We start from the raw sequence: 72,089 nt of genomic DNA, 5'->3' as shown, positions 1-72,089 counted from the left end.
CATTTGAATACATGGAGAACGCTCTGCATGCATTTCTGATGAAGAAAAAAGGCTCCGGACAGCATCTGGACATGGAAAAGCAAAAAAACGCTTCTAAACGCAAACGCTTATAAACGCAGTTAGCCGCGTTTACACACATTTACAAGCATTTGGCGTTTGAAACACCAGTAAAATCTACTCCTGAATGCAATTTTGGTGCGTTCAAAAAAACGACTGAAGACTAAACGGCCTGTAAAGGTTGATGTGTACATGATGGACACAGAGGAGAACATTAGGGAGAGTTCAGGGGCTGCTGCAAAAAACGCAGGAAAGCTCGTGAACGTCCGTGTATCAGCTGCAGTGTACATGAGCCCTACGTTTGCTCTAATCAGCCCAAATGAACATTCACCTCTCGCTTTATTATTATTTTCCTGATGATTACTATTATTATTTATTTATTTTTGCTTGTTTCTATTTTATTAATATTTACTTTTTTTTGCTTTGTTTGTTAATATTGTTACACATTAAACTTCTATTTATACATTTCCCATTTAAAAAAAGCAAAAAATTAAAAAAACAAACAAAAACCCCACCACCTGTAATTGGTAATCAGCTGTGCGATGCTCTGCACCGGAATCAGCATTTTATTGTCATTTCCAGAGGAAGAAACGGAATAAAATGCACATTTTTATCAGCAGTGACACTTCTTATTTGTAAACTAAAACTCCGCTAAAGAAAACAAAAAGAGAAAAAGTGCGTTTAGTTTTGTTTCGTTTTGTTTCGTTTTTTGTTTAGTTTAGTTTTGTTGTGTAAGAATTGCGGAAAGAAAAGACATCTCCGCCGGACAAATGATGGGAAGAAAGTCTGGTTTGTCGTTTGATAAATATATAAATGTATTCTGTTCCCATCATCAGTGATGACAGATAAATCCCAGCAGACACGTGACACGCCAGGCACCAGTCATCAACCAATCATAACAGTCCCTACAAACGTCTTCAGGACTTTATGTGCTCAAGGGGGCCGCATATATCCACATGGGAGGAGGCCGAGGGGGCTGCATATATCCACATGGGAGGAGGCCGAGGGGGCTGCATATATCCACATGGGAGGAGGCCGAGGGGGCTGCATATATCCACATGGGAGGAGGCCGAGGGGGCCGCATATATCCACACGGGAAGAGGCCGAGGGGGCCGCATATATCCACATGGGAGGAGGCCGAGGGGGCCGCATATATCCACACGGGAGGAGGCCGAGGGGGCCGCATATATCCACACGGGAGGAGGCCGAGGGGGCTGCATATATCCACACGGGAAGAGGCCGAGGGGGCCGCATATATCCACATGGGAGGAGGCCGAGGGGGCCGCATATATCCACACGGGAGGAGGCCGAGAGGGCCGCATATATCCACATGGGAGGAGGCCGAGGGGGCCGCATATATCCACATGGGAGGAGGCCGAGAGGGCCGCATATATCCACACGGGAAGAGGCCGAGAGGGCCGCATATATCCACACGGGAGGAGGCCGAGGGGGCCGCATATATCCACACGGGAAGAGGCCGAGAGGGCCGCATATATCCACACGGGAAGAGGCCGAGAGGGCCGCATATATCCACACGGGAAGAGGCCGAGAGGGCCGCATATATCCACACGGGAAGAGGCCGAGAGGGCCGCATATATCCACACGGGAGGAGGCCGAGGGGGCCGCATATATCCACACGGGAAGAGGCCGAGGGGGCCGCATATATCCACACGGGAGGAGGCCGAGGGGGCCACATATATCCACACGGGAGGAGGCCGAGGGGGCTGCATATATCCACACGGGAAGAGGCCGAGGGGGCCGCATATATCCACACGGGAGGAGGCCGAGGGGGCTACATATATCCACACGGGAGGAGGCCGAGGGGGCCGCATATATCCACACGGGAGGAGGCCGAGGGGGCCGCATATATCCACACGGGAAGAGGCCGAGGGGGCCGAATATATCCACACGGGAGGAGGCCAAGGGGGCCGCATATATCCACACGGGAGGAGGCCAAGGGGGCCGCATATATCCACACGGGAGGAGGCCGAGGGGGCCGCATATATCCACATGGGAGGAGGCCGAGGGGGCCGCATATATCCACATGGGAGGAGTCTGAGGGGGCCGCATATATCCACATGGGAGGAGTCTGAGGGGGCCGCATATATCCACACGGGAGGAGTCTGAGGGGGCTGCATATATCCACACGGGAGGAGGCCGAGGGGTGTTTGAAGGAGGAGGAGCTCTCTTCTCACTCATTCTATTCTGTCTTCACAGCTCACCAGCATTTTCAAGACTGTCGCTCCCAACGATTTTGTGAAGGTGATAATCTTTGGTTTCAGGTAAACATCATCAGCTTTGGACAGCATTGGGGGTCAGTGGGAAGAATGTCCCTTACATTGGGGGTCAGTGGGAAGAATGTCCCTTACATTGGGGGTCAGTGGGAAGAATGTCCCTTACATTGGGGGTCAGTGAGAAGAATGTCCCTTACATTGGGGGTCAGTGGGAAGAATGTCCCTTACATTGGGGGTCAGTGGGAGGGATGCCCCTTACAGTGGTGGTCAGTGGGAAGAATGTCCCTTACATTAGGGGTCAGTGGGAAGAATGTCCCTTACATTGGGGGTCAGTGGGAGGAACGTCCCTTACATTGGGGGTCAGTGGGGGGAAGAATGTCCCTTACATTGGGGGTCAATGGGAAGAATGTCCCTTACATTAAGGGTCAGTGGGAGGAATGTCCCTTACATTGGGGGGTCAGTGGGAAGAATGTCCCTTACATTGGTGGTCAGTGGGAAGAATGTCCCTTACATTGGGGGTCAGTGAGAAGAATGTCCCTTACATTGGGGGGGTCAGTGGGAAGAATGTCCCTTACATTGGGGATCAGTGGGAAGAATGTCCCTTACATTGGGGGTCAGTGGGAAGAATGTTCCTTACATTGGGGGTCAGTGGGAAGAATGTCCCTTACATTGGGGGTCAGTGGGAAGAATGTCCCTTACATTGGTGGTCAGTGGGAAGAATGTCCCTTACATTGGGGGTCAGTGGGAAGAATGTCCCTTACATTGGGGGTCAGTGCGAAGAATGTCCCTTACATTGGGGGTCAGTGGGAAGAATGCCCCTTACATTGGGGGTCAGTGGGAAGAATGTCCCTTACATTGGTGGTCAGTGGGAAGAATGTCCCTTACATTGGTGGTCAGTGGGAAGAATGTCCCTTACATTGGGGGTCAGTGGGAAGAATGTCCCTTACATTGGGGGTCAGTGGGAAGAATGTCCCTTACATTGGTGGTCAGTGGGAAGAATGTCCCTTACATTGGGGGTCAGTGGGAGGAATGTCCCTTACATTGGGGGTCAGTGGGAAGAATGTCCCTTACATTGGTGATCAGTGGGAAGAATGTCCCTTACATTGGGGGTCAGTGGGAAGAATGTCCCTTACATTGGGGGTCAGTGGGAAGAATGTCCCTTACATTGGGGGTCAGTGGGAAGAATGTCCCTTACATTGGGGGTCAGTGGGAAGAATGTCCCTTACATTGGGGGTCAGTGGGAAGAATGTCCCTTACATTGGGGGGTCAGTGGGAAGAATGCCCCTTACATTGGGGGTCAGTGGGAAGAATGTCCCTTACATTGGGGATCAGTGGGAAGAATGCCCCTTACATTGGGGGTCAGTGGGAAGAATGTCCCTTACATTGGGGGTCAGTGGGAAGAATGCCCCTTACATTAGGGATCAGTGGGAAGAATGTCCCTTACATTGGGGATCAGTGGGAAGAATGTCCCTTACATTGGGGGGTCAGTGGGAAGAATGTCCCTTACATTGGGGGTCAGTGGGAAGAATGCCCCTTACATTGGGGATCAGTGGGAAGAATGCCCCTTACATTGGGGATCAGTGGGAAGAATGTCCCTTACATTGGGGGTCAGTGGGAAGAATGTCCCTTACATTGGGGGTCAGTGGGAAGAATGTCCCTTACATTGGGGGTCAGTGGGAAGAATGTCCCTTACATTGGGGGTCAGTGGGAAGAATGTCCCTTACATTGGGGGTCAGTGGGAGGAATGTCCCTTACATTGGGGGTCAGTGGGAAGAATGTCCCTTACATTGGGGGTCAGTGGGAAGAATGTCCCTTACATTGGGGGTCAGTGGGAGGAATGTCCCTTACATTGGGGGTCAGTGGGAAGAATGTCCCTTACATTGGTGGTCAGTGGGAAGAATGTCCCTTACATTGGGGGTCAGTGGGAAGAATGTCCCTTACATTGGGGGTCAGTGGGAAGAATGTCCCTTACATTGGGGGTCAGTGGGAGGAATGTCCCTTACATTGGGGGTCAGTGGGAAGAATGTCCCTTACATTGGGGGTCAGTGGGAAGAATGTCCCTTACATTGGTGGTCAGTGGGAAGAATGTCCCTTACATTGGGGATCAGTGGGAAGAATGCCCCTTACATTGGGGGTCAGTGGGAAGAATGTCCCTTACATTGGGGGTCAGTGGGAAGAATGTCCCTTACATTGGGGGTCAGTGGGAAGAATGTCCCTTACATTGGGGATCAGTGGGAAGAATGCCCCTTACATTGGGGGTCAGTGGGAAGAATGTCCCTTACATTGGTGGTCAGTGGGAAGAATGTCCCTTACATTGGGGATCAGTGGGAAGAATGTCCCTTACATTGGGGATCAGTGGGAAGAATGCCCCTTACATTGGGGGTCAGTGGGAAGAATGTCCCTTACATTGGTGGTCAGTGGGAAGAATGTCCCTTACATTGGGGATCAGTGGGAAGAATGTCCCTTACATTGGGGGGTCAGTGGGAAGAATGCCCCTTACATTGGGGGGATCGGTGGGAAGAATGTCCCTTACATTGGTGGTCAGTGGGAAGAATGTCCCTTACATTGGGGGTCAGTGGGAAGAATGTCCCTTACATTGGGGGGTCAGTGGGAAGAATGTCCCTTACATTGGTGGTCAGTGGGAAGAATGTCCCTTACATTGGTGGTCAGTGGGAAGAATGTCCCTTACATTGGGGGGTCAGTGGGAAGAATGTCCCTTACATTGGGGATCAGTGGGAAGAATGTACCTTACATTGGTGATCAGTGGGAAGAATGTCCCTTACATTGGGGGATCAGTGGGAAGAATGTTTCTTACATTGGGGGTCAGTGGGAAGAATGTCCCTTACATTGGGGGTCAGTGGGAAGAATGTCCCTTACATTGGGGGTCAGTGGGAAGAATGTCCCTTACATTGGGGGTCAGTGGGAACACATTGGTGGTCAGTGGGATGAATGTCCCACCATTTGTATTGCCCCCGTAGTTCAGCTGTAGAACATGTTCTCAGGTTTTGTTGTCACGTGTGAATGACTCAGAATGTTCTCTTTGTGTTGTCAGAGAAGGAAGTGTGATCGTGGACAGCTATGGGGTCTATGCGTACCCCAATAACCAGACCGGCATTGACTTCCTAAACAACAACTTGGTGGATGCTCTGAACTCCTCCCTGATGAGCTCACTGCAAAATATCAGCCAATCGGTGAGCGCCGACGCCTCAGTGCGCAGTGTGAACGCCACTCCTGCAAATATAACGCGTAAGTGTCGTTGTTGCTGGAAATGATCAGAAATGTGAACTTCGATCCGTTTCTTGGAAAGTTGATGGTTCAGGTCAGATGTTCCTCCTTGATATCCTCCAGGAGTACAATCTCCAAGCCTGAGAGATCCGGAGCCCACCTGCCGCCGTTGGGTTGGGGGTCTCTCACCGGAGCCCACCTGCCATCGTTGGGTTGGGGGTCTCTCACACAATTCCGAAGTTTCCATCATCTTATATTATAAAAGGTGCAGCCAGAGTTTGGGGGGAACGGGGGGTGGGGGCTCCTTGGGAAGATCCCACCATGGCAGTACCTGACCTGGGATGGTCTCATCTCCAAGCTTCAATGATTTCTTCTTCTTCTTGTTGCCGGTTGATTTTGTCTCGGGAGGTCCTCAGAATAAGCAAAGAATCTGAAGCTCCTCTAACCTCCAATAAACGATTTCCATAATGAACGTCCCCCATACACGTGTCTGTCGTCTTCTCCCTGATGATCAGGGTCCTCTCTGCTGCTGGGGGAACAGCTGAGTGCCGACAAAACACCAAACTGGTACAAGTGGTGCCTCTGTGTTCTGGGGAAGGCGCCTCGGGAACTATGAGAACTTTAGTTGGAGGTTCGGGTTGGCAGATGTTTTCTCCTTCACAAGTCCCTGAAGGATTGTCCTGTGTATGTCATCTGCCTTGCTGAACACGAGTGCAGGACAAAGCTGCTCATCATACCATGTCCATGATGGCTGAGCCTGTCCCCCTTTCATAGAACATGTACACTCAGCGGCCACTATATGAGGTCCCCCTTGCTAGTCCCGGGTTGGACCCCCTTTTGCTAGATCCCCTTAGCTTTTAATTGGGGTATTTAGTCATTTTCCCGGAGTGCCGCCTTAATGACAGGAGAGCTGATGGCCCCACCGTACTAGTGATGTCATCAGCAACTGTTTGCTTTCAGACCCTCTACCTGTGATTGAAGCCTCACAGAGAGCCGTACAAAGGTGTGTGGGGGGGGAGGGTTAGGTGTTGGGGGGGTGTTAGGGTGTGTACCTGGGGGGTGTTAGGGTGTGTGTGTTTGTGGGGGGGGGGGGTTGGGGTGTATGTGTGTGGGGGGGGGTTGGGGTGTGTGTGTGGAGGGGGGCAGTTGTGGTGTGTGAGTGGGGGGTGGGGGGGGGGTGTTAGGGTGTGTGTGTTTGGGGGGTGCTAGGGTGTGTGTGTGGGGGGGGGGGTGCTGGGGGGGTGTTAGGGTGTGTGCGGGGGGGGGGTTAGGGTGTGTGGGGGGGGGTGTTAGGGTGTGTGCTAGGGGGTGTGTTAGGGTGCGTGTGTGTGTGGGGGTATTAGGGTGTGGGGGGGGGGGGTGTTAGGGTGTGTGTGTGTGCACCAAGGGGGGTGTTAGGGTGTGTGTGGGGGGGGGGTTGGGGAGTGTGTGTGGGGAGGTGTTAGGGTGTGTGTGGGGGGGTTGGGGTGTGTGTGGGGTGTGTGTGTTTGTAGGGGGGTGGTGTTACGGTGTGTGTGTGTGGGGGGGGGGGTGTTAGGGTGTGTGTGTGGGGGGGGTGTTAGGGTGTGGGGGGGGGTTTGGGGTGTGTGTGGGGGGGTATTAGGTTAGTGTGTGTGTGTGTGGGGGGGGTGTTAGGGTGTGGGGGGGGTTTGGGGTGTGTGTGGGGGGGTATTAGGTTAGTGTGTGTGTGTGTGGGGGGGGTGTTAGGGTGTGTGGGGGGGTGTTAGGGTGTGTGCTAGGGGGTGTGTTAGGGTGTGGGGGGGGGTGTTAGGGTGTGTGTGTGTGCACCAAGGGGGGTGTTAGGTTGTGTGTGGGGGGGTGTTAGGGTGTGGGGGGGGGGTGTTAGGGTGTGTGTGTGTGCACCAAGGGGGGTGTTAGGGTGTGTGTGGGGGGGGGTTGGGGGGTGTGTGTGGGGGGGTGTTAGGGTGTGTGTGTGTGGGGGGGGGGTTGGGGTGTGTGTGGGGGGGTATTGGGGTGTGTGTGGGGTGTGTGTGTTTGTAGGGGGGTGGTGTTACGGTGTGTGTGTGTGTGGGGGGGGGGTGTTAGGGTGTGTGTGTGGGGGGGGTGTTAGGGTGTGGGGGGGGGGTTTGGGGTGTGTGTGGGGGGGTATTAGGTTAGTGTGTGTGTGTGTGGGGGGGTGTTAGGGTGTGTGGGGGGGTGTTAGGGAGTGTGTGTGGGGGGAGGGTGATAGGGTGTGTGTGTGGGGGGGGTGCTAGGGTGTGTGTGTGTGTGGGAGGGGGGGGTGTTAGGGTGTGTGTGGTGGGGGGTTTGGGTGGGTGTGTGTGGGGGGGGTTGGGCTGTGTGTGTGTGTGGGAGGGGGGGTGTTAGGGTGTGTGTGTGGGGGGGGGGGTTGGGGTGTGTGTGTGTGTGGGAGGGGGGGTGTTAGGGTGTGTGTGTGTGGGGGGGGGTGTTAGGGTGTGTGTGTGGGGGGGGGGTTAGGGTGTGTGTGTGTGGGGGGGTTGGGGTGTGTGTGTGTGGGGGGGGGGGGTGTTAGGGTGTTAGTGTGTGTGTGTGGGGGGGGTGGAGTGGTGGGGGGGGGGTCCTCTGCTCTGGCTCATATACTTCCATGCAGAGTCTCTCCTGATCGGAATCATAATGAGCTTTGTGAAGGAGTAAAGGAGAAGCTGCAAAACCTGTGAGATGAGCCCCACAGCTCCCTCTCCTGGCTGTATACAGAAATACAATATACGTGTGTATGTGCAATGTGTCACGGATGACGGAATACATACACGGACATGTTTGGCCCTATGTGCACATGTGTGATATATCGATGTATTCCCATGTATGTGTCCTTTACTTTCTCAGAGGTGAGCCAGCTGAAGGAGTATGTGAATTGCAGTCTGACCTACTCCGGGTACAACGTCACCTGCGACAACCAGACCTGCGTCTGTATCGGGCCGTGCTACCAAACCCCCGGCTACTGCAACTACCACGGCGACTGCTACAATGCCATGAATGGCTCCATCTGTCAGTAAGTACGATCCTCATGACGTCAGTAATCCTCATGTCAGTAATCTTCATGAAGTCAGTAATCCTCATGACGTCAGTAATTCTCATGATGTCAGTAATCTTCATGATGTCAGTAATTCTCATGACGTCAGTAATCCTCATGAAGTCAGTAATCCTCATGACGTCAGTAATCCTCATGAAGTCAGTAATCCTCATGACGTCAGTAATCCTCATGACGTTAGTAATCCTCATGACGTCAGTAATTCTCATGATGTCAGTAATTCTCATGACGTCAGTAATCCTCATGATGTCAGTAATCCTCATGATGTCAGTAATCCTCATGAAGTCAGTAATCCTCATGACGTCAGTAATCCTCATGACGTCAGTAATCCTCATGATGTCAGTAATCTTCATGACGTCAGTAATCTTCATGACGTCAGTAATGGGTTATCTCCCGAAGAGCCGCAATCTCTCCTCCTACGCTGAGGGGGCATTGGATTTTTGTATGGATTCCATAAAGCGTTGTGCTGATATCGCGAGACGTAAGAATTCGAGTTCCCGCCATCGTAGTTTCCAGGGTCTTTCCGAACATAGATCCTGATTTTGGGGGTGATAAAGTATTCGGACCTAAAATGACTTTTTATAAACGTGCGCAAAAAACGCAAAAAAAGTCTCTGGCAGTGAAATGGTTAGCGGGGTGCCTTGGCCCAGATCCCAGGGAAGTGGGCGTGTCTGGCGGGTGGGGTTTTGTGTATCCTCCAATCCTAATCATTGCTTTCCTCTATTTAGGTGCTACAAAGGCGACTTCTACCAATACCGCGGCGAGCAGTGCGACTTCTACCAATGGAGCGCCGGATTATACGGGATGATTTTCGGCATTATCGGTGGCGTGATCCTGCTGGTCGTTGTTCTGATCTTCGTTGTCATCGTCTACAAGAGGAAGAGGATGTTCGTGTACGTATACCGCCGTGACGCAACGCTGGGGGGAGGGGAGGTGTACGTATACCGCCGTGGCGCAATGCTGGGGGGAGGGGAGATGTTCAAGTACATATACTGCCGTGGCGCAACGCTGGGGGGAGGGGAGATGTTCGTGTATGTATACCACCGTGGCGCAACGCTGGGGGAGGGGAGATGTTCGTGTATGTATACCGCCATGACGCAACGCTGGGGGAGGGGAGATGTTCGTGTATGTATACCACCGTGACGCAACGCTGGGGGGAGGGGAGGTGTACGTATACCACCGTGGCGCAACGCTGGGGGAGGGGAGATGTTCGTGTACCTATACCGCCGTGGCGCAACGCTGGGGGAGGGGAGATGTTCGTGTACGTATACCGCCGTGACGCAACGTTGGGGGGAGGGGAGATGTTCGTGTACGTATACCGCCGTGACGCAATGTTGGGGGAGGGGAGATGTTCGTGTACGTATACCGCCGTGACGCAACGCTGGGGGGAGGGGAGATGTTTGTGTACGTATACCGCCGTGACGCAACGCTGGGGGGAGGGGAGATGTTCGTGTACGTATACCGCCGTGACGCAACGCTGGGGGGAGGGGAGATGTTCGTGTACGTATACCGCCATGACGCAACGCTGGGGGGAGGGGAGGTGTACGTATACCGCCGTGACGCAACGCTGGGGGGAGGGGAGATGTTCAAGTACGTATACTGCCGTGACGCAACGCTGGGGGGAGGGGAGATGTTCATGTACGTATACCGCCATGACGCAACGCTGGGGGAGGGGAGATGTTCGTGTATGTATACCACCGTGACGCAACGCTGGGGGGAGGGGAGGTGTACGTATACCACCGTGGCGCAACGCTGGGGGAGGGGAGATGTTCGTGTACGTATACCGCCGTGACGCAACGCTGGGGGAGGGGAGATGTTCGTGTATGTATACCGCCGTGACGCAACACTGGGGGGAGGGGAGATGTTCGTGTACGTATACCGCCGTGACGCAACGTTGGGGGGAGGGGAGATGTTCGTGTACGTATACCACCGTGACGCAACGTTGGGGGGAGGGGAGATGTTCGTGTATGTATACCACCGTGACGCAACGCTGGGGGGAGGGGAGGTGTACGTATACCACCGTGGCGCAACGCTGGGGGAGGGGAGATGTTCGTGTACGTATACCGCCGTGACGCAACGCTGGGGGAGGGGAGATGTTCGTGTATGTATACCGCCGTGACGCAACGCTGGGGGGAGGGGAGATGTTCGTGTACGTATACCGCCGTGACGCAACGTTGGGGGGAGGGGAGATGTTCGTGTACGTATACTGCCGTGACGCAATGTTGGGGGAGGGGAGATGTTCGTGTACGTATACCGCCGTGACGCAACGCTGGGGGGAGGGGAGATGTTTGTGTATGTATACCGCCGTGACGCAACGCTGGGGGGAGGGGAGGTGTACGTATACTGCCGTGACGCAACGCTGGGGGGAGGGGAGATGTTCAAGTACGTATACTGCCGTGACGCAACGCTGGGGGGAGGGGAGATGTTCGTGTATGTATACCGCCGTGACGCAACTCTGGGGGGAGGGGAGATGTTCGTGTATGTATACCGCCGTGACGCAACTCTGGGGGGAGGGGAGATGTTCGTGTATGTATACCGCCGTGACGCAACTCTGGGGGGAGGGGAGATGTTCGTGTATGTATACCGCCGTGACGCAACTCTGGGGGGAGGGGAGATGTTCGTGTATGTATACCGCCATGACGCAACTCTGGGGGGAGGGGAGATGTTCGTGTATGTATACCGCCATGACGCAACTCTGGGGGGAGGGGAGATGTTCGTGTATGTATACCGCCATGACGCAACTCTGGGGGGAGGGGAGATGTTCGTGTATGTATACCGCCGTGACGCAACTCTGGGGGGAGGGGAGATGTTCGTGTATGTATACCGCCATGACGCAATGCTGGGGGGAGGGGAGATGTTCGTGTATGTATACCGCCGTGACGCAACTCTGGGGGGAGGGGAGATGTTCGTGTATGTATACCGCCATGACGCAATGCTGGGGGGAGGGGAGATGTTCGTATACCGCCATGACGCAATGCTGGGGGGAGGGGAGATGTTCGTGTATGTATACTGCCGTGATGCAACGCTGGGGGGAGGGGAGATGTTCGTATACCACCATGACGCAATGCTGGGGGGAGGGGAGATGTTCATATACCGCCATGACGCAATGCTGGGGGGAGGGGAGATGTTCGTATACCGCCATGACGCAATGCTGGGGGGAGGGGAGATGTTCGTATACCGCCATGACGCAATGCTGGGGGGAGGGGAGATGTTCGTATACCGCCATGACGCAATGCTGGGGGGAGGGGAGATGTTCGTATACTGCCATGACGCAATGCTGGGGGGAGGGGAGCCATCTGAAGGATTCCACCGACTGCTTTCCATATTTCTGTACAAATTTGAATCCCGCAGGAAGTACAATGGAATGTATCCAACGGGGAATCCATTGTAATGGGTGGAGCCGGGAACAGGCTCCACCTATTTTTAAAACTAAAAACTGTCAGCAGATCGAGTCTTCAGGGGTCTTTATAAGTCTCTTCTGCTGAAAAACTCTGTTACTTCCCACAGAAGTAAATAATATATTTAAAATACATTTTTTAAATATTGTTCCCAAATAATTTTGGCCGCATTCAATATATTTAAAAAATATATATTTATACTCTGTATGTTGAAATGCATTTTTTATATATTACAAAATATATGAAAAATATTTTTTTTAAACATATTCTTCAGATTTGTTTTACATATAAAAAAGTAATTTTAACATATATTTGTAAATGAATTCCAAAAATGTACATTTGTATTTTTAAAGACTTGCAATATATTTGAAAATTTATTTTTAAAAATATTTTTCATATATTTTGTAATAAAAATGCATTTCAACATGCAGTGTGTATGTATGATGTATGTATGATGTATGTATGATGTATGTGTGATGTATGTATGTATGTGTGTGTATGTATGATGTATGTATGATGTATGTATGTATGATGTATGTATGATGTATGTATGTATGATGTATGTATGATGTATGTATGATGTATGTATGTGTGTGTGTGTGTGTGTGTGTGTGTGTGTGTGTGTGTGTGTGTGTGTGTATGATGTATGTATGATGTATGTATGTATGTATGTGTGTGTGTGTATGTATGATGTATGTATGATGTATGTATGTGTATAAAAATAAGGTATGTATGTATGTGTATGTATGTATGATGTATGTATGATGTATGTATATATATGTGTGTATGTATGTATGTATGTGTGTGTGTGTGTGTGTGTGTGTGTGTGTGTGTGTGTGTGTGTGTGTGTGTGTGTGTGTGTATGTATGATGTATGTATGATGTATGTATGTATGTATGTATGTGTATAAATATATGTATGTATGTATGTGTGATGTATGTATGATGTATGTATATATATGTGTGTATGTATGATGTATGTATGTGTGTATATATATATATATATATGTGTGTATGTATGATGTATGTATGTGTATATATATATATATATGTGTGTATGTATGATGTATGTATGATGTATGTATGTGTATATATATATATGTGTGTATGTATGATGTATGTATGTGTATATATATATATATATATGTGTGTATGTATGATGTATGTATGATGTATGTATGTGTATATATATATATATGTGTGTATGTATGATGTATGTATGTATGATGTATGTATATATATGTGTGTATGTATGATGTATGTATGTGTATATACACTGAATGCGGCCAGAACTGTAGCATTTGAAGGATATATCAATATATTTGGGAGGAATATTTGTAAAATCTCTTTTTCTTCCATGTGGGTTTCCTGTTGGCAATTCTCCTCCATTGAGCGGTCTGGAGTCCAGTTCCGGGATCTGCAGGAGCCGGGGGCCGAGATGATGTCACTGCGCTGTGAATGCGCGGGAGTTGCACCATCAGTGCCTGTCCAATGGGCGGAGCAGGAAGATAGTGGATCTGGAAGGGGAGGGGATGGAGAGGGTGGGAGGAGCTAAGAGCTCATGTCTCCGGAGGAGGGCACAGCCAGAGGTAAGTACCTGAATGTTATGGCCAGTGCTATTCCACCTTAAAGTGCTTGCTAACCCTCCATGTCCCCAGTGCAGAGGTACACAGAGAGGAAACAAATCCTCCTACATAAGTTGTACCTGTTTATCTGCTACCATCTATTCTCTACACCTCTTCAAAGTCCTGAATTTATACAGCTTGTCTGAGAATTCAGAAAGCAGGAGGCAGAGAGCTGAAGTCACACTCTGCAGAGCTCAGTGAGGAGAGTCCTGACTGCTGATTGGAGGGAAGGGACACACACCCCTCTCCACACAGCACACAGGAACAGAGCCACCGCTGTCAATCACAGGCTGTGTGCTGGAGCTCCTCCCCTGTCACCATTTATCTCTTGGTGTCAGGAAACGTCAGAGGAAGGAGGCAGCAGACAGAAATGGCACTCAATGCTGTGGACACACTATAGAGGGATGTGCTCTGTTCAGATTTCATGGCTGGGGGTGACACCCACTTTAACGTTGACATCCACCCAAAATGAAAAGTTCGATGTTCTGTAGGCTGGCTGGATAGTCGTCTGATTTTTGATAGTAAAACATCTTCTTTTTTGTGAATTGATCTTCAGTTGGAAAACCCAGAGATGTGATTCCAAGACGTGGTTCACGTATGATGAAGAGCGGACGAACTTCCAGCACACGGGTAAGAGAAGCCATGTGACCCCCTTCTGTCCAATCAGAGCGTTCCATGTTGGTTATAAGGGAAATAATCCTCTGAAATCAGCAACAGCACAACGTTCTAGAATCATCTGCTTATATCTTGCCTTCTCTGGTCACACTGGTCATGCTGGTCTTGCTGGTCATGCTGGTCTTGCTTGTCATACTGGTCATGCTGGTCTTGCTTGTCATACTGGTCATGCTGGTCTTGCTGGTCATGCTGGTCTTGCTGGTCATACTGGTCATGCTGGTCTTGCTTGTCATACTGGTCATGCTGGTCTTGCTGGTCATGCTGGTCTTGCTGGTCATACTGGTCATGCTGGTCTTGCTGGTCATGCTGGTCTTGCTGGTCATACTGGTCATGCTGGTCTTGCTGGTCATACTGGTCATGCTGGTCACACTGGTCATGTTGGTCACGCTGGTCATACTGGTCCCTGATAGGACTGGGGAGGGTTGGACAGTCTGGTGATGGGGGGTGTGGGGGACATAAATAAAGTGTTAGTTCACCTTTTTGCTTTTTCTGTAATGATGAGCTAACACCTCCCCACCCCCTCCGCGGTCCCCGCTGTACATGCCTCCAGGGGTGACAAGCTGTCAATGCCCACACAGCCACTCCAGCGGTCCAGAGTTTTAATATCCCCACTCCTCTCTGTGCTGGTGTTGGCCAATCAGAATCACTGTGGTCCATCCTGGAGGACCTGCAGAAAGAAGAGGGATTAGCGGGGGGGGTTCAAACCCCCCAGACCACTAAACCGGCTGTGTGGGCACTGACAGTAAGTACAGAGGGGACTGTGGAGGGGGTGGGGAGGGTGTTAGTGCGCCTTCATATTTTCTGCAAAGGTGAACATGGATGGAAATGTGGTCGGTTGGGTGGGGACTGTGGTTGTCCCTTCTATCGATCAGCTTCTGTACAACCACCTTGTGGGATTTTCCTCACTCAATCAGTGCTGCCGGCTATAGACCGCAATGCGGATCCGTGTATTCTGATGGTTGGAAGTCTCCCCACTGTCAGAATACAAGGTTACAGTGAGGAGGATTCTCCCGTCCACATGGAGTGTGTAGATGGGTGAATCGTTTTTTTTTTTTTATCATTCAGCCCGCTAGCTGAACTAAAAAAACGAACTCCTCCATGGGCTGCCCAACACTTTACGCTTCAGCAGAGCTCCATTATCTGAGAACACCTCTGAACACATTGCCACACTCGTTGCTGAGGTTCCCCGTCGGCCACCATAGAACAATTTCTACTGACGACTCGTTTTTGTTGGATTATTACAGATATGGACTCGTTGGCCAACATGGCCAAATTTTCACCAAGATCCGGAAAGTACACCTTAGAGGAAAACCCCTATGTGACCTTGTCTTCAGGAGCCTACATGCCAAAGCTGGAGCGTGTGGACACCACCCAATCGGTAAATATGATCGGTGTGCGGGATTTATGACAGTAGAGGAAGATCTGGACATACATTGGCCTCCTGGCCGGGTCCTACCCTCTCTCCAGGGGTATCCATTATGGCAGCACAGTGGTCTGCTGATTGGTTGGGTTCTCAGGAGGGGTGTTGGGTGTTTTGTTGAGTGTATGGAGGTCTGAGAGGGGAGATAATGATTGGGAAGGTCGCTGGAAGGAGCCGCCTCTGGTACTGGACGGGTTTATGGAATGAAATGGGATCCTAGCGAAGAGAGACTGGAAGTTCCTGGAACTATTGTACTGCGGGGGGGTTCTCCATTGAGATGGGAGTTTATAGAAGAGGAAACATTGGGGGAAATGTACTAAAACTGGAGCGCTCAGAATCTGGTGTAGCTGTGCCTGGGAGCCAATCAGCTTCTACCTTCAGCTTGTTCAATGAAGCTTTGACAATCAAACCTGGAAGCTGATTGGCTGCCATGCAGAGCTGCACCAGATTCTGCAGTTTTAGTAAATCCCCCCCATTGCTTCCAGTGAAGAGGACTGGAGTATACTCTGTAATAATCTGTTCACACACCACAGGTTCCTGTACTATATGGAACCTCCCGGGCAGGGGCAGATTGACAACTCATGGGGCCCCTGGGCAATAGGGGATCATGGGGCCCCTGTGTCCTTGCCCAAACTCAAAAAAGCCTATGAAAAAGGTACCAGGGGCATCTCATGGGGCCCCCTACTGACCCCGGGCCCTTGGGCAGTGCCAGAGTTTCCAAATGGTCAGTCCGTCCCTGCTCCCGGGAGGTTGGTGGAGGCCATACTTCGGTGGGGAGGCTCATACATTTGGTTCTTGTCTAGCAGAAGACGAGGGTTCCCAGTAGGGAGTGCCGGTATCAGGTGCCTCCTGGTTGGATGTTGGTGGTTGGACTTCTCTCCAGCCTTTCTATAGCTCTCTTCGGGGAAAGACGTTCTCCTTCCTCTAGCTCCCACCTTTTCCTGAAGGGTAGCTGTGAAATGCTCTGCTTGGGGTGTCTCGATTCCAAGAAGGACGACTAATTCTTACAACAAGCGTTCGGTTTGTTTACAATCCGGGATAAAACTACATCATATTTACAAAGAAGGAATTGGGGTCATTTACGATGGGTGGGAGAAGGACTGGGAAAGGGAAGAGATCTATGAGCTCCTATACACACATCCTCGCTCATTCTTCTCCATTCTCCCAGGCCAGGGGCCCTTTTGTCCAGACTTGAGACCCACACCCCCAGCTGGGGGGTGGTAATTGCAGTCAGTGATATCTTGAACAAAAGGTCATAAAGCTCCTTCCTGTCTCAGGCTTCTAATTGCATTCCTGATCAGATGTCCACATGGTCTTCCAGCCCAGGAGGTAAACTGCCATTGTATCCAGATCTGGGCAGTAAACCCCCCAGGGGGTCCTAGAATTCAGAATGTCCACTCCATTCTCCCCCCTTCAGTAACCAGTCCAGGTGTGGGGGCTGGGGTCTCACTAGTCAAATGTTAAGGAACTCCCGTATTTACCTCCCCCTGGTGAAGCTGTGCAAATGTCCATGTCTTAGTTCATGTCCAAACTGCAAATATATACATTTGTATCGAATATTACAGTAACACGTGTGTAGTGAGACATGGTCCAGGCATGCTCGGATCGCATGGTCCATTAATGGTCCAATCCCATGGTGCAGGCACAGTTGGATCACATGGTCCAAGCACAGTTGGATCGCATGCTCCAGGCATGGTGGTTGGATCACATGGTCCAGGCACAGTCCAATCACATGGTCCAGACACGGTTGGATCATATGGTCTAGGCACGGTTGGATCATATGGTCTAGGCACGGTTGGATCATATGGTCCAGGCATGGCCCAATCACATGGTTCAGGCATGATCCAATCACATGGTCCAAACACAGTCCGATCACATGTTCCAGGCACGGTCTGATCAGATGGTGCTCACTGCCCGGCACCATAGAGCTGGATTGGCATTGGCCATTGAACCCCAGAATTGGCGGGTCCACCACTGGCGCCCTGTGCTTATCACAGATGAGAGCAGGTTCCCCCTGAGCACATGTGACAGACATGAAAGGGTCTGGAGAAGCCGTGGAGAACGTTCTGCTGCCTGTAACATGGTTCAGCATGACTGTTGTGGTGGTGGGTCAGTGATGGTCTGGGGGGGCATATCCAGGGAGGGACACACAGACCTCTACAGGCTAGACAATGGCCCCCTGACTGCCATTAGGTATGGGGATGAAAGCCTTGGACCCATTGTCAGACCCTACGCTGGTGCGGTGGGTCCTGGGTTCCTCCTGGTGCAGTGGGTCCTGGGTTCCTCCTGGTGCAGCGGGTCCAGGGTTCCTCCTGGTGCAGGACAATGCCCGGCCTCATGTGGGGGGAGTATGCAGGCAGTTCCTGGAGGATGAAGGAATTGATACCACTGAATGGCCCCCACGCTCACCTGACCTAAACCCAGTAGAACCCCTCTGGGATGTCATGGTTCGGGCCATCCGATGCCACCAGATTGCACCTCAGACTGTCCAGGAGCTCAGTGACACCCTGGTCCAGATCTGGGAGGAAATCCCCCAGGACACCATCCGTGGTCTCATTAGGACCCTCCCCCGACGTTGTCAGGCATGCACACAATCACGTGGGGGCCACACAGACTACTGAGGGCCATTCTGAGTTGCTGCAATGACATTTCACCAACATGGACTCGCCTGCTGCATCATCTCTTCACTTTGATTTTCGGGGTGTCTGTGAATTCAGTCCTCTGTAGGTCGATCATTTCCATCCAATGGTGGGGCGTCCTTACATTCCTCACCCATCCCCCGTCCATGTCAGTATAGAGATCCAGCAGGAGATTCCTCCCCATTGGGATCTGATGGGTTCTCAGAGTCTTCCTCTCATTGGTGAAGCCGTGTATATCTAGACCTGGTTGTCAGATGTCAGGTGAAGCGCCCCCTGTAGACCACTGAGTGTATAATGGTGACCACACACCAGGGGCGGACTGACAACTCATGGGGCCCCCGGGCAATAGGAGATCATGGGGCCCCTGCAGGGGCGGACTGGCAACTCATGGGGCCCCCAGGCAATAGGGGATCATGGGGCCCCTGTGTCCTTGCCCAAACTCAAAAAAGCCTATGAAAAAGGTACCAGGGGCATCTCATGGAGCCCCCTACTGACCCCCGGGCCCTCGGCAGTGCCCGAGTTTCTAAATGGTCAGTCCGCCCCTTCCACACACCTATCAATATGATGATTAATGCAGCCGAATAGATAAATGTAATATATGATTTGGGGGGAGTCCCCGCTCTGAGCCATTCATATCTGAGTACATTCCATGCAGACCCCCCGGGGGTCAGAGAAGACACAACACTCTGCAATCATTAGTACATCATTTCATTCTATTATTGTCCCGGAATGTGACCCGGAATCAGCTTCTTGGACTTTCTGTACAGCAGGGCTGGAGTGTGAGAGGAAAAAGCAGCACAAGGAGCCAGTCACCTCATATACTGACAAGAATCATGCAGATAGGAGGAGAGAGCAGAGTGACAGAGGGATAAACTCATCATTGTGCTGCTTCTCTTTTCATTGTCCCTTCACAGGCTTGGGGTGGGACCAGGATGACCTGGGCTCAGAGGAAGTGGCTTGAATGATGCTGGCCATCAGACTAGTGCCAGAAAAAAATGACTACTATTGAACTCTCAGTATTGTAGATGAATATTGCAGGAAAAAGCTGTTTTTATTTAAATCTTTATTTTCATCTTGTTGTTTCTGGACGGAGTTCTGCTTTGAGCTCTGTAAGCGGCTTTATAAACAACAGATCTAGAGCCCAGAAAACATGTGAAGATGAGCCGAGAGCGCCATCTCCTGGCTGAAATAAACAATACAAAATATTCCTATACAATGTTTCATAAAAAATGAAATGTATCTTTTATTGTTTATTTCTTGTTAATCCTGAAACATAATAATGAGAAATAAACAATAATAATATAAATATATATAATAGGCTGTGAGCGGCGAGGTGTGCGGCTCCGGGACAGACAATGGGATCTTGCTGGCTCCGGGACAGACAATGGGATCTTGCTGGCTCCGGGACAGATAATGGGATCTTGCTGGCTCCGGGACAGATAATGGGATCTTGCTGGCTCCGGGACAGACACTGGGATCTTGCTGGCTCCGGGACAGACACTGGGATCTTGCTGGCTCCGGGACAGATAATGGGATCTTGCTGGCTCCGGGACAGACAATGGGATCTTGCTGGCTCCGGGACAGACACTGGGATCTTGCTGGCTCCAGGACAGACAATGGGATCTTGCTGGCTCCGGGACAGACACTGGGATCTTGCTGGCTCCAGGACAGACAATGGGATCTTGCTGACCCGGGTTGGGTGCGTATTCTAAGCGGCGGCGCCCGTCGTCCAATGAGGCGCGTTCTTACACCTCCAATACATAAGTGGATACACTTTCCATCGAATTATCTCACATCTTGTTCTTTTCCTTCACAGTTCAAGATTAAAAGGCCGCAGTTGGTGGCGCCCCACGCAGGAAACACGTGATCGGAATTCCTCCCACGACGTCACGCCGCCACGTGGGGCTCAGCAACAAAGTGCAACCGAATGTAACGCATGTCTACGAGTGTCACCGTAAAGGGGGAGGGGTCCTCCTTCCAGTCTCAGGACCTCGTCTGAACTGACGATATTGTGTTCTATGTGGCGAATTCCTGTGTGGAAATGTCAGTCTCACTGCCCTCAGCCAATCCCGGCCTCACATGGCTCCCAGCTCCACCTATCAGTGTTCAGAACGCACTTATTGTTCTACGGAATATAAATGATCAACTATCTACACAGGCGGCCATATTGACGCCTCAGATCCCGTATACATGCCGCACACGCGTGTCGTCCGGTGATTGCACTTTACTGTTCTCATCTCTATTTCAGTCTACAGCCAGGGCCCCGTCTATAGTCCCCACATAGGGGGCCCCGTCTGTAGTCCACCACATAGGGGGCCCCGTCTATAGTCCCCCACATAGGGGGCCCCATCTGTAGTCCCCCATATAGGGGGCTCCGTCTGTAGTCCCCCACATCGGGGGCTCCATCTGTAGTCCCCCACATCGGGGGCTCCATCTGTAGTCCCCCACATAGGGGGCTCCGTCTGTAGTCCCCCACATAGGGGGCCCCATCTATAGTCCCCCACATAGGGGGCCCCATCTATAGTCCCCCACATAGGGGCCCCATCTATTGTCCCCCACATAGGGGCTCCGTCTGTAGTCCCCTACATAGGGGCTCCATCTATTGTCCCCTACATAGGGGCCCCGTCTATAGTCCCCCACATAGGGGGCTCCATCTATAGTCCCCCACATAGGGGGCCCCATCTATAGTCCCCCACATAGGGGGCCCCGTCTGTAGTCCCCCACATAAGGGCTCTGTCTGTAGTCCCCTACATAGGGGCTCCATCTATTGTCCCCCACATAGTGGCCCCGTCTATAGTCCCCCACATAGGGGCCCCGTCTATAGTCCCCCACATAGGGGGCTCCCCCTGTGGAAATCATTCAGCCGAAATTCTAATTGCGATATCTACCACACAGGGAACTTCTATAAAGCCAAAAATTACAAAGTCAGAAAATGTAAAAAAAGACGTTTAAAGTTCTTTGTGAGGAAATCTCTGATCTGTTTTTAATTTGTGTGATTTATTGAAGCCATAAATATAAGCAGCTCCAACCTGACGAATGTCTTTATTATATATTCAATTTAAAGCAACAATTTGCACATTTTGTACTCAGAATTCCTTTTATTAAATGTTGTTTTTCATATGAATAGATGATACTTTTCTAATCTGTGATACATTGTTATAATGAACAAACCGCGTTCCTCCTGCACTCTGTTCTGTCTGCCGCTTGTCATGGAAGGTGAACGTCTGTACCGCGTTCCTCCTGCACTCTGTTCTGTCTGCCGCTTGTCATGGAAGAAGAACGTCTGTACCGCGTTCCTCCTGCACTCTGTTCTGTCTGCCGCTTGTCATGGAAGAAGGTCTGCACCGCGTTCCTCCTGCACTCTGTTCTGTCTGCCGCTTGTCATGGAAGGTGAAAGTCTGTACCGCGTTCCTCCTGCACTCTGTTCTGTCTGCCGCTTGTCATGGAAGGCGAACGTCTGTACCGCGTTCCTCCTGCACTCTGTTCTGTCTGCCGCTTGTCATGGAAGGCGAATGTCTGTACCGCGTTCCTCCTGCACTCTGTTCTGTCTGCCGCTTGTCATGGAACGTCTGTACCGCGTTCCTCCTGCACTCTGTTCTGTCTGCCTCTTGTCATGGAACGTCTGTACCGCGTTCCTCCTGCACTCTGTTCTGTCTGCCGCTTGTCATGGAACGTCTGTACCGCGTTCCTCCTGCACTCTGTTCTGTCTGCCGCTTGTCATGGAACGTCTGTACCGCGTTCCTCCTGCACTCTGTTCTGTCTGCCTCTTGTCATGGAACGTCTGTACCGCGTTCCTCCTGCACTCTGTTCTGTCTGCCGCTTGTCATGGAACGTCTGTACCGCGTTCCTCCTGCACTCTGTTCTGTCTGCCGCTTGTCATGGAACGTCTGTACCGCGTTCCTCCTGCACTCTGGTCTGTCTGCCGCTTGTCATGGAAGGCGAACGTCTGTACCACGTTCCTCCTGCACTCTGTTCTGTCTGCCGCTTGTCATGGAAGATGAACGTCTGTACCGCGTTCCTCCTGCACTCTGTTCTGTCTGCCGCTTGTCATGGAAGAAGGTCTGTACCGCGTTCCTCCTGCACTCTGTTCTGTCTGCCGCTTGTCATGGAACGTCTGTACCGCGTTCCTCCTGCACTCTGTTCTGTCTGCCGCTTGTCATGGAACGTCTGTACCGCGTTCCTCCTGCACTCTGTTCTGTCTGCCGCTTGTCATGGAACGTCTGTACCGCGTTCCTCCTGCACTCTGTTCTGTCTGCCGCTTGTCATGGAAGGTCTGTACCGCGTTCCTCCTGCACTCTGTTCTGTCTGCCGCTTGTCATGGAACGTCTGTACCGCGTTCCTCCTGCACTCTGTTCTGTCTGCCGCTTGTCATGGAAGGTCTGTACCGCGTTCCTCCTGCACTCTGTTCTGTCTGCCGCTTGTCATGGAAGGTCTGTACTGCACTCGCACTTGTAGATTGTTTTGTGAAGCAAACATGAGGCGCAGTTCCCGGGAGAACGGCGCTGAATTTGTGTCATTGGCCTGGAAATGATTGATATTCTATATACTGTGTATTGGTATAATACGGATCGAGGTTTACATTGGAGAAGAATGCGTGAATGAAAAATGTATTTATATACCTGAAATAAATGTCATCCCTCATACTAGAGGAGTGCGGAGTGCTTCCTTATGTGTTGGTATTAGCGCTTGTATGCGGTGAAAGCGTCACCGGCGGTGAAATTCCAGCTCATGATGTCACGGGGACTCTTCGTCATTTGCAGGAACAGTCCATCTTTGGGAGCCAATGTCCCGCCTCCCTCCTCAGTTGTCCCTCCTTTTGTTCTGATGAAGATATCTCTATTAAAATGTATTGTTTTACGCGGAACTCCAGGAATTCAGCCGCTTTGTAGAATGTTCCGGATTGCTAAGTCTAAGGAGCTCATGCCACCTCCTGGACTCATCGCGTTTGTTTACATGTTTACTGAGCACCGGGAGCGTAGCTTCCACTATACTTCCAGCACTCCCACACGGGCACCTCCAGCACTCCCACGCCGGCACCTCCAGCACTCCCACACGGGCACCTCCAGCACTCCCACACGGGCACCTCCAGCACTCCCATGCCGGCACCCCAGCACTCCCACACGGGCACCTCCAGCACTCCCACGCCGGCACCCCAGCACTCCCACGCCGGCACCTCCAGCACTCCCACACGGGCACCTCCAGCACTCCCACGCCGGCACCCCAGCACTCCCACGCCGGCACCTCCAGCACTCCCACACGGGCACCTCCAGCACTCCCACGCCGGCACCCCAGCACTCCCACGCCGGCACCTCCAGCACTCCCAAATGGGCACCTCCAGCACTCCCACGCCGGCACCTCCAGCACTCCCACACGGGCACCTCCAGCACTCCCACGCCGGCACCTCCAGCACTCCCACCCCGGCACCTCCAGCACTCCCACACGGGCACCTCCAGCACTCCCACACGGGCACCTCCAGCACTCCCACACGGGCACCTCCAGCACTCCCACGCCGGCACCTCCAGCAATCCCACCCCGGCACCTCCAGCACTCCCACACGGGCACCTCCAGCACTCCCACGCCGGCACCTCCAGCACTCCCACACGGGCACCTCCAGCACTCCCACGCCGGCACCTCCAGCAATCCCACGCCGGCACCTCCAGCACTCCCACACGGGCACCACCAGCACTCCCACACGGGCACCTTCAGCACTCCCACGCCGGCACCTCCAGCACTCCCACACGGGCACCTCCAGCACTCCCACGCCGGCACCCCAGCACTCCCACGCCGGCACTTCCAGCACTCCCACACGGGCACCTCCAGAACTCCCACGATGGCACCTCCAGCACTTCCACACTGGACTTTCCTAGCTCAGCTCCAGCAGCTGCAGAGTCATAGGCAGTCACTGTGCCCTCCCCTCCTTTCCCCCTGCCCAATCACAGAGTGCCTTGTATAATGTGAACACATTCAGAAAATACAAAGCCCTCTGTGAATGGACGGTGACAGGGAGGGCTGGGCAGAGATGCTGCATAGGAGGAGGCAGGGTCTCTCCTGCCAGAGCACTGGGAGTATAGTGATAGCTGTATTCCCGAAGCTCCATAAAACTGTCAGATGTGCAGTAGAGGGAAGTCCATGAGGTGGCATGCACCTTGCAGGACTCAACCCTTCATATGCCGACACGGTTTATAAAGTGGCCGAATTCCTGGAGTTCAGCTTTACCTCCCAGTTGTGCTCTATTGCTGTCCTGTCATCTCACCTCCGGCAGTGTAATGACCAATCATATCTTCTCCATCCATTCTTCACGGTTGGTATGGTTGGGGGTGTGGCAGAGGGTGTGTCCTATAGGGACAGCCAATCGCTAGCCCCAAGTGCAGCCACATCACCAGAGGGGCGGTGTCACTGAACCTGGCCACTGAATTGGTGATAAGGTGAGTACAGAGGGCGGGGGCCCATTGCAGAGACATGGGGGGCCCATTGCAGAGACATGGGGGGGGGCCCATTGCAGAGACAAGGGGGAGGGCCCAGTGCAGAGACATGGGGGAGGGCCCAGTGCAGAGACATGGGGGAGGGCCCAGTGCAGAGACATGGGGGGGCCCATTGCAGAGACATGGGGGGGGCCCCATTGCAGAGACATGGGGGGCCCAGTGCAGAGACATGAGGGGGCCCATTGCAGAGACATGGGGGGGGCCCATTGCAGAGACATGGGGGGGGCCCATTGCAGAGACATGGGGGAGGGTCCAGTGCAGAGACATGGGGTGCCCATTGCAGAGACATGGGGGAGGGCCCAGTGCAGAGACATGGGGGGGGCCCCAGTGCAGAGACATGGGGGGCCCATTGCAGAGACATGGGGGGCCCAGTGCAGAGACATGGGGGGGGGGCCATTGCAGAGGCATGGGGGAGGGCCCATTATAGAGACACAAGCAAGGTGACAGAGTCTCTTTAAAGTACAACTTCCATACAAATAGAACGTCCGCTTTATTACCACCCCCAAAAATTAGCTAAAAAAATTAATAAAGATGAGACAAAAAAGGAAAATACCTCAACCCAGATTGTGACACCTTTGGAGGGAACACACACTGTACATACATTCACATACATACATGCACAGACACATACACACACTGTACATACATACACATATATACACACACACTGTACATACAGTCATGGCCGAAATTGTTGGCACCCTTGATATTTCTCCAGGAAATCATGTATTTCTCACGAAACGTATTGCATTAACACATGTTTTGCTATACACATGTTTATTCCCTTTGTGTGTATTGGGACAAAACAAAAAAAGGGAGGAAAGAAAGCAAATTCGACATAATGTCACACAAACCTCCAAAAATGGGCTGGACAAAAGTATTGGCACCCTTTCACAACTGCGGATAAATAAGAATGTTACAAGCATGTGATGCTCCTGTAAACTCACCTGGGGCAAGTAACAGGTGTGGGCAATATAGAAATCACACCTGAAAGCAGATAAAAAGGAGAGACGTTCACTTAACCTTTGCATTGTGTGTCTGTCTGTGCCACACTAAGCATGGACAACAGAAAGAGGAGACGAGAACTGTCTGAGGACCTGAGAACCAAAATTGTGGCAAAATATCAACAATCTCAAGGTTACAAGTCCATCTCCAGAGAACTAGATTTGCCTTTGTCCACAGTGCGCAACATTATCAAGAAGTTTGCAACCCATGGCACTGTAGCTAATCTCCCTGGTCGTGGACGGATGAGGAAAATTGATGAAAGATTGCAACGCAGAATAGTCCGGATGGTGGATAAGCAGCCCCAAACATGTTCCAAAGACATTCAAGCTGTCCTGCAGGCTCAGGGAGCATCAGTGTCAGCGCGAACTATCCGTCGACATTTAAATGAAATGAAACGCTATGGCAGGAGACCCAGGAGGACCCCACTGCTGACACAGAGACATAAAAAAGCAAGACTACAGTTTGCCAAAATGTACTTGAGTAAGCCAAAAGCCTTCTGGGAAAACGTCTTGTGGACAGATGAGACCAAGATAGAGCTTTTCGGTAAAGCACATCATTCTACTGTTTACCGAAAACGGAATGAGGCCTACAAAGAACAAAACACAGTACCTACGGTAAAATATGGTGGAGGTTCAATGATGTTTTGGGGTTGTTTTGCTGCCTCTGGCACTGGGTGCCTTGACTGTGTGCAAGGCATCATGAAATCTGAGGATTACCAAAGGATTTTGGGTCGCACTGTAGGGCCCAGTGTCAGAAAGCTGGGTTTGCGTCCAAGATCCTGGGTCTTCCAGCAGGACAATGACCCCAAACATACGTCAAAAAGCACTCAGAAATGGATGGCAAAGAAGCGCTGGAGAGTTCTGAAGTGGCCAGCAATGAGCCCAGATCTAAATCCCATTGAACACCTGTGGAGAGATCTTAAAATTGCTGTTGGGAAAAGGTGTCCTTCCAATAAGAGAGACCTGGAGCTGTTTGCAAAGGAAGAGTGGTCCAAAATTCCGGGTGAGAGGTGTCAGAAGCTTATTGATGGTTATAGGAAGCGACTGATTTCAGTTATGTTTTCCAAAGGGTGTGCAACCAAATATTAAGTTAAGGGTGCCAATACTTTTGTCCAGCCCATTTTTGGGGTTTTGTGTGACATTATGTCATATTTGCTTTTCTGCCTCTGTTTTATATTTGTTCCAATACATACAAAGGGAATAAACATGTGTATAGCAAAACATGTGTTAATGCAATACCTTTTTTGTGTGAAATACTTGATTTTCAGGAAAAATATCAAGGGTGCCAACAATTTCGGCCATGACTGTACATACATGCACAGACACACACACACTGTACATACATTCACATACATACATTCACATACATACACACACTGTACATACATTCACATACATACATACACACACACATACACATATACATACACGCACACTGTACATACATTCACATAGATACACATATACACACACACATACATGCACAGACATACACACACACACAAATACATACATGCACACAGACGTCTGTGCAGGAGAAGAACGGTTCCAGAGTCATATGACAGGACATCTGATTTTTATTGAATGTGAACAATTCTCCACCAATCGGATCCCAGCGTGTATACATATATATCTCCGTGTTCCATAGTACATATCACATGCATGGTATGATCCCTCGCACACGCATTGCACAGAACACAGACAAGGCACCGGATTATAATGTCATATCTGCATTAAGGAAGAACTCCAAACAAATGATTTTCTTTTGGTTGAATGAAGACGAGACCCCCGCAGTTCCTGGACACCGCATTGGTCGGTGGGGGAGTGAGCCCAGAGTATGGTGTCAGGATTGTATAGCGAGGCCAATCACAGAGGAGATCTGAGATGGGGACTCCAGTGATCTTCCAGTTTCCTCCCAGATGACAAAATGGCGGATTTCTATGGTTGCTATGGGTTACCGTGATATGCGTCTTACTTACTGAATGGAACATTTTGTTTTTTTTTTTAATAAGGTACCCAATGAGCATGTGCAGTAACCCATGGCAACCAGACCCGAGTACTCCCAGTTCTGTACATGGGGAGTGCGCCTGGAGGATGTATACAATGTGGCGGGATCACCTGGCGGGGTCAGTAGTCATAATATAACACTACGGCTCCGATCAAATCTGAACACGCCAATCAGAACGCAGCGAAACGCAACAAAACGCAGCGAAACGCAGCAAAAAGCACAGCTAAACAATGCACAAAGCTCAGCACTGCCTCTACTGGCCGCACCTGTGCAGTACAGCTCCATAGACTTCTATGGGGTCCTCTACTGGTCCAGAGCCAGAGGTAGATGTGCCCCATAGAAGTCTGGGGGGGGGGGGGAGGGGGGGATGGGCTGTACTGCACAGGCGTGGAGGTATTTATTAAACACATTCTTCCAAAATCCTTACCAAGAGCCCTATTACACCTTCACACCTAAACCATGATTTACCGCCCCCTCCGGAAAACACACGTGGGGTCTATACCAGGGTGGGCAACCTCGGCCTTCCAGCTGTGGTGGAACTACAAGTCCCATGAGGTATTGCAACAAACAGACACAGGTATGACTCCCAGAGGCAGAGGGGCATGATGGGAGTTGTAGTTTCAGCACAGCTGGTGTGCCGAGGTGGCCGACGCCTGCCCGGTACTGGTAGGGCCCATGAAGAATCTCCTCAGCAACCCCACAATTGTTCTGACAATGAAGAGATCCAGATATATAACACAGAGATCTCATCACAAGGCAGGAAAAGGGCACTTCATGGTGAAGAAAGAGAGCGATAGGCAGAAACCCGCATTGCTCCGCCCCCGAGGAACCTCCCGCAGACACTACCCTGGGTGGTGAAATGCTGTGTTTTATGAACCCTGAGAAGACGCATGGTCCAGGCTGATCTCCACTTCACTGACATGGAGTGCATAGGGGGCCCCGGGGGTCCGGTCCCTGGACTGATCCTGAGTTCACCACCCACCCCACAGGGTGATGAAGAATGGATACACTGTGAGCATGAGCAATCAACGGTCCCTGAGATAGTTCCTGTACGGGGGGGGGGGGGCTAGGAGTTGGCTGACCCACTAAAATCAGTGCTCCCCCTGTGCTCCTGATATCTCATTTCAACAGTTTAAAGGGGAACTCCTCTCTCCCCATCACCATGGACTCCATGTAATCCGTCTGCTGCCATCATTGGTACATGGATTGGGGGGGGGGGGGATTCGATTTACTGGTTTTATACTTTCTTTTAGATTTCTTCACTGTCTTCCTGGTTTCTGGCCTAGGCAAATGATGTCATACATCCCAGGAGTCTTCATGGGAGGAGGGGCTTTCTCAGCTAAGCACACCCTCCTGCCTACCTGCAAGAGCTAAGGGCAGATGGATTCCAGAAAGTAAATGCTACATGAATCATCTGCCCTTACTCAAGATGGCCACAGCTAAGAATGCTAGAGGGGTGTTTTTCAAAGTGAGATCTCAGCAAAATAAAGCATCGAGACATGGATGGATGGATGGATGGAGACATGGAAGGATAGATGGAGACATGGATGGATGGATGGAAACATGGATGGATGGATGGATGGATGGATGGATGGAGACATGGATGGATGGATGGAAACATGGATGGATGGATGGATGGAGACATGGATGGATAGATGGAGACATGGATGGATAGATGGAGACATGGATGGATGGAAACATGGATGGATGGATGGAGACATGGATGGATAGATGGAGATATGGATGGATGGAGACATGGATGGATGGATGGAGACATGGATGGATGGAAGGAGACATGGATGGATGGATGGAGACATGGATGGATGGCTGGAGACATGGATAGATGGATGGAGATATGGAGGGATGGATGAATGGAGACATGGATGGATGGAGACATGGAGGGATGGATGGAGATATGGATAGATGGAGACATGGAGGGATGGATGGATGGAGATAAGGATAGATGGATGGAGACATGGATGGATGGATGGAGACATGGATGGATGGAGACATGGAGGGATGGATGGAGATATGGATGGATGGAGACATGGAGGGATGGATGGATGGAGATAAGGATAGATGGATGGAGACATGGATGGATAGATGGAGACATGGATGGATGGAGACATGGATGGATGGATGGAGACATGGATGGATGGATGGAGATATGGATGGATGGAGACATGGAGGGATGGATGGATGGAGATATGGATAGATGGATGGAGACATGGATGGATGGATGGAGACATGGATGGATGGAGACATGGATAGATAGATGGAGACATGGATGGATGGAGACATGGATGGATGGATGGAGACATGGATGGATGGATGGATGGAGACATGGATGGATGGAGACATGGAGGGATGGATGGATGGAGATATGGATAGATGGATGGAGACATGGATGGATGGATGGAGACATGGATGGATGGATGGAGACATGGATGGATGGATGGATGAAAACATGGATGGATGGAGAAATGGATGGAGATATGGATAGATGGATGGAGACATGGATGGATGGAGACATGGATGGATCGATGGCTGGAGACAGATTGGTGGATGGATGATGTATTAGGGACTCATCAGGATAGAAATATTGGAGCTGCCATTGCTGACTTTTTCTGGATGTTCTATGTGTATTCAGTATATAAAGGGGTTGTTTTACGAAGACCGGAGCGCTCAGAATCTGGGGTAGCTGTGCATGGCAGCCAATCAGCTTCTATCTTCAACTTGTTCAATGAAGCTTTGACAATAAATCCTGAAAGCTGATTGGTTTCTCTGCAGAGCTTCACCAGATTTTGCACTCTCCGGTTTTAGTAAATAACTTCTCAATGTGTCAGGATGGATGGAATCCTCATGTTTGACCTGAGACAGCAATTCACTAAGGAGAAGGAAGGATGGTGGAATGGTGATGGAAAGAGAGGGAAGGATGGTGGAAGGAGAGGGAATGACAGGGAAGGGTGGTGGAAGGATGACGGAAGGAGAGGGAAGGAGGACGGAAGGAGAGGCCAGGAGGACGGAAGGAGAGGGAAGGATGACAGAAGGAGAGGGAAGGACAGGGAAGGGTGGTGGAAGGATGACGGAAGGAGAGGGAAGGAGGACGGAAGGAGAGGCCAGGAGGACGGAAGGAGAGGGAAGGATGGTGGAAGGAGAGGGAAGGGTGGTGGAAGGATGACGGAAGGAGAGGGAAGGAGGACGGAAGGAGAGGCCAGGAGGATGGAAGGAGAGGGAAGGATGGTGGAAGGAGAGGGATGACGGAAGGAGAGGGAAGGATGGTGGAAGGAGAGGGAAGGACAGGGAAGGGTGGTGGAAGGATGACGGAAGGAGAGGGAAGGAGGACGGAAGGAGAGGCCAGGAGGACGGAAGGAGAGGGAAGGATGGTGGAAGGAGAGGGAAGGGTGGTGGAAGGATGACGGAAGGAGAGGGAAGGAGGACGGAAGGAGAGGCCAGGATGGTGGAAGGAGAGGGAAGGATGACGGAAGGAGAGGGAAGGATGACGGAAGGAGAGCTAAGGATGGTGGAAGGAGAGGGAAGGATGACGGAAGGAGAGGGAAGGATGGTGGAAGGAGAGGGGAGGGTAGTGGTAGGATAACAGAAGAAGAGGGAAAGATGGTGGAAGGAGAGAGAAGGATGGTGGAAGGAGAGGGAAGGATGGTGGAATGGTGATGGAAGGAGAGGGAAGGATGGTGGAAGGAGAAAGAATGATGGTGGAAGGATAATGGAAGGAGAGGGAAGGATGGTGGAAGGAGAGGGGAGGGTAGTGGTAGGATAACGGAAGGAGAGGGAAAGATGGTGGAAGGATGATGAAATGAGAGGGAAGGGTGGTGGAAGGAGAGAGAGGGATGATGGAAGGAGAGGGAAGGATGGTGGAGGATGACGGAAGGATGATGGAAGGAGAGGGAAAGAAAATGGAAGCTGCCCCTTCATAAACCATTCATCAATGACCACCCAATATTCCTATCATGGTGGGTTCCTTGTGAAGTGGAGAGCCCATTTGGTGATGAAGGAGTCCATTCTAATATCCAGTGTGAGGCACATTGCGCTCCGCCCTGAACCGCATTATAGTGCAATCATTAGATTAGGAGGCACCCCGGACAGCGCAGTACAGACTGCACCGGAGATGAACAGGGCACAGGCGGCAGTCATTGTTCCCGTAGTTACACCTCGTCGCTGTCTATGTTCACCACACAGTTCTCTCTCCGCGATCTCTCGGCGTGAAACACCAGCAGGTGACTGCGCAGAGTGTCCGCCGGGCCGGTCACAATACGAGACGGGTCGTCATTCTGGAGAGAGAAGTCAGATCATCATCTATAGACCACAAGGTATGACAGTACTCCTGAACCCCACAAAGAAGGGGAAGGGTGGGGGGGGGGGGGGGGTCATGGAACAGGAAATGAACGGGTAAGGAAATGTTACACATCATGACAACGAAGACAATGTGAACTATAGGAATGCTATGAGGAAGGTCCAAAGGAATCCCACCAGAGACATGGAGTCCAGCTACACCCACCATTCCATTCAGGGGAAGGAGACATACAGGGGTTTATTTACTAAATCTGGAGAGTCCAAAATCAGACTCTCTTCTGCATAGAAACCAATCAGCTTCCAGGTTTCATTGCCAAAGCTTCATTGAACAAGCTGAGGTTAGAAGCTGATTGGTTTCTATGCAGAAGGGAGTCTGATTTTGGACTCTCCAGCTTTAGTAAATAAACCCCACAGAGTCCAGCTACTGAACCCGCTGGGAGGCCGATGAAGAGCTGGACCACTGTAGGCTCCTCCATAGAGAACCGGAACCAGTACAATGGGAAAGGAAGTGGAATAGAAATGGAATTAGAAAAAGGAAGAAAGAACAAAGGGGGTGTCTGGAGGAGTCTGGAGGAGCCTGGAGGAGTCTGGAGGAGCCTGGAGGAGCCTGGAAGAGCCCGGGGGATATTGCCAACAAACAAGGCGAATTCAGTTGAGTGGAGGGCAAGGATTGGTCCCCCCCCCTCATGTTCCTTGTATGAGTTGTTTAATCGAGGCAGAAGATGACTAAACTATCCAGACCTCCAAAGAGCACGGAACCGATCCGAAGTCTCACCTGTACAAATGTACTTCATGTGTTTGAGGTGCTCAGCCCAGGCTCCTCCCCCCTAATATGAATGCTGCCGCTAGACTCATCCACCTCACCAACCAATCAGTGACTGCTGCCCCTCTCTGCCAATCCCTCCACTGGCCTCCATTCAGTGTCCTCCACCCCCCTCTGCCAATCCCTCCACTGGCCTCCATTCAGTGTCCTCCACCCCTCTCTGCCAATCCCTCCACTGGCCTCCATTCAGTGTCCTCCACCCCTCTCTGCCAATCCCTCCACTGACCTCCATTCAGTGTCCTCCACCCCTCTCTACCAATCCCTCCACTGACCTCCACCCCTCTCTGCCAATCCCTCCACTGACCTCCGCTCCTTGTCCTTCACCCCTCTCTGCCAATCCCTCCACTGACCTCCATTCAGTGTCCTCCACCCCCCTCTGCCAATCCCTCCACTGACCTCCATTCAGTGTCCTCCACCCCCCTCTGCCAATCCCTCCACTGACCTCCATTCAGTGTCCTCCACCCCCCTCTGCCAATCCCTCCACTGGCTTCCATTCAGTGTCCTCCACCCCTCTCTGCCAATCCCTCCACTGACCTCCATTCAGTGTCCTCCACCCCCCTCTGCCAATCCCTCCACTGACCTCCATTCAGTGTCCTCCACCCCCCTCTGCCAATCCCTCCACTGGCTTCCATTCAGTGTCCTCCACCCCCCTCTGCCAATCCCTCCACTGGCTTCCATTCAGTGTCCTCCACCCCCCTCTGCCAATCCCTCCACTGACCTCCATTCAGTGTCCTCCACCCCCCTCTGCCAATCCCTCCACTGGCCTCCATTCAGTGTCCTCCACCCCTCTCCTCCAATCCCTCCACTGACCTCCATTCAGTGTCCTCCACCCCCCTCTGCCAATCCCTCCACTGGCCTCCACTCCTCTCTGCCAATCCCTCCACTGGCCTCCACTCAGTGTCCTCCACCCCTCTCTGCCAATCCCTCCACTGGCCTCCACTCAGTGTCCTCCACCCCTCTCCTCCAATCCCTCCACTGGCCTCCACTCAGTGTCCTCCACCCCTCTCCTCCAATCCCTCCACTCAGTGTCCTCCACCCCTCTCTGCCAATCCCTCCACTGGCCTCCACTCAGTGTCCTCCACCCCTCTCTGCCAATCCCTCCACTGACCTCCATTCAGTGTCCTCCACCCCTCTCCTGCAATCCCTCCACTGGCCTCCACTCAGTGTCCTCCACCCCCCTCTGCCAATCCCTCCACTGGCCTCCACTCAGTGTCCTCCACCACTCTCTGCCAATCCCTCCACTGGCCTCCATTCAGTGTCCTCCACCCCTCTCTGCCAATCCCTCCACTGACCTCCACTCAGTGTCCTCCACCCCTCTCTGCCAATCCCTCCACTGGCCTCCACTCAGTGTCCTCCATCCCTCTCCTGCAATCCCTCCACTGGCCTCCACTCAGTGTCCTCCACCCCCCTCTGCCAATCCCTCCACTGGCCTCCACTCAGTGTCCTCCACCACTCTCTGCCAATCCCTCCACTGGCCTCCATTCAGTGTCCTCCACCCCACTCTGCCAATCCCTCCACTGACCTCCACTCAGTGTCCTCCACCCCTCTCTGCCAATCCCTCCACTGGCCTCCATTCAGTGTCCTCCACCCCTCTCTGCCAATCCCTCCACTGGCCTCCATTCAGTGTCCTCCACCCCTCTCTGCCAATCCCTCCACTGACCTCCATTCAGTGTCCGCCACCCCCCTCTGCCAATCCCTCCACTGGCCTCCACTCAGTGTCCTCCACCCCCCTCTGCCAATCCCTCCACTGGCCTCCGCTCAGTGTCCTCCATCCCTCTCCTGCAATCCCTCCACTGGCCTCCATTCAGTGTCCTCCACCTCCTCTCTGCCAATCCCTCCACTGGCCTCTATTCAGTGTCCTCCACCCCTCTCTGCCAATCCCTCCACTGGCCTCCACTCAGTGTCTTCCATCCCTCTCCTGCAATCCCTCCACTGGCCTCCACTCAGTGTCCTCCACCCCTCTCTGCCAATCCCTCCACTGGCCTCCACTCAGTGTCCTCCACCACTCTCTGCCAATCCCTCCACTGGCCTCCATTCAGTGTCCTCCACCCCTCTCTGCCAATCCCTCCACTGACCTCCACTCAGTGTCCTCCACCCCTCTCTGCCAATCCCTCCACTGGCCTCCACTCAGTGTCCTCCATCCCTCTCCTGCAATCCCTCCACTGGCCTCCACTCAGTGTCCTCCACCCCCCTCTGCCAATCCCTCCACTGGCCTCCACTCAGTGTCCTCCACCACTCTCTGCCAATCCCTCCACTGGCCTCCATTCAGTGTCCTCCACCCCTCTCTGCCAATCCCTCCACTGACCTCCACTCAGTGTCCTCCACCCCTCTCTGCCAATCCCTCCACTGGCCTCCATTCAGTGTCCTCCACCCCTCTCTGCCAATCCCTCCACTGGCCTCCATTCAGTGTCCTCCACCCCTCTCTGCCAATCCCTCCACTGACCTCCATTCAGTGTCCGCCACCCCCCTCTGCCAATCCCTCCACTGGCCTCCACTCAGTGTCCTCCACCCCCCTCTGCCAATCCCTCCACTGGCCTCCGCTCAGTGTCCTCCATCCCTCTCCTGCAATCCCTCCACTGGCCTCCATTCAGTGTCCTCCACCCCCTCTCTGCCAATCCCTCCACTGGCCTCTATTCAGTGTCCTCCACCCCTCTCTGCCAATCCCTCCACTGGCCTCCACTCAGTGTCCTCCATCCCTCTCCTGCAATCCCTCCACTGGCCTCCACTCAGTGTCCTCCACCCCTCTCTGCCAATCCCTCCACTGGCCTCCACTCAGTGTCCTCCACCCCTCTCTGCCAATCCCTCCACTGACCTCCATTCAGTGTCCTCCACCCCTCTCCTCCAATCCCTCCACTGGCCTCCACTCAGTGTCCTCCATCCCTCTCCTGCAATCCCTCCACTGGCCTCCACTCAGTGTCCTCCACCCCCCTCTGCCAATCCCTCCACTGGCCTCCACTCAGTGTCCTCCACCACTCTCTGCCAATCCCTCCACTGGCCTCCATTCAGTGTCCTCCACCCCTCTCTGCCAATCCCTCCACTGACCTCCACTCAGTGTCCTCCACCCCTCTCTGCCAATCCCTCCACTGGCCTCCATTCAGTGTCCTCCACCCCTCTCTGCCAATCCCTCCACTGACCTCCATTCAGTGTCCGCCACCCCCCTCTGCCAATCCCTCCACTGGCCTCCACTCAGTGTCCTCCACCCCCCTCTGCCAATCCCTCCACTGGCCTCCGCTCAGTGTCCTCCATCCCTCTCCTGCAATCCCTCCACTGGCCTCCATTCAGTGTCCTCCACCCCCTCTCTGCCAATCCCTCCACTGGCCTCTATTCAGTGTCCTCCACCCCTCTCTGCCAATCCCTCCACTGGCCTCCACTCAGTGTCCTCCATCCCTCTCTGACAATCCCTCCACTGGCCTCCACTCAGTGTCCTCCACCCCTCTCTGCCAATCCCTCCACTGGCCTCCATTCAGTGCCCTCCACCCCTCTCTGCCAATCCCTCCACTGACCTCCATTCAGTGTCCTCCACCCCTCTCCTCCAATCCCTCCACTGGCCTCCATTCAATGGCCTGAGGGGTGCTCACAGGTCATTATTGAGGAGGTGGCTAAAGCTAGAGTCCTTCTTTAATGAGCCCCACACATGGAGTCACACGCAGACATTTGCTGGAGGAATTTGTCATTCAAATAATTTGGTTTCGTTAGATTCGTTTTCGGAATTGTTTTTGTTTCATTTTTTTTTTAATTGAATTTAAATTCAATTCGCCAGAATTGGGGAAATTTGAGTCTGAATTTATTCAATTGGACATTTGAATTCCGGAGGCGGCTGTATTCCTTCTATTCTGTTGCATTTTATTCTGGTTTATCAATTTGATTTTGTTTTCGATTTGAATTCAAATTTCAGCTGAAATTTTGTTTCGTTATTTCGGATTCCCTAAAATTTCGTTATTATTGGAATTCAGATGCATCCAAATTTCTGAATGACCAAAAATTCATTTGAATTTTGATTTGAACCGCATGTCTAGCAATGCGCTGTGTTCAGCCCTTGTCAGCGGATTCGGTGGAAACCGTTCGATACAAATCCAGAATTCGGTGTTTTCTTTCCATAAATCACTTTATCCTCTAGCCGTGTGCCTTGGATGTGCAGATGGGACGGCTCCAGGAGGGTCAATATCCTAGCACAGCCCCTCCCTGCTTTGTATGTCATAGCCCCTCCTCTTCTGGGAGTGTCTAATTACAGACTGTGCTGGCCCAGCTCCTCTACCCCTCTTCTTACTTCCCTGCATACCCTTCTATGGGGGAAGAGTGAGGGAGAACACTATAGAGTGACACCCGAGTGAGTCTGCTGACATCACATCCAAGATGGCGGCACCCAGCGGCGGTCTCAGGGATTGGATGTCGCCAGCGGGGAGGATTTTATGGGGAAATAACAGGAATAAAATGTCATCTGATGGGAAGATTGATGTTGAAATGAATGTTCGGGTGACTGGGTCTCTAGGATACTCACGGCAACAGCAGAGATGAAGGCTTCGATGAGATAGTAGTCAGCTCCATCGTGACCCCCCAGATATGGCGGCACAAATGCGTTCTTCCTGGGCGGGTGTGCGATTTCTTCCCCTGTCACAAAATTGTGCACCGTGACGGGGCCCCTCCCCTTGTGGCACAGCTCACCCTATAGTAAGATTTGGAGAAGATGAGAAATGAATTCGATAATTGGACTGCGGTGAGCCAATGGATTGTCATCAGAATGTTTAATAATGCACCCCCACCCCCCATCCCCCATCAACCACCTCCCATCCCCCATCCACCACCCCCCATCAACCACCTCCCATCCCCCATCCACCACCCCCCATCAACCACCTCCCATCCCCCATCAACCACCCCCCCATCCCCCATCAACCACCCCCCATCCCCCACCAACCACCTCCCACCCCCCATCAACCACCTCCCATCCCCCATCCACCACCCCCCATCAACCACCTCCCATCCCCCATCCAACACCCCCCATCAACCACCTCCCATCCACCATCAACCACCCCCCCATCCCCCATCAACCACCCCCCATCCCCCACCAACCACCTCCCACCCCCCATCAACCACCTCCCATCCCCCATCCCCCACCCCCCATCAACCACCTCCCATCCCCCACCCCCCATCAACCACTTCCCATCCCCCATCAACCACCCCCCATCAACCACCTCCCATCCCCCACCCCCCATCAACCACTTCCCATCCCCCACCAACCACCTCCCATCCCCCACCTTCCACCCCCCCATCCCCCACCAACCACCTCCCACCCCCCATCAACCACCTCCCATCCCCCACCCCTCATCAACCACCTCCCATCCCCCATCCCTCATCAACCACCTCCCATCCCCCATCCACCACCCCCCATTAACCACCTCCCATCCCCCACCTTCCACCCCCCCATCCGCCATCAACCACCTCCCACCCCCCATCAACCACCTCCCATCCCCCATCCACCACCTCCCATCCCCCATCAACCACCACCCCCCATCAATCACCTCCCATCCCCCATCCACCACCCCCCATCAATCACTTCCCATCCCCCATCAACCAACCCCCACCCCCCATCAACCACCCCTCACCTCCCATCCCCCACCCTCCATTAAAAAGCCCAACTCCAAATATTTCCTGTAATAGTCCCCCAGCAGGGTTTAGTATGACTGCAATACTCACCTCCTCCATGATGCTGTCCCCTGCAGTAATTCCATCCGTCCACTAGATGTCCCCTGCGCTCCTCATTGAATGACACCCAGTGTCCTCCAACCCAGAAGACTGAGGACATACAGTGAGTGCAGGGAGTCATAGCCCCGCCTCCTGAGGGGCAGTCACCATGTCATCCTGTGCTCATCCACAACACTGCAGCTCTGGGATGCTATCTGCATGGAGTTTGTATGCACGTTTCCTCCGACAACCCAAAACCATACCAGTAGGTTAGTCGGTCTGATCGCTCCTAGGCGGTGTGTGAGCGTGGTGGGGATATGACACTAATGAGGACTGTGCGGTGCAATCAGAAATCAGTAATAATGGGTTACCTCCCGAGATTACCATCAGTGCCCCGCCCTTTAACCCCTTCAGCGCCCGCCCCTTTAACCCCTTCAGCGCTCCGCCCCTTTAACCCCTTCAGCGCCCGCCCCTTTAACCCCTTCAGAGCCCCGCCCCTTTAACCCCTTCAGCGCTCCGCTCCTTTAACCCCTTCAGCGCTCTGTTCCCTTAACCCCTTCAGCGCCCCGCCCCTTTAACCCCATCAGCGTCCCGCCCCTTTAACCCCATCAGCGCTCCTCCCATTTAACCCCTTCAGTGCCCCGCCCCTTTAACCCCTTCAGCGCCCCGGCCCTTTAACCCCTTCAGCGCTCCGGCCCTTTAACCCCTTCAGCTCCCTGGCTCTTTAACCCCTTCAGCGCCCCGGCCCTTTAACCCCTTCAGCGCTCCTCCCCTTTAACCCCTTCAGTGCCCCGGCCCTTTAACCCCTTCAGTGCCCCGGCCCTTCAACCCTATCAGCACTCCTCCCCTTTAACCCCTTCAGCGCCCCGCCCCTTTAACCCCTTCAGCGCTCCGGCCCTTTAACCCCTTCAGCTCCCTGGCTCTTTAACCCCTTCAGCGCTCCTCCCCTTTAACCCCTTCAGTGCCCCGGCCCTTTAACCCCTTCAGTGCCCCGGCCCTTCAACCCTATCAGCACTCCTCCCCTTTAACCCCTTCAGCGCCCCGCCCCTTTAACCCCTTCAGCGCCCCACCCCTTTAACCCCTTCAGCTCCCTGGCTCTTTAACCCCTTCAGCGCCCCGCCCCTTTAACCCCTTCAGCGCTCCTCCCCTTTAACCCCTTCAGTGCCCCGGCCCTTTAACCCCTTCAGTGTTTCGCCCCTTTAACCCCTTCCGTGCCTGCCCGTTTAACCCCTTCAGCGCTCCGCCCCTTTAACCCCTTCAGCGCCCGCCCCTTTAACCCCTTCAGAGCCCCGCCCCTTTAACCCCTTCAGCGCCCCGCCCCTTTAACCCCTTCAGCGCTCCGCTCCTTTAACCCCTTCAGCGCTCTGTTCCCTTAACCCCTTCAGCTCCCCGCCCCTTTAACCCCATCAGTGTCCCGCCCCTTTAACCCCATCAGCGCTCCTCCCATTTAACCCCTTCAGTGCCCCGGCCCTTTAACCCCTTCAGTGCCCCGCCCCTTCAACCCTATCAGCACTCCTCCCCTTTAACCCCTTCAGCGCCCTGCCCCTTTAACCCCTTCAGCGCCCCGGCCCTTTAACCCCTTCAGCTCCCTGGCTCTTTAACCCCTTCAGCGCCCCGCCCCTTTAACCCCTTCAGCGCCCGCCCCTTTAACCCCTTCAGCCCTCCGCCCCTTTAGCGCTCCGGCTCTTTAACCCCTTCAGAGCCCCGCCCCTTTAACCCCTTCAGCGCCGCGCCCCTTTAACCCCTTCAGCACCCCGCCCCTTTAACCCCTTCAGCACCCCGACCCTTTAACCTCTTCAGCGCCCCGACCCCTTAACCCCTTCAGCGTTCCACCCCTTTAACCCCTTCAGTGCCCCACCCCTTTAACCCCTTCAGTGCCCCGTCCCATTAACCCCTTCAGTGCCCCACCCTTTAACCCCTTCAGTGCCCCACCCTTTAACCCCTTCATTACCTGGCTCCCCAATCCCCCCACCCCCTCCCTGCCCAGGCCAATTTCCAGCTTTCAGCGCTCTCACACTGTGAATGACAATTGCGCGGTCATGCAACACTGCACCCAGAATACATTTAAATAATTTTGTTCACACAAATGTTGGTATTTGATCAGCGCTGGAGTTATATTATAAAAAAAATGAAAAAAAGACTGAAAAGTTTGGAAAAAAAACAAAACGTGTTTCTTAGTGTCTGTTATAAATTTAGGCCAAATAACCCAAATCTGTGTTTATTATTTATTTTATAGGAAAGTTACACAAACTATGAATCCTGATGTACTGACGGCCCATCTCATTTCTTGAGACCCTAAAATGTCAGGACGGCACAAATCCCCCCCAAATGTCAGGACGGCACAAATCCCCCCAAATGTCAGGACGGCACAAATCCCCCCAAATGTCAGGACGGTACAAATCCCCCCAAATGTCAGGACGGCACAAATCCCCCCAAATGTCAGGACGGTACAAATCCCCCCAAATGTCAGGACGGTACAAATCCCCCCAAATGTCAGGACGGCACAAATCCCCCCAAATGTCAGGACGGTACAAATCCCCCCAAATGTCAGGACGGTACAAATCCCCCCAAATGTCAGGACGGCACAAATCCCCCCAAATGTCAGGACGGTACAAATCCCCCCAAATGTCAGGACGGTACAAATCCCCCCAAATGTCAGGACGGTACAAATCCCCCCAAATGTCAGGACGGCACAATTCCCCCCCAAATGTCAGGACGGCACAAATCCCCCAAATGTCAGGACGGCACAAATCCCCCCAAATGTCAGGACGGCACAAATCCCCCCCAAATGTCAGGACGGTACAAATCCCCCCAAATGTCAGGACGGTACAAATCCCCCCCAAATGTCAGGATGGCACAAATCCCCCCCAAATGTCAGGACGGCACAAATCCCCCCAAATGTCATGACGGCACAAATCCCCCCAAATGTCAGGACGGCACAAATCCCCCCCAAATGTCAGGAGGGCACAAATCCCCCCAAATGTCATGACGGCACAAATCCCCCCCAAATGTCATGACGGCACAAATCCCCCCAAATGTCATGACGGCACAAATCCCCCCAAATGTCAGGACGGTACAAATCCCCCCAAATGTCAGGATGGTACAAATCCCCCCAAATGACCCCTTTTGGAAAGCAGACAGTCCAGGGTATTTAGTAAGAGGCGTGGAGAGTATTTTGAATTTTAATTTTTTTCACAAATGTGTAATTTTAGTTATTTCTCGCACTTCATGGTCATACTTAGAGATACAACTCCAAACGCATTCTACTCCTCCCACACTGGGACTGGTGCGGGGGGTGATCGGGGACACTGGGACTGGTGCGGGGGGGGGGTGATCGGGGACACTGGGACTGGTGCGGGGGTGATCGGGGACACTGGGACTGGTGCGGGGGGTGATCGGGGACACTGGGACTGGTGCGGGGGGTGATCGGGGACACTGGGACTGGTGCGGGGGGTGATCGGGGACACTGGGACTGGTGCGGGGGGTGATCGGGGACACTGGGACTGGTGCGGGGGGGGGGGGTGATCAGGGACACTGGGACTGGTGCGGGGGGTGATCGGGGACACTGGGACTGGTGCGGGGGAGGTGATCGGGGACACTGGGACTGGTGCGGGGGGAGTCGGGGACACTGGGACTGGTGCGGGGGGGGGTGATCGGGGACACTGGGACTGGTGCGGGGGGTGATCGGGGACACTGGGACTGGTGCGGGGGAGGTGATCGGGGACACTGGGACTGGTGCGGGGGGTGATCGGGGACACTGGGACTGGTGCGGGGGGTGATCGGGGACACTGGGACTGGTGCGGGGGGGGGGGTGATCAGGGACACTGGGACTGGTGCGGGGGGTGATCGGGGACACTGGGACTGGTGCGGGGGAGGTGATCGGGGACACTGGGACTGGTGCGGGGGGTGATCGGGGACACTGGGACTGGTGCGGGGGGGGGGTGATCGGGGACACTGGGACTGGTGCGGGGGGTGATCGGGGACACTGGGACTGGTGCGGGGGAGGTGATTGGGGACACTGGGACTGGTGCGGGGGGGGGGGTGATCGGGGACACTGGGACTGGTGCGGGGGAGGTGATCGGGGACACTGGGACTGGTGCGGGGGGTGATCGGGGACACTGGGACTGGTGCGGGGGGGGGGTGATCGGGGACACTGGGACTGGTGCGGGGGGTGATCGGGGACACTGGGACTGGTGCGGGGGGTGATCGGGGACACTGGGACTGGTGCGGGGGAGGTGATCGGGGACACTGGGACTGGTGCGGGGGGTGATCGGGGACACTGGGACTGGTGCGGGGGGTGATCGGGGACACTGGGACTGGTGCGGGGGGTGATCGGGGACACTGGGACTGGTGCGGGGGGGGGGTGATCAGGGACACTGGGACTGGTGCGGGGGTGATCGGGGACACTGGGACTGGTGCGGGGGGGGGGTGATCGGGGACACTGGGACTGGTGCGGGGGGGGGGGGGTGATCAGGGACACTGGGACTGGTGCGGGGGGTGATCGGGGACACTGGGACTGGTGCGGGGGGGGGGTGATCAGGGACACTGGGACTGGTGCGGGGGTGATCGGGGATACTGGGACTGGTGCGGGGGGTGATCGGGGACACTGGGACTGGTGCGGGGGGTGATCGGGGACACTGGGACTGGTGCGGGGGGGGGGGTGATCGGGGACACTGGGACTGGTGCGGGGGGTGATCGGGGACACTGGGACTGGTGCGGGGGGTGATCGGGGACACTGGGACTGGTGCGGGGGGTGATCGGGGACACTGGGACTGGTGCGGGGGGTGATCGGGGACACTGGGACTGGTGCGGGGGGTGATCGGGGACACTGGGACTGGTGCGGGGGGTGATCGGGGACACTGGGACTGGTGCGGGGGGTGATCGGGGACACTGGGACTGGTGCGGGGGGTGATCGGGGACACTGGGACTGGTGCGGGGGGTGATCAGGGACACTGGGACTGGCCATGATTGAGAAGTTGTAAAATATTTCCCAGAACCAGGACCTCTGGATCGGTCCATATGATCAGTTCTCATGGGAGCCACAACACCACACTGACCCCTCCACTGTCTGCATTCACAGGCACCCAATCAGAGCGCACGCTTTCTTAGCCTGCAGTTCCACATTTGGACACCGGGTGTCACTAGAGCCGCACAATGAGAAGATTGCAGACAAAGGAACAGAAACAAAAATCAAACATAAAACAGGAAATGAATATTGGGGGGACTAATGTGCTACAAATATCTGCACCCCGAAATCTGCTCCTATAAATAGTGTCCCAGCGGCAGCTCCCCTATCTCTACCCTCACAGGTCCCCTTTATAGGATTGTATGGGGCCCCAATGATTTCTAATGGCCCTAGGTAGATTATAAGGGGCCCCATGATTTCCAATGACCGAACTACTTTAGCTGTCACCTCGATTGTAAATAGCTGCGGAACCAACACGTAGCAATGGAGAAAACAAACTCAACAGCAGAAAGAGACCCCAGAGTCCCGTCCCTGGGGGGGTTCAGGAGGCCACAATGAGTCCCATTCCTGGGGGGGTCCAGGAGGCCACAAAGAGTCCCGTCCCTGGGGGGGTTCAGGAGGCCACAATGAGTCCCGTCCCTGTGGGGGTCCAGGAGGCCACAATGAGTCCCGTCCCTGGGGGGTCCAGGAGGCCACAATGAGTCCCGTCCCTGGGGGGGTCCAGGAGGCCACAATGAGTCCCGTCCCTGGGGGGGTCCAGGAGGCCACAATGAGTCCCGTCCCTGGGGGGGTTCAGGAGGCCACAATGAGTCCCGTCCCTGGGGGGGTCCAGGAGGCCACAATGAGTCCCGTCCCTGGGGGGGTCCAGGAGGCCACAATGAGTCCCGTCCCTGGAGGGGTCCAGGAGGCCACAATGAGTCCCGTCCCTGGGGGGGTCCAGGAGGCCACAATGAGTCCCGTCCCTGGGGGGGTCCAGGAGGCCACAAAGAGTCCCGTCCCTGGGGGGGGTCCAGGAGGCCACAATGAGTCCCGTCCCTGGGGGGGTCCAGGAGGCCACAATGAGTCCCGTCCCTGGGGGGGTCCAGGAGGCCACAATGAGTCCCGTCCCTGGGGGGGGTTCAAGAGGCCACAATGAGTCCCATCCCTGGGGGGGGTCCCAGGAGGCCTCCAGGGGGCCACAATGAGTCCCGTCCCTGGAGGGGTCCAGGAGGCCACAATGAGTCCCGTCCCTGGGGGGTCCAGGAGGCCACAATGAGTCCCGTCCCTGGGGGGGTCCAGGAGGCCACAATGAGTCCCTTCCCTGGAGGGGTCCAGGAGGCCACAATGAGTCCCCGTGCCGCCATTGTGCAGTAGGCAGCCCTGCTCAGATTTTGTATTGAGGATGATTATGGAGAGTTCAAAAGACGGAGCAAAAGGCATGGAACCCCCTCCAGGGGACTCTATGGGGACCACACAAAGACTAAAGGGAGAATTCACACTCCATGTCCAATACACCCCAACCCCCATTTACCCCCCACCTGACCCCAGTGTTTTATGTGTGGATTACAGTTCGGGGGAGGGGGATTATGGGGGGGGGCAGGGATGAATTCAGGGCCATTAGCATTAGAACAGTAACATTCCCCTTCATTATCTATCAATCTACTCTATAGCCCGGGGGGGGGGGGGGGGTAGAATGTGGAGAGAAAATGAAATCAGCTCAGCAGGTCCCCCCCTTGATGAGTGAAATGCAAACATTCATGTTTCACTTTTTTTTTACATTTGTCCCTTTAAATGGATTGTGCATTGAAGCATGACGTCCTACTCTGACCCTCCTCCAATCAGTGACGTCCTACTCTGACCCTCCTCCAATCAGTGACATCCTACTCTGACCCTCCTCCAATCAATGACATCCTACTCTGACCCTCCTCCAATCAGTGACATCCTACTCTGACCCTCCTCCAATCAATGACATCCTACTATGACCCTCCTCCAATCAGTGACGTCCTACTCAGACCCTCCTCCAATCAGTGACGTCCTACTCTGACCCTCCTCCAATCAATGACGTCCTACTCTGACCCCCCTCCAATCAATTACGTCCTACTCTGACCCCCCTCCAATCAGTGACGTCCTACTCTGACCCTCCTCCAATCAGTGACGTCCTACTCTGACCCTCCTCCAATCAGTGACGTCCTACTCTGAGCCTCCTCCAATCAGTGGCGTCCTACTCTGATCCTCCTCCAATCAATGACGTCCTGCTCTGACCCTCCTCCAATCAGTTACGTCCTACTCTGACCCTCCTCCAATCAATGACATCCTACTATGACCCTCCTCCAATCAGTGATGTCCTATTCTGACCCTCCTCCAATCAATGACGTCCTACTCTGACCCCCCTCCAATCAATGATGTCCTACTCTGACCCTCCTCTAATCAGTGATGTCCAACTCTGACCCTCCTCCAATCAGTGACATCCTACTATGACCCTCCTCCAATCAATCACGTCCTACTGTGACCCTCCTCCAATCAATGACGTCCTACTATGACCCTACTCCAATCAATGATGTCCTACTATGACCCTCCTCCAATCAATCACGTCCTACTCTGACCCTCCTCCAATCAGTGACGTCTTACTATGACCCTCCTCCAATCAGTGACGTAGTACTCTGACCCTCCTCCAATCAGTGACGTCCTACTCTGACCCTCCTGCAATCAGTGACGTCTTACTCTGATCCTGTCTTCTGAAATTTGAATTTCGAAAGGAATAGAATAGAAAGAATAGAAAAAAAAGAATAGATTAGAATTGAATAAAACAAAATTCAAAGAATAGGGCGGTCTTCCAAAATGTTTATTTTGAAAAGAATAGAATGGAATAAAACAGAATAGAATAGAGCACAGAATAGAAAATGAAAGAGTAGAACAGAAAAGAGTAAAACAGAATAGAATATGAAGGAAGATTAAAAAAAATAGAAAATAAAAGAATAGATTAGAAAAAATAGAATAGAACCGAATAAAACTGGAATAGTAAGTATATAGCGGTCTTCTAAAATTCTAATTTCACAAAAGAAAAAATAGAATAGATTACAATAGAGAGAATATAAGGATCTTCCTAAATTTGAATGTAGAATAGAATAGAACATAATAAAATAGAAAATAAAAGACTAGAATGGAAAAGAGTAAAACAGAATAGAATAGAAAATGAAGGAATAGAATAAAAAAGAATATATTAGAATAGAATAGAATGAAAATGGAATAGAACAGAAAGAATGAAGTCGTCTTGTGAAGTTCATATTTCGAACAGAATAGTAGCAGCTGTTCTTCTCAATGAATTCGGATCGATTGGACATTCCTAATACAAATTTGAGTTTGAATAATTCGATTCTATTGGAAATCTTCTAATCTGGTTGAAAACGATTCACAAAAGTCCACTAAATAAATGTTTTTGTTCTGCAGAACCGTCTCGGTCCGATCTCAGCACTGCAGAGCAGAACAATACGGGTCAGCAATGGGCTCCATATAGACCGGATCCTACTCCACCCTCCAATCCTGGGAAATCTCGGATCCCAGGAAGACCCTCGAATGTCACCCGGATCACATGATGTCTCCGGTGGGGGATCTTCTTACCGTCCAGAAGGCAGAACCACATTGGGGGTCCCAGAACAGGATGTGACTTCATGGAAAATCCATTAATGTGTATACCCATCCCCCGCCAGACGCAGCCGACCCCCCAGACCCCAGGCTGCTGCTAATGAGCCATATGTTGGAGCGCACGGCGCGGGGGGGGGGGGGGTAATGGCGCTCAGGATAATGGCGCTCGGGATAATGGCGCTCGGGATAATGGCGCTCACTATTGTTGACTAGGGGAGGATGTGGCTTTTATGACTTTATCGCTGTCCGCCTCCTATATATACAGTGGGGCAAAAAAGTATTTAGTCCCCACCAATTGTACAAGTTCTCCCAATCATGTGATTCAGGCGTTCCAATCCCCTCCATATCATGTGATTCAGGCGTTCCAATCCCCTCCATATCATGTGATTCAGGTGCTCCAATCCCCTCCATATCATGTGATTCAGGTGTTCCAATCCCCTCCCAATCATGTGATTCAGGTGTTCCAATCCCCTCCCAATCATGTGATTCAGGTGCTCCAATCCCCTCCATATCATGTGATTCAGGTGTTCCAATCCCCTCCATATCATGTGATTCAGGTGTTCCAATCCCCTCCATATCATGTGATTCAGGTGTTCCAATCCCCTCCATATCATGTGATTCAGGTGTTCCAATCCCCTCCATATCATGTGATTCAGGTGTTCCAATCCCCTCCATATCATGTCATTCAGGTGTTCCAATCCCCCCCATGCACACAGGTGTATACAATCAAGCCCCTAGGCATGCAGACGGCTTCTACAAACATTGGTGAAAGAATGGGTCGCTCTCAGGAGCTCAGTGACTCCAAGCGTGGTCCCGTGATAGGTGGCCACCTGGGCAATAAGTCCATCCGTGACATTTCCTGGCTACTAAATATTCCACACTCAACTGTTAGTGGGATTATAACAAAGTGGAAGCCACTGGGAACAACAGCCACTCAGCCACCAAGTGGTAGGCCACGTCACATGACAGGGCGGGGTCAGCGCATGCTGAAGCACACAGTGCGCAGAAGTCACCAACTGTCTGCAGAGTCAATAGCTAAAGACCTCCAAACTTGGTGTGGCCTTCAGATGAGCCCAACAACAGTGCGTAGAGAGCTTCATGGAATGGGTTTCCATGGCCGAGCAGCTGCATTCAAGCCTTCCATCACCAAGTGCCATGCAAAGCGTCGGATGCCGTGGTGTAAAGCACGCCGCCACTGGACTCTAGAGCAGTGGAGGCGTGTTCTCTGGAGGGACCAATCACGCTTCTCTGTCTGGCAATCCGATGGACATGTCTGGGTTTGGCTGTGGCCAGGAGAACGGTACTTGCCTGACTGCATTGTGCCAAGTGTAAAGTTTGGTGGAGGGGGGATTATGGTGTGGGGGTATTCCTCAGGGGTTGGGTTGGCCCCCTAGTTCCAGTGAAGGGAACCCTTAAGGTGACATTTTGGACAATTTCATGCTCCCAGCTTTGTGGGAGGAGTTTGGGGGTGGCCCCTTCTTGTTCCAACATGACTGCCCACCAGTGCACAAAGCAAGGTCCATAAAGACATGGAGGAGCCAGTTTGGGGTGGAGGAACTTGACTGTCCTGCACAGAGTCCTGACCTCAACCCCATAGAACACCTTTGGGATGAATTAGAGTGGAGACTGCGAGCCAGGCCTCCTCCCCCGACATCAGTGCCTGACCTGACAAATGTGCTTCTGGAAGAATGGTCCAACCTTCCCATAGACACCCTCCTAAACCTTGTGGACGGCCTTCCCAGAAGAGTTGAAGCTGTTATAGCTGCAAAGGGCGGGGCCAACTCAATATTGAACCCTACGGACTAAGACTGGGGGGCCATTAAAGGTCATGTGCGTGGAAAGGGCGGGGCCAACTCAATATTGAACCATACGGACTAAGACTGGGGGGCCATTAAAGGTCATGTGCGGGGAAAGGGGAGGGGCCAACTCAATATTGAACCCTACGGACTAAGACTGGGGGGCCAATAAAGGTCATGTGCGTGGAAAGGGCGGGGCCAACTCAATATTGAACCCTACGGACTAAGACTGGGGGGCCATTAAAGGTCATGTGCGTAGAAAGGGCGGGGCCAACTCAATATTGAACCCTACGGACTAAGACTGGGGGGCCATTAAAGGTCATGTGCGTGGGAAGGGCGGGGCCAACTCAATATTGAACCCTACGGGCTAAGACTGGGGGGCCATTAAAGGTCATGTGCGTGGAAAGGGCGGGGCCAACTCAATATTGAACCCTACGGACTAAGACTGGGGGGCCAATAAAGGTCATGTGCGTGGAAAGGGCGGGGCCAACTCAATATTGAACCCTACGGACTAAGACTGGGGGGCCAATAAAGGTCATGTGCGTGGAAAGGGCGGGGCCAACTCAATATTGAACCCTACGGACTAAGACTGGGGGGCCAATAAAGGTCATGTGCGTGGAAAGGGCGGGGCCAACTCAATATTGAACCCTACGGACTAAGACTGGGGGGCCAATAAAGGTCATGTGTGTGGAAAGGGCGGGGCCAACTCAATATTGAACCCTACGGACTAAGACTGGGGGGCCAATAAAGGTCATGTGTGTGGAAAGGGCGGGGCCAACTCAATATTGAACCCTACGGACTAAGACTGGGGGGCCAATAAAGATCATGTGTGTGGAAAGGGCGGGGCCAACTCAATATTGAACCCTACGGACTAAGACTGGGGGGCCAATAAAGATCATGTGTGTGGAAAGGGCGGGGCCAACTCAATATTGAACCCTACGGACTAAGACTGGGGGGCCAATAAAGGTCATGTGTGTGGGAAGGGCGGGGCCAACTCAATATTGAACCCTACGGACTAAGACTGGGGGGCCAATAAAGGTCATGTGTGTGGAAAGGGCGGGGCCAACTCAATATTGAACCCTACGGACTAAGACTGGGGGGCCAATAAAGGTCATGTGTGTGGAAAGAGCGGGGCCAACTCAATATTGAACCCTACGGACTAAGACTGGGGGGCCATTAAAGGTCATGTGTGTGGGAAGGGCGGGGCCAACTCAATATTGAACCCTAAGGACTAAGACTGGGGGGCCATTAAAGGTCATGTACGTGGGAAGGGCGGGGCCAACTCAATATTGAACCCTAAGGACTAAGACTGGGGGGCCATTAAAGGTCATGTACGTGGGAAGGGCGGGGCCAACTCAATACTGAACCCTACGGACTAAGACTGGGGGGCCATTAAAGGTCATGTGCGTGGGAAGGGCGGGGCCAACTCAATACTGAACCCTACGGACTAAGACTGGGGGGCCATTAAAGGTCATGTGCGGGGAAAGGGGAGGGGCCAACTCAATATTGAACCCTACGGACTAAGACTGGGGGGCCATTAAAGGTCATGTGCGGGGAAAGGGGAGGGGCCAACTCAATATTGAACCCTACGGACTAAGACTGGGGGGCCAATAAAGGTCATGTGTGTGGGAAGGGCGGGGCCAACTCAATATTGAACCCTACGGACTAAGACTGGGGGGCCAATAAAGGTCATGTGTGTGGAAAGGGCGGGGCCAACTCAATATTGAACCCTACGGACTAAGACTGGGGGGCCAATAAAGGTCATGTGTGTGGGAAGGGCGGGGCCAACTCAATATTGAACCCTACGGACTAAGACTGGGGGGCCATTAAAGGTCATGTGTGTGGGAAGGGCGGGGCCAACTCAATATTGAACCCTAAGGACTAAGACTGGGGGGCCATTAAAGGTCATGTGCGTGGGAAGGGCGGGGCCAACTCAATACTGAACCCTACGGACTAAGACTGGGGGGCCATTAAAGGTCATGTGCGTGGGAAGGGCGGGACCAACTCAATACTGAACCCTACGGACTAAGACTGGGGGGCCATTAAAGGTCATGTGCGGGGAAAGGGCGGGGCCAACTCAATATTGAACCCTACGGACTAAGACTGGGGGGCCATTAAAGGTCATGTGCGGGGAAAGGGGAGGGGCCAACTCAATATTGAACCCTACGGACTAAGACTGGGGGGCCAATAAAGGTCATGTGTGTGGAAAGGGCGGGGCCAACTCAATATTGAACCCTACGGACTAAGACTGGGGGGCCATTTGTCAAGGTCCTACCTTTTCCCTGTGGTTATGTTACTTCATGTGCTGGTGTCCATCTTGGATTCTGCTGTGCATGATGGGAGCCCTTTTATGCCTTCAGGTTTCTGTGGTCCATCCCCCAGAGGGGTGTGGCTGATGACATATAAGCCTGTGGCCCGCACATGCTCTTTGCACTTGTGTCTTGTGTCTTTGTGTTGCTGTTACTCTGTTCTGACTCTCGTGACTCTCCTGGTATCTGATTCGGCTTGTCTTGACTATTCTTTGTATTCTCCTTTGATCTGACCCTCTGTTGCTGAACCCGGCTCGTGACCTGTGATTCTCGTCTGCTGTCCTGTACTGTTCTGTCCTGTTGGTGTTGACCCGGCTTGTCTGACTACTCTTTTGTCTCTTCCACCAGCTACACGCCATTGGCGGCGGCCATTACTGCAGCTGAGGTGTCTCGGGGGCCGCGACCTGGTTCCTGGCTGCGTCAAGTCCATCCCCACCATCAGGGGCCCTGGTGAAGGGCAGCCTGGGACTTAGACTCCGCGCCCTGAGGGACTTCGGTCTGTGGGTGGTGGTTGTCGTCAGCCAGTGCATTACATTGTTAGGCCTGCCTGTCCGTTCCTCAGCTCCTGCCCTGACATTACACAAGTGCCATGAACCCTGACGGTGCAGGCACGCCTTCGCTCCCAATGCTAGTCGCCAGACTCGATCAACAGGATCACCTGTTGGATCAGTTCGCTCAGGCGTTTCAAACTCTGCTTGCACGCACCGCGCACCTTACTCCTGGTGTTATTAGGCCGGTTGTCGCTCCGGTGGTCGCTTCCGCTGCTGTTCCGCTTGCTGTGCCTACCGCCGCGGCTGATGCGGCACCCGCGGTGTCCAGAGGTATGACCGGTTCAGCCCCTCTTCCACAGCGCTTTGGGGGTGAGCCGAGTCAGTGTCGTGGGTTCCTCAACCAGGTGGGTATTTATTTTGAATTAATACCCCACGCCTTTCCGTCTGAGAGGTCAAAGGTGGGGTTCCTCATCTCACTACTCTCAGACAAGGCCTTGGCCTGGGCAAATCCCTTATGGGAGAGGAACGACCCGGTGATTCAAGATTTTTCTGGTTTTGTCGATGCCTTCCGTAGGGTATTCGACGTACCGGCTCGTTCCGCCTCGGCAGCCAAGCTGCTCATGACCATGCATCAGGGTTCACGGACCGTGGCCGAGTACGCTATAGAGTTTCGTACCCTGGCGGCAGAGGTCGGTTGGAACAATGAGGCTCTGGTGGCTGCGTTTTCTCAGGGTCTTTCTGACTCATTGAAGGACGAGATTGCAGCTAAGGAACTGCCTGTGGTGTTGGAGGAGCTCATCTCTTTCCTGATCCTGATTGACACCAGGCTCAGGGAGAGGCCTTCACTCAAGGAACGCCTGCGGAGGCCTTCCAATCGACTGGCACCTGCGTTTTCTGTCCCACCCGTTCCTCCCTCTCCTCCCACGCCTCCTGGGGATAGCTTGTCTGGTGGGGAACCCATGCAGCTGGGGTTTGCTCGCCTTTCCGAGGGGGAGCGGGCCGCTCGGCGTCGGGAGGGTCGCTGCCTGTACTGTGGCCTCGGTGGGCACTTTCGGCAGTCTTGTCCGGTCCGTCCGGGAAACGCTCGCACCTGAGATCATGTCGGGGACAGATCTTGGGTGGAGTTTCCTCGTCCCCGGCGTTCCGCAAGGATAAGCCACTGATCACCGTGGTCCTTTCTTGGACAGGGGGCTCGGTGACGGCCCAGGCGTTGGTAGACTCTGGGGCCGGTGGGTTGTTCTTGGACAGCTCGTTTGCTGCGCAGCACTCCATTCCCCTGCAGGCTCGTGCTGCCCCATTGGTTCTCGAAGCAATAGATGGCAGGCCCCTGCAGCCGCCGCAGGTTACCCACGAGACCCTGCCAATAGAGGTAGCCATTGGGGCTGTTCACAGGGAGTTGGCCTGTTTTCAGGTGATTTCTTCCCCACACTATTCGGTGGTTTTGGGGTATCCCTGGCTCCAGAGGCACAATCCAACCTTCAATTGGCAGACAGCCGAGATTCTCTCATGGTCTCCACAGTGTGGGGCCGGGTGCATCCGGGGGCCGGTTAAGGTATTGTGTGCCTCCTCTGACTCTGCGTTGCCCACCGACTATGGGGAATACCGGGACGTGTTCGATAAGGTACGCGCTGGTACCTTACCACTGCATCGTCCTTACGACTGCGCCATATCCTTGCAACCCGGGGCCACTCCTCCACGTGGCAGGGTGTATCCTCTCTCGGTTGCGGAGAATAAGGCCATGGAGGAGTACGTGGTGGATGCGCTTTCCCGGGGGCACATTCGTAAGTCTACTTCCCCAGCAGGAGCGGGGTTTTTTTTCGTAAAGAAGAAAGGTGGTGAATTGAGGCCCTGCATCGATTATAGGGGTCTCAATCGGATTACCATTAAAAATGCATATCCAATTCCTTTGATTTCTGAGTTATTCGACCGCCTTAAGGGAGCAACGGTCTTTACCAAACTCGACCTTAGGGCGGCGTACAACCTCGTACGGATCAGACAGGGGGATGAGTGGAAGACCGCGTTTAACACCAGAACTGGGCACTACGAATACCTGGTGATGCCCTTCGGATTGTGTAACGCGCCCGCGGTCTTTCAGGAATTCATAAACGATGTCCTTCGTGATTTGTTGCAGCAATGCGTAGTGGTTTACCTGGATGACATCTTGGTTTACTCTACCTCCATGGAGTCCCATGTCCAGGATGGTAAGCAGGTGCTGCAACGATTGCGTGAGAACGGACTCTTTTGTAAACTCGAGAAGTGCGAGTTCCATCGATCCCAGGTTGCCTTTTTGGGCTACATAATTTCCGCGGAGGGATTTTCCATGGACCCTCAGAAGGTTGCGGCAGTTCTGCAGTGGCCTCGTCCCAATGGTCTTCGGCCCATTCAGCGCTTTCTGGGTTTTGCCAACTACTATCGGAAGTTCATCAGGAACTTCTCCACATTGGCAAAGCCTCTCTCTGACCTAACCAAGAAGGGGAGTAACCCTCACGAGTGGCCATCCGAGGCCATCAGAGCTTTCGAGGCTCTGAAAGCTGCCTTTGCTTCGGCTCCGATTCTTTCGCATCCCAATCCTGGGTTGCCCTTCGTCCTCGAAGTTGATGCTTCCGAGACGGGAGTAGGGGCTCTCCTGTCTCAGCGTCGGTCGCCCGATGGACCCCTACTTCCCTGCGGGTTCTACTCCAGGAAGCTTTCCTCGGCTGAGTGCAACTACCAGATTGGAGATCGGGAGTTGTTGGTCATCATTCTGGCTCTCAAGGAATGGAGGCACCTGCTCGAGGGTTCCGCGGTTCCGGTCCTCATTCTTACCGATCACAAGAACCTGACTTATCTTTCGGAGGCCAAGAGATTGACACCCCGCCAGGCCAGATGGGCTCTGTTCTTGTCACGCTTCAACTATGTGGTTTCATATTTGCCTGGTTCCAAGAATGTCAGGGCTGATGCGTTATCACGGCAATACTCTGAGTTGTCCAGGGAGGACTCTGAGCCAATCTCACTTATACCTCCAGATCAGATCCTGGCTGCCATTCGCACCAGTCTGACCTCTCCCCTTGGGGAGCAGATTTTGGCGGCTCAAACTGATGCTCCTCCCGGGAGGCCGGAGGGTAGATGTTTCGTACCCGAGGGATTGCGCACCCGCCTGCTGCGTACCTACCATAACGCCAAAACTGCCGGGCATCCAGGGAAGAACCAGCTGTGTTGGGTCGTCTCTCGCTTATTCTGGTGGCCAACCCTCCGTGCCGACATTGCCTCTTATGTAGCGGCATGTTCGATCTGTGCCCAGAATAAGTCTCCACGGCATCTCCCTTTGGGTCTTCTGCAACCCATTCCCAATGGGGAGCGTCCTTGGTCACATCTAGGGATGGACTTTATTGTAGACCTCCCGGTGTCTCGGGGTCATACGGTCATCCTCATGATTGTCGATCGGTTTTCCAAGATGTGCCATTGCATTCCTCTCAGGAAATTACCCACAGCGCAGGAACTGGCCACGGTCTTTTCCAGGGAGATTTTTCGCCTGCATGGGTTACCTAAGGTGATTGTCTCAGACCGCGGGAGTCAGTTCGTGTCCAGATTCTGGCGTGCCTTCTGCTCCCAGTTGGGTATTAGTCTCTCCTTTTCATCAGCCTACCACCCGCAGTCCAATGGGGCTGCGGAGCGTTCCAATCAGGCCTTAGAACAATTCCTTCGGTGTTATATTTCAGACCATCAGGATGATTGGGCCGATCTCCTGCCGTGGGCAGAGTTTGCCAGGAACTCGGCGGTCAACTCCTCCACCGGGATGTCTCCCTTCATGGCCAACTATGGGTTTCAACCCGCGGTATTACCTGAGAGGTTCTCACCACAGGACGTTCCGGCTGTGGAGAACCATCTTGCTGCCCTGCGTTCTTCTTGGGGGCAGATCCAGAGGGCCTTGAGGGACTCAGCTCAGCGCCAGAAGTTCCAGGCTGATCGCAGACGGTTGCCCGCTCCTTCATACCAGGTCGGCGATCGGGTGTGGTTGTCTACTCGCAACCTCAATCTTCGGGTGCCCACACCCAAACTGGCTCCCCGTTTTGTCGGTCCTTTCCGCATTCTCCGCAAAGTGAATCCGGTGGCCTATGCCCTTACCCTTCCGTCTGGGATGCGGATCTCCAATATCTTTCATGTTTCCCTGTTGAAACCTCTGATCTGCAATCGCTTCACTACCTCTCTTCCTCGGCCCCGTCCTGTCCGGGTTGACGGTCATGAGGAGTATGAGGTGAGCCGGATCCTGGACTCTCGATTGGTGCGCGGTCAATTACAGTTCCTGGTTCATTGGCGCGGTTATGGTCCCGAGGAGCGTTCCTGGGTTCCTTCCGCGGATGTCCATGCTCCTGCCCTCCTCCGCACTTTTCATACCCGCTTTCCTCAGAAACCTTTTGTTGAGCCGCGGAGGGGGAGGGGCCCTTGAGGGGGAGGTACTGTCAAGGTCCTACCTTTTCCCTGTGGTTATGTTACTTCATGTGCTGGTGTCCATCTTGGATTCTGCTGTGCATGATGGGAGCCCTTTTATGCCTTCAGGTTTCTGTGGTCCATCCTCCAGAGGGGTGTGGCTGATGACATATAAGCCTGTGGCCCGCACATGCTCTTTGCACTTGTGTCTTGTGTCTTTGTGTTGCTGTTACTCTGTTCTGACTCTCGTGACTCTCCTGGTATCTGATTCGGCTTGTCTTGACTATTCTTTGTATTCTCCTTTGATCTGACCCTCTGTTGCTGAACCCGGCTCGTGACCTGTGATTCTTGTCTGCTGTCCTGTACTGTTCTGTCCTGTTGTTGTTGACCCCGGCTTGTCTGACTACTCTTTTGTCTCTTCCACCAGCTACACGCCATTGGCGGCGGCCATTACCGCAGCTGAGGTGTCTCGGGGGCCGCGACCTGGTTCCTGGCTGCGTCAAGTCCATCCCCACCATCAGGGGCCCTGGTGAAGGGCAGCCTGGGACTTAGACTCCGCGCCCTGAGGGACTTCGGTCTGTGGGTGGTGGTTGTCGTCAGCCAGTGCGTTACATTGTTTGGCCTGCCTGTCCGTTCCTCAGCTCCTGTCCTGACACCATTAAAGGTCATGTGTGTGGAAAGGGCGGGGCCAACTCAATATTGAACCCTATGGACTAAGACTGGGGGGCCAATAAAGGTCATGTGTGGAAAGGGCGGGGCCAACTCAATATTGAACCCTACGGACTAAGACTGGGGGGCCATTAAAGGTCATGTGTGTGGAAAGGGCGGGGCCAACTCAATATTGAACCCTACGGACTAAGACTGGGGGGCCAATAAAGGTCATGTGTGTGGAAAGGGCGGGGCCAACTCAATATTGAACCCTACGGACTAAGACTGGGGGGCCAATAAAGGTCATGTGTGTGGAAAGGGCGGGGCCAACTCAATATTGAACCCTACGGACTAAGACTGGGGGGCCAATAAAGGTCATGTGTGTGGAAAGGGCGGGGCCAACTCAATATTGAACCCTACGGACTAGGACTGGGGGGCCATTAAAGGTCATTATCTCTAGAACTGAGAAGGAAATATAGACAGATGACACTTCAGCTTTATCACAGAGAGCACATGATAGGTGGCTGGGGGTATGTGGACCCCGGTATGGACCCCGGTATGGACCCCGGTATGGACGGGCGCGGGACAACGCCAACCTCCGGAATAGCCCCGCGATCGCTGCGCCCGGGAGACCGACATTACAGAACAGTAACGGTGTGATATCCAGCTGTCAGTGCCCCGCCCACCACGGAACCCGGCACATCTGAGCTCATCCCCGCCGTGCCAGACCGCCGGTCACCTTCCCCCCCCAGGGGCGGAGCGCGGTATATAACACGCGGGGGGGGTCATCTGATTGGAGAAGCGCAGATGGAAACGCACTTTAAGTCTGCGTGTGATGATTGCGGGTAGGAGAACACCGGCGCGGGTCACGGACTCCTCCAACCTACGCTGCGTGGCGCTGCGATCCGCCCTCGGAGGTCCCGGAGCCCGAAGGGAACAAAAGTCACATTCCATTGCTGGAGAAATATCGGCTTACAAGGTGCTCCCAGCCAGCCAATCAGCAGCCTGCTTGTATTCAAATGAACCAATGACAGAACATGGCTAGTGCAGGGACAACCAATGACAGAACATGGCTAGTGCAGGGACAACCAATCACAGAACATGGCTAGTGCAGGGACAACCAATCACAGAACATGGCTAGTGCAGGGACAACCAATCACAGAACATGGCTAGTGCAGGAACAACCAATGACAGAACATCGCTAGTGCAGGGACAACCAATCACAGAACATGGCTAGTGCAGGGACAACCAATCACAGACAGAGGAAGAAATCCCCCAACACACGATCCAATATCAGAGCCAGGAAATCCGTCCCAGATATGAAACAGAATATCATGTAAGAGCGACCCCCCCCCAACCCCCACTCCAAGTTCCAGGGTCTGTAACGCCCACTAAGAGGGGTTCCCACCATCCCTGTGCCCACTATGAAGGGTTCCCACCATCCCTGTGCCCACTAAGAGGGGTTCCCACCATCCCTGTGCCCACTATGAGGGGTTCCCACCATCCCTGTGCCCACTAAGAGGGGTTCCCACCATCCCTGTGCCCACTAAGAGGGGTTCCCACCATCCCTGTGCCCACTATGAAGGGTTCCCACCATCCCTGTGCCCACTAAGAGGGGTTCCCACCATCCCTGTGCCCACTATGAGGGGTTCCCACCATCCCTGTGCCCACTAAGAGGGGTTCCCACCATCCCTGTGCCCACTATGAGGGGTTCCCACCATCCCTGTGCCCACTAAGAGGGGTTCCCACCATCCCTGTGCCCACTATGAGGGGTTCCCACCATCCCTGTGCCCACTAAGAGGGGTTCCCACCATCCCTGTGCCCACTATGAGGGGTTCCCACCATCCCTGTGCCCACTGTGAGGGGTTCCCACCATCCCTGTGCCCACTAAGAGGGGTTCCCACCATCCCTGTGCCCACTGTGAGGGGTTCCCACCATCCCTGTGCCCACTATGAGGGGTTCCCACCATCCCTGTGCCCACTATGAGGGGTTCCCACCATCCCTGTGCTGAGTTCCCGGGTCGAACAAAGTTCGATGTTCTCCGCCCGGCCAGTGTGACAACCATGGCTCCTCCAGAGATATGGAGGGACAAAACGCAGACATGAGGGACCAGCAGAGGAGAATAAAGGAAAGAAAACCCAAAAAAAGAAAACTAATGCGGCCACCATGGACTAGAAGATACAATGTAGGACGTGACTTGGATATCACACAGAGGGACCCCAAAACACACACAGCACCCCCCCCCCCCCCGGCACACAGGGAGCACCACCCCCCCAAACACACAGAGCTCCCCCCCCCAGGCACACACACAGAGCACCCCTCCACTACCCCCCCCCCCCGCACACACAGCGCACCCCCGATATACAGACCCCAATAAGAAGCTCGGATTTGATACAAATTGCAATAAAAGATAAAAAACTGACAAAAATGTTACAAATAACTTTATATTTGACCAAAACCATTCTACACTGTGACCCCCCCCCCCCCCCCCCAGCATGCAATAGCAAGATAAGACTTGTGACACACTGTCCCCCCCCCCCCCCCCAGATATGCAGAGCCCAGGGCGTTCCCTGCCCCCCCCCAGGAAGGAAATCCCTCATCAGGTGGCAGAACCTTCCAGCTCTTCAGCTCCGCCCCCTGCACTCCATACCGACTCTGACAACTCAGATGTTCCTTTCAGTCTTTTTACATTGGTGGTTTTCATTCAAATAATCCCCAGTGATCCCGCCATGGAGGTCCTTCTTCAGGCACTTCCTGTCTCCCTTTATATTGTACAGCGCTGAGCAAACTGTTGGCACCATATAAGTCCTGTATAATAATAGGGTGACAACGCTCCATTCCTATCTCCCAAATGTGCTCCTGTGTGGTCACCCCCTCACAGGTGCCCCTGGTGATCCTGCCATGGAGGTCACTGCCTGTTATAGGGTGACAACGCTCTGAACTTGTCTCCCTGCTGTGCTCCTGCATTGTCACCCTGTCATATGTCCCCTGGTGATCCTGCCATGGAGGTCACTGCTTGTTACAGGTTGATAATACTCTGTCCCCATCTCCCAAATGTGCCCCTGTGTTGTCACTGTGCCGTATGTCCCCCTGTGTTGTCACTGTGCCGTATGTCCCCCTGTGTTGTCACTGTGCCGTATGTGCCCTGTGTTGTCACTGTGCCGTATGTCCCCCTGTGTTGTCACTGTGCCGTATGTCCCCCTGTGTTGTCACTGTGCCGTATGTCCCCCTGTGTTGTCACTGTGCCGTATGTCCCCCTGTGTTGTCACTGTGCCGTATGTCCCCTGTGTTGTCACTGTGCCGTATGTCCCCTGTGTTGTCACTGTGCCGTATGTCCCCTGTGTTGTCACTGTGCCGTATGTCCCCCTGTGTTGTCACTGTGCCGTATGTCCCCTGTGTTGTCACTGTGCCGTATGTGCCCTGTGTTGTCACTGTGCCGTATGTCCCCCTGTGTTGTCACTGTGCCGTATGTCCCCTGTGTTGTCACTGTGCCGTATGTCCCCCTGTGTTGTCACTGTGCCGTATGTCCCCTGTGTTGTCACTGTGCCGTATGTGCCCTGTGTTGTCACTGTGCCGTATGTCCCCCTGTGTTGTCACTGTGCCGTATGTCCCCCTGTGTTGTCACTGTGCTCCTGGTGATCCTGTGTTGTCACTGTGCCGTATGTCCCCTGTGTTGTCACTGTGCCGTATGTCCCGTGTTGTCACTGTGCCGTATGTCCCCTGTGTTGTCACTGTGCCGTATGTGCCCTGTGTTGTCACTGTGCCGTATGTGCCCTGTGTTGTCACTGTGCCGTATGTCCCCTGTGTTGTCACTGTGCTCCTGGTGATCCTGTGTTGTCACTGTGCCGTATGTCCCCTGTGTTGTCACTGTGCTCCTGGTGATCCTGTGTTGTCACTGTGCCGTATGTCCCCTGTGTTGTCACTGTGCCGTATGTCCCCTGTGTTGTCACTGTGCCGTATGTCCCCTGTGTTGTCACTGTGCCATATGTGCCCTGTGTTGTCACTGTGCCGTATGTCCCCTGTGTTGTCACTGTGCCATATGTGCCCTGTGTTGTCACTGTGCCGTATGTCCCCTGTGTTGTCACTGTGCCGTATGTCCCCTGTGTTGTCACTGTGCCGTATGTCCCCTGTGTTGTCACTGTGCCCGTATGTCCCCTGTGTTGTCACTGTGCCATATGTCCCCTGCGTTGTCACCCTGTCATATGTGCCCCTGGAGATCCTGCCATGGAGGTCACGTCCTGTCATAGGGTGACAACACTCTGTCCCTGTCTCCCTGCTGTGCTCCTGCGTTGTCCCATGTCAGAGTCACTAGTTCTGCTGCAATGAAGTCTCACTACTCTCGCCGAATTCTCTACAGTGCAAGAAAAATGAAGATTTCATCAGTTGGAGTGAGACCCCCCAACATGGTGAGGGAGGTGACCCCTCTCTGGGATCTCCTGATGATTGAAGTTCTCACATCCAAACCAAACGGGTCGGATCTCCGCAACCAAAAATATCCCCCAAAAGTCTCCATGACTCCGATCTTTACTGAAGAAGATTCGACCTGGAGGGGGGGAGGGGTGATGGGGGGTGGTAGACCTGGAGGGGGGGTGATGGGGGGTGGTAGACCTGGAGGGGGGGGGGGGTGATGGGGGTTGGTAGACCTGGAGGAGGGGGGGTGATGGGGGGTGGTAGACCTGGAGGAGGGGGGGGGTGGTAGACCTGGAGGAGGGGGGAGGGGTAATGGGGGGTGGTAGACCTGGGGGGGGGGGGGGTGATGGGGTGTGGTAGACCTGGAGGGGGGGTGATGGGGGTTGGTAGACCTGGAGGAGGGGGGGGGTGATGGGGGGTGGTAGACCTGGAGGGGGGGGGGGGGGTGATGGGGTGTGGTAGACCTGGAGGGGGGGGGGGGTGATGGGGTGTGGTAGACCTGGAGGAGGGGTGATGGGGGTGGTAGACCTGGAGGAGGGGGGGGTGTGGTAGACCTGGATGAGGGGGGGGGGTGATGGGGGGTGGTAGACCTGGAGGAGGGGGTGGTGATGAGGGGTGGTAGACCTGGAGGAGGGGGGAGGGGTGATGGGGGGTGGTAGACCTGGAGGAGGGGGTGGTGATGGGGGGTGGTAGACCTGGAGGAGGGGGGAGGGGTGATGGGGGGTGGTAGACCGGGGGGAGGGGGGGTAGGCCTGGAGGGGGGTGGTAGACCTGGGGGAGGGGTGTGGTAGACTTGGAGGAGGGGGAGGGGTGATGGGGGGTGGTAATTAGTCACTGAATACCCAGCACACAACACAAACAACAGGTTTCTATTTTGTGGCCCCGGGGCCCCAGAGGTGTCAGGTTACAGCTCATTGTCTGCAACAGAAAACCTCAGCAGGGAATTCCTGGACTCCATCAAGGCTTCCACTACAACCAGCACCTTAAAGGAGAACTCCACCCGACCCGCCTTAAAGGAGAACTCCACCCAGCCCGCCTTAAAGGAGAACTCCACCCAGCCCGCCTTAAAGGAGAACTCCACCCAACCCGCCTTAAAGGAGAACTCCACCCTGGTCACCTGAAAACCTCACCGTCCCAGAAAGACTTCACTGTAAACATGGCATTGGAGGAATGCGATTGGAGGATCGCATGACTCTCCGGAGGGGTCACCATCGCCAAAAACGGGGTGGATGTCACCCAGAAGTGGGAGGTGGAGGGTTGTCACCCAGAAGCGGGAGGTGGAGGGTTGTCACCCAGAAGCGGGAGGTGGAGGGTTGTCACCCAGAAGCGGGGGGTTGGGGATGTCACCCAGAAGTTGGGGGTTGGGGTTGTCACCAATGATGGGGCACTATTCCTCCCACTGACACCAATGATGGGGCACTATTCCTCCCACTGACACCAATGATGGGGCACTATTCCCCCCCACTGACACCAATGATGGGACGCTATTCCTCCCACTGACACCAATGATGGGGCGCTTTTCCTCCCATGGACACCAATGATGGGGCGCTATTCCTCCCACTGACACCAATGATGAGGTACTATTCCTCCCACTGACACCAATGATGGGGCACTATTCCTCCCACTGACACCAATGATGGGGCACTATTCCTCCCACTGACACCAATGATGGGGCGCTATTCCTCCCACTGACACCAATGATGGGGCGCTATTCCTCCCACTAATACCAATGATGGGACACTATTCCTCCCACTGACACCAATGATGGGGCACTATTCCTCCCACTGACACCAATGATGGGACACTATTCCTCCCACTGACACCAATGATGGGGCGCTATTCCTCCCACTGACACCAATGATGGGGCGCTATTCCTCCCACTGACACCAATGATGGGACGCTATTCCTCCCACGGACACCAATGATGGGTCACTATTCCTCCCACTGACACCAATGATGGGGCGCTATTCCTCCCACTAATACCAATGACGGAGCACTATTCCTCCCACTGACACCAATGATGGGGCACTATTCCTCCCACTGACACCAATGATGGGGCACTATTCCTCCCACTGACACCAATGATGGGGCACTATTCCTCCCACTGACACCAATGATGGGGCACTATTCCTCCCACTGACACCAATGATGGGGCACTATTCCTCCCACTGACACCAATGATGGGGCACTATTCCTCCCACTGACACCAATGACGGGGCACTATTCCTCCCACTGATACCAATGACGGGGCGCTATTCCTCCCACTGATACCAATGATGGGGCACTATTCCTCCCACTGACACCAATGATGGGGCACTATTCCTCCCACTGACACCAATGATGGGGCGCTATTCCTCCCACTGACACCAATGATGGGGCACTATTCCTCCCACTGACACCAATGATGGGACGCTATTCCTCCCACTGACACCAATGATGGGGTGCTATTCCTCCCACCGACACCAATGATGGGGCGCTATTCCTCCCACTAATACCAATGATGGGACGCTATTCCTCCCACTGACACCAATGATGGGACGCTATTCCTCCCACTGACACCAATGATGGGGTGCTATTCCTCCCACTGACACAATGATGGGGCACTATTCCTCCCACTAATACCAATGATGGGACACTATTCCTCCCACTGACACCAATGATGGGGCACTATTCCTCCCACTGACACCAATGATGGGGCACTATTCCTCCCACTGACACCAATGATGGGGCACTATTCCTCCCACTGACACCAATGATGGGGCACTATTCCTCCCACTGACACCAATGATGGGGCACTATTCCTCCCACTGACACCAATGATGGGGTGCTATTCCTCCCACTGACACCAATGATGGGGCACTATTCTCCCACTGACACCAATGATGGGGCGCTATTCCTCCCACTAATACCAATGATGGGACGCTATTCCTCCCACTGACACCAATGATGGGGTGCTATTCCTCCCACCGACACCAATGATGGGGCGCTATTCCTCCCACTAATACCAATGATGGGACGCTATTCCTCCCACTGACACCAATGATGGGGCGCTATTCCTCCCACTGACACCAATGATGGGGCGCTATTCCTCCCACTGACACCAATGATGGGGTGCTATTCCTCCCACTGACACCAATGATGGGGCACTATTCCTCCCACTAATACCAATGATGGGACACTATTCCTCCCACTGACACCAATGATGGGACACTATTTCCTCCCACTGACACCAATGATGGGGCGCTATTCCTCCCACTAACACCAATGATGGGACACTATTCCTCCCACCGACACCAATGATGGGGCGCTATTCCTCCCACTAATACCAATGATGGGACACTATTCCTCCCACTGACACCAATGATGGGGCACTATTCCTCCCACCGACACCAATGATGGGGCACTATTCCTCCCACTGACACCAATGATGGGACACTATTCCTCCACTAATACCAATGATGGGACACTATTCCTCCCACTGACACCAATGATGGGGCGCTATTCCTCCCACTGACACCAATGATGGGGGCGCTATTCCTCCCACTGACACCAACGATGGGGCGCTATTCCTCCCACTGACACCAACGATGGGGCGCTATTCCTCCCACTGATACCAATGATGGGGCGCTATTCCTCCCACTGACACCAACGATGGGGCGCTATTCCTCCCACTGACACAATGATGGGGCACTATTCCTCCCACTGACACCAATGATGGGGCGCTATTCCTCCACTGACACCAATGATGGGGCGCTATTCCTCCCACTGACACCAATGATGGGGCGCTATTCCTCCCACTGACACCAATGATGGGGTGCTATTCCTCCCACTGACACCAATGATGGGGCGCTATTCCTCCCACTAATATCAATGATGGGACACTATTCCTCCCACTAACACCAATGATGGGACACTATTCCTCCCACCGACACCAATGATGGGGCACTATTCCTCCCACCGACACCAATGATGGGGCACTATTCCTCCCACTGACACCAATGATGGGACACTATTCCTCCCACTAATACCAATGATGGGGCACTATTCCTCCCACTGACACCAATGATGGGGCACTATTCCTCCCACCGACACCAACGATGGGGCGCTATTCCTCCCACTGACACCAACGATGGGGCGCTATTCCTCCCACTGATACCAATGATGGGCGCTATTCCTCCCACTGACACCAACGATGGGGCGCTATTCCTCCCACTGACACCAACGATGGGGCACTATTCCTCCCACTGACACCAATGATGGGGCGCTATTCCTCCCACTGACACCAATGATGGGGCGCTATTCCTCCCACTGACACCAATGATGGGGCGCTATTCCTCCCACTGACACCAATGATGGGTGATATTCCTCCACTGACACCAATGATGGGGCGCTATTCCTCCCACTAATATCAATGATGGGACACTATTCCTCCCACTGACACCAATGATGGGGCACTATTCCTCCCACTGACACCAATGATGGGACACTATTCCTCCCACTGACACCAATGATGGGACACTATTCCTCCCACTGACACCAATGATGGGGCACTATTCCTTCCACTGACACCAATGATGGGGCACTATTTCTCCCACTGACACCAATGATGGGGCACTATTCCTCCCACTGACACCAATGATGGGGCACTATTCCTCCCACTGACACCAATGATGGGACACTATTCCTCCCACTGACACCAATGATGGGGCACTATTCCTCCCACTGACACCAATGATGGGGCACTATTCCTCCCACTGACACCAATGATGGGCACTATTCCTCCCACTGACACCAATGATGGGGCACTATTCCTCCCAGCACCAATGATGGGACACTATTCCTCCCACTGACACCAATGATGGGACACTATTCCTCCCACTGACACCAATGATGGGACACTATTCCTCCCACTAATACCAATGATGGGGCGCTATTCCTCCCACTGACACCAACGATGGGCGCTATTCCTCCCACTGACACCAACGATGGGGCGCTATTCCTCCCACTGACACCAATGATGGGGCGCTATTCCTCCCACTGACACCAATGATGGGGCGCTATTCCTCCCACTGACACCAATGATGGGGCGCTATTCCTCCCACTGACACCAATGATGGGGCGCTATTCCTCCCCACTGACACCAATGATGGGGTGCTATTCCTCCCACTGACACCAATGATGGGGCGCTATTCCTCCCACTAATATCAATGATGGGACACTATTCCTCCCACTGACACCAATGATGGGGCACTATTCCTCCCACTGACACCAATGATGGGACACTATTCCTCCCACTGACACCAATGATGGGGCACTATTCCTCCCACTGACACCAATGATTGGGGCACTATTCCTTCCACTGACACCAATGATGGGGCACTATTTCTCCCACTGACACCAATGATGGGGCACTATTCCTCCCACTGACACCAATGATGGGCACTATTCCTCCCACTGACACCAATGATGGGGCACTATTCCTCCCACTGACACCAACGATGGGGCACTATTCCTCCCACTGACACCAACGATGGGGCACTATTCCTCCCACTGACACCAACGATGGGGCACTATTCCTCCCACTGACACCAACGATGGGCACTATTCCTCCCACTGACACCAATGACGGGGCACTATTCCTCCCACTGATACCAATGATGGGGCACTATTCCTCCCACTGATACCAATGATGGGACACTATTCCTCCCACTGACACCAATGATGGGGCAGTATTCCCTCCCACCTGACACCAATGATGGGGCACTATTCCCCCCACTGACACCAATGATGGGGCACTATTCCTCCCACTGACACCAATGATGGGGCACTATTCCTCCCCACTGACACCAATGATGGGGCACTATTCCTCCCACTGACACCAATGATGGGGCACTATTCCTCCCACTGAGGCCAGCTCTCGTCAGCTCTCAGGGGGCGAGTCCTCATTGGCTCTCAGGGGCGTGTCCTCATTGGCTCTCAGGGGACGTGTCCTCATTGGCTCTCGGGGGCGTGTCCTCATTGGCTCTCGGGGGGCGAGTCCTCATTGGCTCTCGGGGGGCGTGTCCTCATTGGCTCTCGGGGGCGTGTCCTCATTGGCTCTCGGGGGCGTGTCCTCATTGGCTCTCGGGTGCGTGTCCTCATTGGCTCTCGGGGGCGTGTCCTCATTGGCTCTCGGGGGGCGAGTCCTCATTGGCTCTCGGGGGGCGTGTCCTCATTGGCTCTCGGGGGGCGTGTCCTCATTGGCTCTCAGGGGCGTGTCCTCATTGGCTCTCAGGGGGCGTGTCCTCATTGGCTCTCAGGTGGTTGCACATGACTGGTGCTCTTTACCTCTTCAGTCCTAATAATGAAGGACAATTGCTGGATTCTGATTCCTCAACCTACCAGCAGGAGGCGCTCTCCCCTCAATAGAATCCTTCACCCTTGCATTGCAATGAAGATGTTGACCAATCAGATCTCCAGGATTGAGCTGGACGTTGGGAACGCTCCCGGGAGTAACGTGTACGCGCGTTCCGCTTATTTATCAGCTCGCGGTGTCAGTAGTCACCATTGTCAGCGCTCGCCGTCTCATTGCAGAGAAATGAATATTTTCAGAATTGTGCGACAACTCAGGTGTCACGCGTCACCGTTCCTGCATCGGGTGTCACGCGTCACCGTTCCTGCATCGGGTGTCACGCGTCACCGTTCCTGCATCGGGTGTCACGCGTCACCGTTCCTGCATCGGGTGTCACGTGTCACCGTTCCTGCATCGGGTGTCATTCATTGTGAACGGATCTCCAATGGATTATTGCAACACATCAACGCCACAATAATCTGCGGTGCGTCACATTACGGGAAGAGGCGATTATCGGTCCGCTGAGGGGTGCGCCACTCCATGTTCAGGGATTTCCGAGCGCACATCAATGGTGACAACACGCGTCAGGGCCGCTTCACACTCCATGCGTCAGGGCCGCTTCACACTCCATGCATTAGGGGCGCTTCACACTCCATGCGTCAGGGCAGCTTCACACTCCATGCATCAGGGCAGCTTCACACTCCATGCGTCAGGGCAGCTTCACACTCCATGCGTCAGGGCAGCTTTACACTCATGCGTCAGGGCAGCTTCACACTCCATGCGTCAGGGCAGCTTCACACTCCATGCGTCAGGGCAGCTTCACACTCCATGCGTCAGGGCAGCTTCACACTCCATGCGTCAGGGCAGTTCACACTCCATGCGTCAGGGCAGTTCACACTCCATGCGTCAGGGCAGCTTCACACTCCATGCGTCAGGGCAGCTTCACACTCCATGCGTCAGGGCCGCTGCACACTCCATGCCTTTCAGTTGCTGGTTGTCGGTGTCATAGATGACATCATCGCTCGCAGTTCCGGCTGCAAAAAAGTAGAGCCGGCGGCATTTTTCCTGCACAGAACTTCACTGGAGCGCGGTAAAAAACCTTCAAAAATGCACCAAAACCGCACCGGAACGCGCATGCAGAAACACATCCGGAACCAGACAGCTGGACTGACAACTCATGGGGCCCCCGGGCAATAGGGGATCATGGGGCCCCTGTGTCCTTGCCCAAAGTCAAAAAAGCCTATGAAAAAGGTACCAGGGGCATCTCATGGGGCCCCCTACTGACCCCGGGCCCTCGGCACTGCCGAGTTTCCAAATGGTCAGTCCACTCCTGTCTGGAACACATCTGGACTGCGATTCTACAGTGTGACCCGGAACTTCACAGCACACAGATGTCAGGGCCCTGCCAAGTAGTTTGGAGACTCTAATATCAGGTGAATGTACCCGAGAGATTTCACCTTGGGCGAATGTCCCTCCGGGTGAATGTACTCAGGAGGTCTCCCTCCGGGTGAATGTACTCAGGAGATCTCCCTCCGGGTGAATGTACAGGGAGGTCTCCCTCCGGGTGAATGTACAGGGAGGTCTCCCTCCGGGTGAATGTACAGGGAGGTCTCCCTCCGGGTGAATGTACTCAGGAGATCTCCCTCCGGGTGAATGTACTCAGGAGATCTCCCTCCGGGTGAATGTACAGGGAGGTCTCCCTCCGGGTGAATGTACAGGGAGGTCTCCCTCCGGGTGAATGTACAGGGAGGTCTCCCTCCGGGTGAATGTACTCAGGAGATCTCCCTCCGGGTGAATGTACTCAGGAGATCTCCCTCCGGGTGAATGTACAGGGAGGTCTCCCTCCGGGTGAATGTACACGGGAAGTCTCCCTCCGGGTGAATGTACACGGGAGGTCTCACCCTGGGTGAATGTACACGGGAAGTCTCCCTCCGGGTGAATGTACATGGGAAGTCTCCCTCCGGGTGAATGTACACGGGAAGTCTCCCTCCGGGTGAATGTACAGGGAAGTCTCCCTCCGGGTGAATGTACAGGGAGGTCTCCCTCCGGGTGAATGTACAGGGAGGTCTCCCTCCGGGTGAATGTACACGGGAAGTCTCCCTCCGGGTGAATGTACACGGGAGGTCTCACCCTGGGTGAATGTACACGGGAAGTCTCCCTCCGGGAGAATGTACAGGGAAGTCTCCCTCCGGGTGAATGTACAGGGAAGTCTCCCTCCGGGTGAATGTACAGGGAAGTCTCCCTCCGGGTGAATGTACAGGGAAGTCTCCCTCCGGGAGAATGTACACGGGAAGTCTCCCTCCGGGTGAATGTACACGGGAAGTCTCCCTCCGGGTGAATGTACACAGGAAGTCTCCCTCCGGGTGAATGTACACGGGAGGTCTCCCTCCGGGTGAATGTACACGGGAGGTCTCCCTCCGGGTGAATGTACACGGGAAGTCTCCCTCCGGGTGAATGTACACGGGAGGTCTCACCCTGGGTGAATGTACACGGGAAGTCTCCCTCCGGGTGAATGTACAGGGAAGTCTCCCTCCGGGTGAATGTACACGGGAGGTCTCCCTCCGGGTGAATGTACAGGGAGGTCTCCCTCCGGGTGAATGTACACGGGAAGTCTCCCTCCGGGTGAATGTACACGGGAGGTCTCACCCTGGGTGAATGTACACGGGAAGTCTCCCTCCGGGAGAATGTACAGGGAAGTCTCCCTCCGGGAGAATGTACACGGGAAGTCTCCCTCCGGGTGAATGTACACGGGAAGTCTCCCTCCGGGTGAATGTACACGGGAAGTCTCCCTCCGGGTGAATGTACACGGGAGGTCTCCCTCCGGGTGAATGTACACGGGAGGTCTCCCTCCGGGTGAATGTACACGGGAAGTCTCCCTCCGGGTGAATGTACACGGGAAGTCTCCCTCCGGGAGAATGTACACGGGAGGTCTCACCCTGGGTGAATGTACACGGGAGGTCTCCCTCCGGGTGAATGTACACGGGAGGTCTCATCCTGGGTGAATGTACACGGGAAGTCTCCCTCTGGGTGAATGTACACGGGAGGTCTCACCCTGGGTGAATGTACACGGGAGTTCTCATCCTGGGTGAATGTACACGGGAGGTCTCCCTCTGGGTGAATGTACACGGGAGGTCTCACCCTGGGTGAATGTACACGGGAGATCACACCCTGGGTGAATGTACATGGGAGGTCTCACCCTGGGTGAATGTACACGGGAGGTCTCACCCTGGGTGAATGTACACGGGAGGTCTCACCCTGGGTGAATGTACACGGGAAGTCTCCCTCCGGGTGAATGTACACGGGAGGTCTCCCTCCGGGTGAATGTACACGGGAGGTCTCCCCCTTGGTGAATGTACACGGGAGGTCTCACCCTGGGTGAATGTACACGGGAAGTCTTCCTCCGGGTGAATGTACACGGGAGGTCTCACCCTGGGTGAATGTACACGGGAGGTCTCACCCTGGGTGAATGTACACGGGAAGTCTCCCTCCGGGAGAATGTACACGGGAGGTCTCACCCTGGGTGAATGTACACGGGGAGGTCTCCCTCCGGGTGAATGTACAGGGGAAGTCTCCCTCCGGGAGAATGTACATGGGAGGTCTCCCTCCGGGTGAATGTACACGGGAGGTCTCATCCTGGGTGAATGTACACGGGAAGTCTCCCTCTGGGTGAATGTACACGGGAGGTCTCACCCTGGGTGAATGTACACGGGAGGTCTCCCTCTGGGTGAATGTACACGGGAGGTCTCACCCTGGGTGAATGTACACGGGAGATCACACCCTGGGTGAATGTACATGGGAGGTCTCACCCTGGGTGAATGTACACGGGAGGTCTCACCCTGGGTGTATGTACACGGGAGGTCTCACCCTGGGTGAATGTACACGGGAAGTCTCCCTCCGGGTGAATGTACACGGGAGGTCTCCCTCCGGGTGAATGTACACGGGAGGTCTCCCCCTTGGTGAATGTACACGGGAGGTCTCACCCTGGGTGAATGTACACGGGAAGTCTTCCTCCGGGTGAATGTACACGGGAGGTCTCACCCTGGGTGAATGTACACGGGAGGTCTCATCCTGGGTGAATGTACACGGGAAGTCTCCCTCTGGGTGAATGTACAAGGGAGGTCTCACCCTGGGTGAATGTACACGGGAGGTCTCACCCTGTGTGAATGTACACGGGAGGTCTCACCCTGGGTGAATGTACACGGGAGGTCTCACCCTGTGTGAATGTACACGGGAAGTCTCCCTCCAGGTGAATGTACATGGGAGGTCTCCCCCTTGGTGAATGTACACGGGAGGTCTCACCCTGGGTGAATGTACACGGGAAGTCTTCCTCCGGGTGAATGTACACGGGAGGTCTCACCCTGGGTGAATGTACACGGGAGGTCTCACCCTGGGTGAATGTACACGGGAGGTCTCACCCTGGGTGAATGTACACGGGAAGTCTCCCTCTGGGTGAATGTACACGGGAGGTCTCACCCTGGGTGAATGTACACGGGAGGTCTCACCCTGTGTGAATGTACACGG

The 72,089-nt window shown here is 53.8% G+C and overlaps 1 protein-coding gene across 1 annotated transcript; it reads right to left on the bottom strand.

The window, feature by feature from the left end:
* Positions 1-27,327: 27,327 nt before the first annotated feature.
* Positions 27,328-37,594, bottom strand: LOC149428953 (uncharacterized). The gene is made up of 2 exons (XM_089666903.1): positions 37,409-37,594; positions 27,328-32,065 (listed from the first exon to the last, which is right to left on the bottom strand). The coding sequence occupies exon 2, from the start codon at positions 31,707-31,709 to the stop codon at positions 30,495-30,497; it is 1,215 nt and encodes a 404-aa protein (XP_089523029.1). The 5' UTR covers positions 31,710-32,065; positions 37,409-37,594; the 3' UTR covers positions 27,328-30,494.
* Between the last annotated feature and the right edge of the window lie 34,495 nt (positions 37,595-72,089).

Source organism: Staurois parvus, unplaced genomic scaffold, assembly GCF_062004578.1.
Source record: "Staurois parvus isolate SC_StPar_1 unplaced genomic scaffold, SC_StPar_1.0 ptg002894l, whole genome shotgun sequence".
In the NCBI taxonomy this organism is placed as follows: domain Eukaryota; kingdom Metazoa; phylum Chordata; class Amphibia; order Anura; family Ranidae; genus Staurois; species Staurois parvus.
This window is presented reverse-complemented; position numbering and strand designations above follow the sequence as displayed.

What these genes read in the sequence shown, in the direction of transcription:
- LOC149428953 (XM_089666903.1), bottom strand. Translation starts at nt 31,709, where the DNA reads ATGAAGGGGCAGCTTCCATTTTCTTTCCCTCTCCTTCCATCATCCTTC.